Raw genomic sequence first — 69,052 nt, forward strand, 5'->3', positions numbered from 1 at the left:
CATTGAGATTCATTCTCCATCCCCCTGCTTTTCAGGCTCCTGTTCTGCTGGAAGGCCCCGCCGATGGAGTTTAATTCGATTCGATATGATTTAATGAACACCTTTATCTTTTGTTTTTAGCGGGGGGGATTAAGCGGGCGGCCGCATCCCGCTCTCGCCGCATCACACGCGTTCCCACTGAATCCTATCTGGCGGCACACACTCCCTGTAACATTTCATTAACAGCCCCCTTGATATATTGATTTTTAATATTTGTATTAAATGTTGTGTAAAATTGAACTCGGGCGTTAGGAGAGATTGTGCGAGTCACAAGACATGCCTCCTACTTAATTGTTATTTTTTTCGGTCCTGGAACAACAGTTGGAAAGAGGCCAGGAGGAGTAGCTGAAAAAAAGAAGAGAAGAAACCTCCCGGGAGGGGATCGGGGGAGATGGGCACAGAGCGCGAGGACGCGCAGCGAGGGCAGAGACTCGGGGCAGCCCCCCCCGCCTCGCCCCAAGTCCCGGCCGTACCGAGCCCCCGACCCCCACCCCGGGGCCGTCCCTGCGCTCCGTACCCCCGGGCCGCGGCCGCTCTGCCCCGCGCTGCTTCCTCCGGCTCCCCCGGCTCGTTCGCCTCCCTCCCTGCCTCTCCATATGGTTTCTCCCCTCCTCCTCCTCGTCTCCCCCCTCCATGTTGCCGCCGTGCCTCTCCTCGCTCCATGTTGTGCCTCCGGGGAAGCGCGGACGGGGCGGTCCGGAGGGGTGCGGGATGCGGGCCGAGCCCGGTACCGGGAGCAGCGGGGCGGGAGGGCTGCGGGCCACAGCTCCCAGGCCCAGAGTTCCCCGTGTGTGCGGAGCTGAGATGAAGGAGCGCAGCCCCCCCGCACGTCCCCCTCCGTGTTTTCAGCTTTCCCCCCCCCCCCCCCCCCGCCACTCTGCCTCTCTCCCGCCCTCTCTCCTCCCCCCAGGAATAGGAGGCATTCAGGGATCAGCATAATTCACCTGCATCAAAAAACTCGCGGGCTATAAAGCAGCGGCTGATCCCCCGCTCAGACGAGCGTTTAGCCGTTCATGCATCATGAGTGTCAAATAAATGCCTGATTGAGGCCCTCAGCGGAGGAATTAGCTTCCCTTCTGCTGGAAGCGCGGAACACAGAAAGTGCTGAGGCATCCTCCCGGGGTGAGCGAGGCTCCGCTGCCGGCGCTGCTCCACCGGCACTGCGGGGCGGGGCGGGCGGGTGCGGGATCCCGGTGCGGTGCGGGTCGGGGCACACACATACGGGTTAACGGCGGCGCTCCGGGGTCTCAGTTGAATTTCAGGCCCCGGTGTGCACAGTTTTGCATTGATATATATATATATATATCAATGAAAGCAGAAGGGAAGAAAGAAAGAAAGACGCGCCCGGGCCGAGCAGGCGGCGATGACCTGCAATTTCCCCCTCTCTCCGAAACTGAAATGCTGCCAAAGTAGCTGAAAGTTAACTTCGGGGCTGTAAAGGGGGGGGGGGGGGGGGGACGGGGGCGGGGGAGGGGGGGGAGGAGGAAATCGCTCCGGGTTGAGATCTCTGTGTCGAGTTTCATCCCCTCCTGACATTGCTGGCGGCGCGCCAAAGTCCTGAGAATGGAAAAGCGAAGGGAAGGGCGGGCGGGGGAGGGCGGGGGGGCGCGGGGAGCGGCTCCCGGAGGAGCGGCACAAGGCGCGGCGGCGGCCGAGAGGGATGCGGCGGAGCGGCCGTGCGAGCGGGGAGCGGGCACCTTCCGCCATCCGCTCGTCCGCTGGAGCGCGTGAAAAGCCGCCGAGAGCTGCCATTGTTACTCACGGGCGATGCGGGAAGCGGAGCCCGCGCTCCGGCGGGAGATAAATCGCCTCTGACGGCGCCTCTTCGCGCCGGGAGCTCCTCCGATCGCAGCGGGCGGACGGACTCAGGTCGGTGCCGCTCCCACGCGCGGGAGTCCCTTTAAATCCCCGTTCCCCCTCGCCTCTCCCGGGGTCGCTGCCCACCCCCCTCCCGCAGCCCCGGAGCCGCCCGCGGCCCCGCTGCCACGGCACGGCTCGGCGCGGAGCGAGAAATGCCCGGAGCGCTCGGGGCGGGCTGCGCCTTAGCCAGGGGGGAGTCTTAGCGCCGGGGCTTTTGTCCGGGGCCTTCTCGTGCGGCTCTCCGGCGCGCAGCCTTCGCGAAAAGTGCCGGTACCCCCGTGCTGCCTCGCGGGTAGCGCCGCTCGAGCCCCCGCCGCTTGGTTCCGACGGGGTCGGGCTGAGCCGTGCCCTCGGGGCCGCCCCGTCGCGCAGTGACCGTGACGGCGGCCCGACGAGCCGGTGGGGCTGCCTCCCACCGGACCGAGAGTATCCTCCACCGGCAGCCCCAGAAACGGGCCCGGGAGGCGGAGGGCATTCCTCCGGCGGCCAGAGCGCTGTTTGCCGTCTGACGGCACCTGGCTGCCGCGGGGCTCCGCGGACACGCGTGCGGTCGCTTCGCCCAGCGGCACCGCTCTTCGCTCCCGGACACCGGCGCTCGGTGTCATCGCGACGTCTCCGCGCCCCCGGCCGAGGTGGTGTGGCTGTTCGGGGCGAGGCTGCAGGCGGCCTGACGCGTGGATTCCCGGCCGGGAGAGGCTCTCCCAAGTGGGGTCGGTGCGAGCAGCCGGGGCCGAGCAGACAAAGGCCGCGGGCGGAGCGGTGCGGGGTTCCCCGCTTCCCCCGGGGTTCGCAGTGCAGCGCGGGTCCGTCTGCGTCTCCTCGGTCGCATCGCGTGCACTTGGAAGCGATTGTTTTCCCTTTCCACTTGTTTGTCTCCTGCTAGCCTCGTAAACTGCCTCATGATTTATTACCTAGGCTAAGTGCTTAATTTGTGAATATGAAACAGATTAAAAGGAGATCGGCGTATTTTAGCAGGCAGGCCGGAGCGGAGCCCGGCAGCTGTTTCGAGTTTGTCGGCATCTCCAGCCCCGTGTTAAGCATGCGAGTGATCGCGGGGGGATCCCCAAGCTCCCCCAGAGAGGCTCCCCGGTTCCCGTTCCCCCCCGGCGCGGTGTGAGTGTCCCTCCGTGGGAGCTGGCACCCGCAGCCCTCGCAGCAGGGCCCCGGGGGTGGCTCAGCCGGTGGAAGGCCCCGCGAGGCGCGCAGAGGGTTAACGACGCCTCTGCCCTCTCCTTCAAAGGACTCGGCTCGAGATAGAGTAAATACGACCAGGGAGGGGGGGGGGGGGGGGGGGTAGGCGGGAGCGGGGAGGGGGTGCTGCTCAGGCCACATGATACAAAAGTAAGACAAGCACACTCCGGAGAACAAAGGCTTCCTACCCCCTTCCTCCCCCTCCCCCCAAAATCTGTCTTAATTCTGCGAGTAAACTTGAGCAGCTCTAAAACAAAGAGCAACGACGGAACTCGGAGCCAAGGGACAATCAGAACAAATACCTTTGACGCAGCCCAAGCACGCACTCCCTCCAACCCCCCTACCCCGGCACACTGCGGGCTGTCCCCACGCGGGCCCCGTGCCTCGGGCAGCGCCGTCGGGGCCGCCTCGGTGCTTCCGGGAGGGCTCTGCGGGCCGGGAGGCGGCCCCGGGTCGCGCGAGTGTCACCTCGCCCCCCGCCCCCTGCGTGCAGAGCGGGCCGGCGGCTGTCACGCTCGTCAGCTGCCCCGGAGAGACGGGGAGGGGGGGGTGATGGGGGAGAGCAGCGGGCCGGCAGCACAGAGTGCCTCTCCTGAGCTCGGAAGGCAGAGGAAGATGAAAATCCGTGAGCATCTCTAAGCATCAAGTTTGGAATGGGCACGGAGAGCGCTGTGGGGAGGAGCAGAGCAGAGCAGACAGAGCTGGTGTGGAGAGTGGGGACTCTTGTGCCTTCCGTGCACCTCAGGCAATAAATAGCTTTGGGGCTGGTGTTAGAGCACAGATGGGGTCAGAGCCCAGATCCTCCAGTGTGGCATCCGGGTGTGTTGCTGGTGTGTGGCTGAGCCCCGAGAGGGAAAGTGTTGCGTGTGGCACTTGCAGAGATCTCTGCTTGTACGTGTGTGTGAAGATGTCAGAGTGAATGGATGTCAGAGAGGATGCCTGGGGAGCGCTGATTGGTGGTTGAGACTGGGAAACGGTCCAGTAGGTTCATGTGGGTGAGGGCTTGGGGACACCTCCCCGTGGCAAGGAATCATCTGAAGAAAGAGTGAGAGTGAGGCAGCAGCCGGCACACGTACAGATGTCTCACTTTGGTTTAAGACAGTGTCCTGCTTTCTTATTTGCGACGATGTTTGTGGCAGACAGGCACAGGAGCTCAGTTTACCAGGATCCTGCTGGGTGGTGCACAGCTGCAGTGCCCCACAAGGTGTGTGCTCTGCACACTGACTTTGGGTAGGAGCGAGGCCTCGGGGAGGTGTGAAGAGCAGCTGACAGAGCAGCTGATTGGCCCCGGTGTGTCTGCACTCCCTGTGGGTCCTGCACAGAGCCCTTCTCTCTCTGGGTGCCATTAGCAGAGAGCAAGACATGGGCTTGTGTCACAGCGATGAGACACAGCGTGTTTCTCCTACAGCAGGGTGTGTAAGGAGGACAGCACAACATTTTCAGGTTCCTGACTTGGCCTTTGCAGTCATCCCTACCTCAGGGAGGGCCATGAGCCCCGGTTACACTGCTGCAATGCATGGCACGAGCAGTCACCTGGTCCCTTGAGTGCCCTTGTAAGGCACTCCAGGTCCCCACAGAAAATGGTTCGCGTGCACTTAAAACTGTGTGGATTGGATTTGCTTCCAGCAGCTCGTAATGCCAGTTTCAGCCTGATCCCATCTGGCTTTCACTGTATTAATGCCTGGATGGATCTAAGTCCAAACGCCTTGGACCAGAGTGGTGCAGATAGTCCTCCTGCTGCTGCCCCTCAGTGCCCTGAAGGCGTTGTAAAATCTCCTTGGCAGTGCTCTCAGGTGCAATAGCTAAGCTTGGGGAACAGCACCAAGAGTGCTACTACAGCAGCAGCGGCTGTCACATAAACAACAAAACAGAGGGGAGAAATTCTAGAGCGGTGCAGAGCTCAGGATGCACAGCTATGGGGCAGCGGGCACATTCTGGCCATGCTCTGTCTCTCTGGTTTCACCAGTACCGCCTTACCCAGCAGCAGTGTTACAGTGCTGGGAGCCCCAGTAAGGGTAGGTGTGCTGTGACAGTGCTCTTCTGGCAACACAAGGAGGAGAGTATCGAGGCCGGTGAGGTCCTTGCATTACCTTAGGGCTCCTCGAGGCCTCACTCCCATCGCCAGCATCCCACTGTCAGGGGAGAACAGTGTGTGTTTGTGTGCGTGTGTTCATGTGAATGTAATTTTGTGTCCACATCATGTGGATTATCTCTCTTTCAGTGGCAAATCCATTCGGGGGTTTAGATAAAAAGAGAAATCCCGCAGCCATTCCTTCGCAGGGCAGGGGCATGTCTGCTCCTATCACTCCCCCTGATTCTTGGCTTATACACCCTTTTTCTCTTGCCTGAGAGCCTCCTGCTCACCCAGTCAGTGCACAGAGAGGAGGTGTACAGAGGAGCACGCAGCAGTGATGCACAGTGTAGATGTGGATGAGGGCAATGTCATGCACTAACATAGAGATGATGCCCTGCATCATTGCACTGACTGGTACTAATGTGTGTGTGGGGTAGCCCCATGACTCCCCCCCCAACCCTGGCAGGGAGAGCAGTGCACCAAAGGTTTAGGACAGCGAACAGGCTGTGCTCCTCTCCAGTCCTGTAGCACTGCTGGTCTTTGCCAGGAGGAGGGCAGCCTGGCATGAGATCTCTGTGGATTTCAATGCAAAATGACACTCGTGCAGTTCTCGTTTCCTAAGCAAGGGCCAGGCGGGCTCTGAAAACGTGGAAGTTGATGATGCATTGGTTCAATTAATTTTTTAAGGAAGTTGGAATGCTATTTGTTTCACATTGGATGGGAAAGCGCTGTGTGTTTCTGTAAGGAAAGACAGAGGTGAGTGCGTGTGGGAAGCGTATTTCCCACAGCCTTGAGACGAGGGCTTAAATGAGGCATTCATGTAGTGCGAGGCCTTCGCGTGGCAGTGGGTGAGATCTGCAGTGAAGGAAAAGACCTGAACATTGATATTTGCCCAGTGGCAGCGACGTCGCTCTTGGAGAGGGGCAGATGTGTGGGGTAAGGCACTCGGTGCTTCTTAAAAGGCAATAACAGCTCATGGGATAGCCCTTCCTTGTGGCCTTGGTGCCCGTGACCTCCTCTGATGTATGATATTTAAACAAGGGAATGTCAATATTGGTTTTCCACATCCAGCCCCGTTCTGCTCTCTGTGGAAGCTAATGACAAAACCCCCAGAGATGTGGAGGAGAGCAGACCCCAGTGCTGCAGCAGCTCGGGAAGGAGAGCAGGTTGTAAGGGGCAGCAGGGCTGCACGGTCATGGGCGCATCAGGGTGAGAAGAAGCAGCCCTGTCCTGCAGCACAGTGGGATGGCAGTCAGAGCGATTGAAAGTATAAACTGCATTTATTCAGGGGAGGTTCCGGTTGGATATTAGGAACCATTTTTTCTCAGCAAGAGCAGTGATGCAGTGGCACAGGCTGCCCAGGAAGGTGGTGGTGTCACCATCCTTGGAGGTATTCAAGAACTGTATGGAAGTGGTACAGAGGGACATGGGCAGTGGGCATGGTGTGATGGGCTGACAGTTGGTCTTAGAGGTGTTTCCCAACCTTAATGATTGTGCGAGCTGATATCCAAAACAGGGTCAGTGGGTCTGTCTCCTGACTCGTGTGTCCTTTGAGGTAGGAAAGTGTAAGTCAGAGGAAGAGAGGGCAAGCGCATGTGACTCATAGCAAAAGGAGGGCACGTGGGAAGAGCAAGCGCAGGGAGAGCCGTGCTGGTCGGACATGCAGGCTGTGCTGTGTGTCATGGGAAAAATAATTTTATAGCAGATAATTTCAGCTTAAAGGGGCAGGCGTGGTGTGACAGCACGGCACAGAGCGTGAGTCAGGGGATGTGCACAAAGGCAGTGTAACTGAGCACTGCACTGCCCTCACCTCGATGGTGCTCTATGCCAACACGGCCTCGCTAGAGGCTTTCTAGCCCTGGCCACAGAAGCTCAGCCTGCTCTGCAGCTTGGCCAGGCAACGCTTGGTGCTGTGAGTTTGATGAACAACACCGGTCTGCGTGGAGACAGGCCACTTTAAAAATGGGTTTTTAATAAAGTCGCTATTGCTAAGGCCATCTATAAGGGTAATCTGCATAGGATTTTAAACAGGTAAACGTAATGATGCCATTAGGACTTATGACTTGAGTGAGACCTGTAGCGGAATGCGGCATCCGATCCTGTGGTGGTGTTCACATGTCAGAAGAATACTGGCAAATGAATATGGGATCAGAAAAGAGCTACAAAAGTGATTCAAGGTCTGGGGATCGCATCTTATTGCCTAAGACGAAAGAAATCTCATCTACTAATTTATCCAAGAGGAGGCTATGGCTTGGTTTGATCATAGTCTTTAAGTGCCCTAAGTGTCTCTATGGGGAGATTTCTGATAGCAGAGATCTCTTTAATGTGGCAGACAAAGGCATAATGAGATCCTATGCTGGAAAATGAAGCGCTGTGAATTCTGAGTAGCAATAGGTGCGTTCCTCTGAAAGCAGCAAGGGGACACAGCCATCAGTAGGATGGAGGCAGGCCGAGGGTTTGCTGTTACTTACAGATCTTCGGAGCGAGACTGGATGCCAGGCTAAAAGCTCGGCCAGGATTTATGAGCCTGAGACAGGAATGGCTGCCTGAAACTCGCTGGCCCGTGATATGTGGCAGGTCAGAGCACCGATCGTAACAGCCCTACTTTGGTTTAAAAATCCATGCATTGGGTATTTCAGGTCTCCGGAGCTCTGGTATTACCGGAGGTCTTGAAGGAACACGTTCTAGGCTGTCTAGGCTGTCATCATGTAGTTGTATGCAAGCCGTGGTATTGCCTTTCTTTTTTATTTAAATTAAAATAACTTCCCTCCCCACCCCCCCTTCCCCTTCCAGTGTTTGTTAGGCGCAGGAGTTAAGCAGCTGTTAACAAACATGACAGCGTTTTTAAACACTTTAACAAATTCTCCCTCTCCCATTTGCTTGGCTTTGTTTTGCAGCGGCACAATCTCATTAACGCTGCGCATACCGGTGGTTCTCGGAGCAGAATCTTACATTACATTCCAGGGATGAGGAGTCCCCATCGGGTGTGACATCCCCATCGGGTGTGTCACCTCTGTTATTCACGCACTGTGCCTACTCAGAGCAGGGGAGAGGTACAGCCTCGTGCAGGTGGGCAGCCATTGTCCATCTGCAGGAGCATTTGGCCTGCAGAGCCCGTGGCTTGGCTGAGCCAGTGGTGGGAAATGAGGAGAGGGTCGTCAGGAGGCACCCGGTGTTCGTGAAAGTCGTTTCCCCGAGGTCTCATAAAATGGCCTCCAGCAAACGGGCAGAGCGTTTTTCTCACCCTGGAGGGGGTGGGTAAATGGGGTTAGTTGTCAAGACAGCACAAACTTTCTGCATGTCTTCTAGAAGGGAACAGATAACCACGCCGACGGCCTCTTCCCCCTTTCCCCCCCCCCCCGCCCCTTCTGCTCAGACCAAGGCGCTGACAACAAACCCCGGCAGCAGCTCTCGGAGCCTCGCAAATCACGGCCGCGGGCTCAGGGGCGCGCCGGACCTGTGATGCATTCAGTGCCTCGTTCATCGCCTTCACCAGCAAGGGCTACGAGCGCTGCGAAAGGTGGAGTTTGAAGCCCCCGGTCGGGGAGGGGGGGGGGTGCTCAGCTTTCTCTCTCTCTTCCCCTCCCTTCGCCGCTGCGAGTCCCCGGGAATGCCGTGCTTTAGAGGCGAGAGGGCAACAGAAGGGGACGGGAGGAGCTTCGCGCTCCGCTTTCCGTGTCCGGGAGGCTTTTCGTGCTCCGTAGCTAGAGAGGATCACCCCGGGGAAGTTCAGATCAAGGAAAACGTCCCGGACGTCTGCGGGATCGCCGCGTTTCGCAGCGCGGCCGGAGGAGCGGAGCTGAGCACGGCTCCCCTGGCCGCCTCGTTACCCCCCCCCACCTCGGGGGCCTCGGGAAGACGAGCACCGCCCCCGTCCCCCCGGCAGCTCCCCGCAGAGCGCGGCATCTCGCCCCGCCGCCGCCCGGCCCTTATCTCCGGCGGTGCCGCTCTGCATCAGCCGCTCCCGGCCCCTCCCCCAGCCCCGCCGCCCCCCGGGGTCACCCGCGATCCGGCCGGGGTTGGTGGAGGGGGGAGCGGCCGGGCGGGGGTGGTGGTGGTGGTGGGGATAAAAGCAGCTGCGCGCAGAACAAAGGTGCTCGGGGGTGGCTGTAGCGGCGGAGCGGAGCGCTGCGAATGGGAGATTTCCGCTGGCGGGGCTTCGCTCGTTCGGTTCCCGTCCTGCCCTTGAACTGCCGAGCGAACGTCTGCGGCGAGACCGGGAGTCGATGGTCGCAGCCCGCCTCGGGCCGTTGCTAAGTGCGGAAAAGTGGGAGCTCGCCGCATCCCCGACCCGATGTTTACTTTGGGAGCGGGGAGAAACGCGCGCGGCGTGTATGACGGAGGGCGCCGGAGCTCGCCGGCCTTTGAGTGATTAGCGGAGAGCGGAGGAGCGGCCGCGGTGCGGAATATCAAAGGCGGCTCGACTGGCGCGGCTCCCGGGCCGCGCTCTGCCGGCAACCGCCGCGCTCCGGACGGGGGGTGCCGTTCCCTGCCGTCCCCGGCCTCCCCCGGAGCGCAGCGGGGCGGGATGAGCCCCAGCACACTGACGGTCCCGCTGCGACCGTCGGGGCGAGCCCGGTGCGAGGCTCCTCGCGGCCCCGCCGGGCTATTTTCCGCTCGGCAGTTGTGCTGAAATAACATCGGTGAGCAGCGTAATGATTTATTTATGTGGTTAATAACGCTCGCCATCTCGCCGCTATTTGTCTGGGCCAAAGACCGGCTGCGGGGCATCGCTCGGTGCTGGGACGGAAAGCCTCGCAACCGGTAATCGATGCTCTTGAGACGAACAAGTGGGGCAGCTTACCGGGCTCGGTCAGCCCGCGCAGTCACTCCCTGGATAGAGGATAGAAAGGGACGCCCCGGAGCGGCCCCGTGTGCTCTCGGGGCTCTGCGGGCAGTGCCAGGCCTCCGCACATCCCTGGCGAGCGGCGCCCCGGCGCTAAGTGCCATTAATATCACACGCACTAAAATAGGAGAGAGCGGCGCTGAATTTAATTTGCAGGCTTAAAAAAAGAAAGAAAAAAAAATGGGGAAAAAAAAAAACAGGAAAAAAAAAGCAAACCACCCTCTCGAAGCAGCCTGCTGTTGGACGCGGGAGGAGGCTTCGGGCGACGGAGCCCTCCGGGCAGGCAGGCACACGGACGAAGGGTACCCCGCCGCCTCCCGCTCCCCCCCCCCCGGGCTCAGCCGAGCTCTCTCGCCGTGTGGGTCCGGGGGAGGAGGGGGGGGGGGGGGCGGCTCCCGGCAGCTGCTTCCCGCCCCCCCGGCACGCACACGGCTCTGCCTTCCTGCCTCGGGGAGCGGGAGGAAACGGGGAGGGGGGGGTAGTGGTGGTGGTGGAGAGGAGAACGTTTCGGTACGTGCCCCTCACCCCACCCCCCCGCCTCCCATTAGCGGCAGAAGTTCACGGCGGAGCGAGGCGGAGCGCGGAGCTTCCGGGAAAAAGGAGCGGCGAACATCGCGGGGTCGGGACGCGGCGTGCAATGAGGGCATCACCGACCGCACGGGGGGCACCGCCGGGCCCTGAGCTCGTGGCATCCGGCGGGGAGAGCGGGCTGGGGTTGGGGTAGGAGGGCAGAGAAATAAGAGGGCTTTAAAACCGAGAGGGAAACGCTGTCGGGAGGAAGTGTAAGGCGAGAGGGAGGCGGGGGAGGGGAGAGCGCCATCTTTTCATGTCACAGCCACCGACACAGCGCCGGGCTCGGCCGCAGCCTCCAGAGCAGCGGCACCGTGCCACAGCGGGCACACACGGCCGGGGGGACCCCGCGCACCGCGGCGGAGCGGGGCCCGACCGCCCGCAGCCCCATGAAGGGCGCTTTATTCCGCAGCGCTCAAACCCCTCATTGTGTCGGGCAGCATCACCTGCCTCCTCCTCCTCCACCTCCTCCGCCGGGGCCAGGCCGTTGCATTTCATGCCATGCACAGCGCGCTCCGGCCCGACCCCTCCTCGCCGGGAGAGCTCGGCGGTGAGCTCCGGTCGGAACGCGGAGGAGGGGGCGGCTCAGCTCGGCTCGGCACATCGCATCGGCATCCCCCCATCGCAGCGACTCTCCCGGCGGCTCCGAGAAAGCCATCCCCGGGCGGCAGCGGCGGCACACGCGGCCGCGCAGGGACCTGCCGTGTGCCCGGGGGGAGGGACCGCGAGGCGGGCGGGGGCCGAGTCCGTGCCCGGCGCGGGGATTTGCTGGGTCGTTGGCTGCGCCTGGGGAAAGGAGGGGGGGGCTGCTGCGCCGGGCGGTGAGGGATTGGAGCGGGGCGGGGGGGCTGGGCTCGGGGGAGGGGCGGGGGGGGGGCGGCTGTGCTGCTGCCGGGGACGGCGGCTGTTATTATCGTGATGATTATTCGCGTTATTGTTATTATTTTTAGGGGGCCGTGCCGGGCGGGGGGCTTCAGCCCCCCGAGGTGAGGGCGGTGGGAGAAAAGGCTCCGCTGTTTCTAATAAAGGAAACGACTTTTATTGAGCGATAAACGCGGGGGAACCGAAGTGGTGGGGGTGGGTGCGCCCAGCGGAGGCGATGGGTTCGGCGGAGAGCGGGGGGGGGGGGGGGGCCGGGGCTGCTCGCGGTGGGGGGTCCGGGGGGCGCGGGGTGGTGGCGGCGGCCCCTCCGGGTATTGGGTGGGGGGGGGACGGAGGGGGAGGTGTCGGCTGCGCCTCGGCTCTCGGGATCTGCCAGGGGCGGCGGGAGACACGTCTCCTGTTTCTAATAAAGGAACCGGCTTTTATTGAAGGATAAATGCGGGGAACCGAAGTCGTGTGGGCTGCAGCCGCCGAGCCTCGTTAGCTGCCGATGTGACTGTGAAGATAAAACGCTGCCGAGAACGCGAGCGCCGGCGGCGGGGGATGGAAGGAGGGAGAGAGAGAGGGAGGCAGGCAGGGAGAGAGAGAGAGGGACGGGGCCGCGCGATCCACGCGGCACGGCACGGCCCTGTGATCCAGCAGCGAGAGGTGCCCGGGGAGCCCCGGCCCGTGCTAACGGCTCGTCCTGAGCCCCGGCCAAGTTTCTGCGACTTAGGGGAACTCTGGGGATGAGTAATCTCGCCCAGACGAGGGGCCGCGAGGGTGCTTTTTCTCCTCGCTCGCTCGCTCTCTTCTCCTTTTTCCCCTTGTCATCATCTGCGGACCCAGTCACTCCGAGAACGCGGTTCTGAGAAGGGCGGCGAGAGGGGAGGGGGGGGGGGAAGCGGCAGCTGCACAGGGACCGGGGCCGCCCCGCTGGGCACGTCGGGGCGGTGCGGCTCACGGGGCCCCGCAGCTCTGCCCCGCGTGGGGCCGCGCGGAGCTCCCCGACGGCAGCGGGCACCCGGCGCCGCCGCGCCTCGCCCTCGGGGCGGTGTCGGGAAGCGCTTTGTACCCGGGATCTCGGCTTATCGCGCGGCGGGCGGGGGAAACTCCGAGCCCGGCGGGCAGGCCTCGGGCTGGCGGAGCAGCGGGTGGCCTCGGCCGCGGCCGGCGTGGGCTCTGCCCGGCAGGCGGGGAACGGCGGAGCCCGCGGCCCTCTCGGGAGTTGTGCCCCGGGCCCGGGAGCGGCCGTGTCCCCGTCACCGCACCCGGAGGTCAGCGGTGCTCCGCGTGGGGCGCGGGGGCTCTGAACGGCGTTACGGACCGAAAATGCTTTTCTTTTTCCTTCGTTTTGTTGTTCTTTTTTTCTTTCCGAGGCTGTTCTCGAAATGAACATTTTCCGCGATAAGAGGTGACCGATCGGAATCGCCGGGGGGAGGTTGTAGGCAGACGTTGTGCCCCGGCTCACCGTTATCTTATCTTTCACACTTGCAGGGCGAAAAAGTGGCTTATCTTTATACCCACCCCCCTCTCGCCTTAATTGCTAAAAACACTGTGAAGTGTTAAGTACGGGACTAAAGAATCTCTCCGCTTGTGAGCCGCGCGGGTGGGGGAAAAAAAGCGAGCGATCCGAGCGGAGAACTGAGGGGTTCTTCCCAGGAGAACGCACACGTGTGCGCCCCTCCCCGCCCCCGCCCGGTGCCGCCGCCCCCCGCTCGCAGGGCCGCTCCCGGAGGCCCGGAGCTCGCTGTCACCTCTGGGGCGGAGTGAATAACCCCAGTGTTTGCGAACCCGGCCGCGGCATTGGTATTCAGGGCCGAGCCGCGCAGCGTCTCCTGCTTTTCTCTCCCCACCCCCTCTGAAACAAAACACAACACGAAAACAAAACCAGAAGGAGGACGGAGGTGATTCATCGACTGTATCCAATTATTAACATACAAGCTGCAGGCTGCACGAACACACCTTCGAGCCGTGGAGGTTTCCTCGGCCGCGAAACTCAGAGCACGGAGGCTGCTCGGCCTGGGCCACCCGTCTGTGCGGCCACCTCATCGGCTTGTCCGTCCCGTCGGCGCGTCCACGGGGTTCGTCCTCCTCCTTTGTATGAACGAGAGAGCGGTGCTCGCTTCGGGAACCGATCGCGTCTCGGGCACTGCTGCTGACAGGGGGGTACATCACGGCTCTGCTGTCAGCGGAACTGCCCCGAGCTGCGAACTGGGATCGCTCTACTAGAGCCGCGCAGAGCCCCCCCGGCTACGTGGGGGGGTCACGGTTTGCTGGCACCGCGTCAGCGCCGGGAGCTCTGCGGACCCGTCACGCCGGCCGGGGCCCGTGTTTTGTTATTCAGATTTCCGCACTTCCATTAAAAGCAGCCTCACAATAAGCAATGATAAAGGTCTGATTTAAGACGCACTCAAGCCGGGCAATTCAGAGCTCAGGACGGTGATCTGTTATTTATAGGCTTTTCCCAGCACTCATCACCGTGCGCGCTGAGCCCCGCGCTCGCATTCATTCATTTCACCTCCGCGGCGCCGGCTCCCCTCCCCCCTCCCTCTCCGGGCCCAGGAAGGCCCCGCAGGGTTTCATCCCCAACATTCGGGGAGGGGGGAGCTCCCGACAGGAGGGTAAATGAGAGCCAGGGTAAGGCCGTCCCATCGGGAAGCCCCCGCGAGAAGCCCGCAGTGCCATTAACGCCGGATTTGTCTTTACGAGGAGGTTAAGCGCCCACCATTAACGGGGCAGCCGCTTGGGCGAGCGCATCCCCACAGCAGCGCGGAGCATCGAGCGTCCGTGCGCGGTGCCCCCCGCCCGCTCCCGGCTCTGCTCTGCTCTGCTCCCCTCGGGGAGGTGTGTGTGGGGGGGAGGCCTCTCCGCGGGGCCGCGCTGTGCCCGCGGGGTCCGCCGCTGCGGAGCGGGGAACAAAACGGCACAGAGGCGAACAAGCGTCGGTCTGTTCCACGCCGCCGCGGAGGAAATGGCGTTCGCAAAGAAAGTAAGTTTGGCCGGGGGTGGGGGGGACAGGAATGCAGCGAGCTCTCCCCGGGATCACTTGTAATCAGTAGTATCAAAAAGAAGGAAAGAAAGAAGAAAGAAACGCATCAGTATCAGTCCCACCCCACTGCGCTGCGGGCTGCCCCGAGATGAGAGGACTTTGTACTGTGAGCGCGGCCCGACGGCACCGCGGAACCACGGACGGAGTTGTGCGGGCAGAGCAGAGAGTCGCGGCGGCTCCGCTCTCCTACCGAAAGGAGAGATGTTAATGAGGTTTTCCCTAGGAAAGGGGGGGGGATTGAGGAAGAGGTGGGGGGGGGGAAGGCAGCGGAGGCCTTTCCTCCAGCTGTGCGTCTGTAACTCACGTGCGTTCACTCTAATAACTTTTAATGTCTAGCCCTAAAACGTCTTTATAAAAAATAGCTTTACAGCGGCCCTGGCCAGGTGTCCCTCCGCTTGTTAGCGGAGATGAAAACAAGGCGCGCTGCCCCGGCGGTGCGCGACCCCACGCCGCCCTCCCTGGCTCTGCCCGATGCCCGCAGCGCCGCAGCGAGGGGGAGGTGGGGAGGGGGGTGCACTGTGCGGTACCCCGCGCTCCGGAGTGAGGGTGGGGGGCAGCTCCGCTCGATGTGTGCGTGCTCCGTGCCCCCTCCCCTCCCCGGGCAGCTGGCGAGTTTCCCGACGTGGCTCACATCCCGTTTTTTTTTCCCCTTCTATTTGAAAGGGGGGAGCACTTGGATCCAAACATCCTCGGGACACCCCCGCTTCCCGTTCTTCGATCCGTCCACCTCCTCCCGTCCCCTCTCACCCCGTCCATCCCCCCCCCGCAGTGCGTGCTGCCCGCGATCAGCTCCGCCGCTCGGCAGCGCGGTGCGGGGCCGCCTCGGGAGCCCCAGAGCCGAGATCTCGGCGAGCCCGAAGCCGGGAGGAGCGGCGGGGATGGGCGTCGCGAACGTGAAATTTACGAGGCGGGCTCGGCGAGCCAAAAGTTGCCGTGCCAAAGTAAATAGACGCAGCCGATAAGTACCAACCCGGAGATTAAAGGGCTCCTGAACCCGGGCACAAAGCTTACAGCGGCCGGAGAAACGCCGCTGGGGGACCCGCGCTCCGGTTGCCCCCCCGAAACCCCCCCGCCCGCGGTTGCCACCCCGTTCGCACGCTGTAAAAAGCGCGTTAAGGGCTTCCAAAGCCGGATCAGGCGGCAGCGCGCTTTAATAAGCCCCCCCTCCTCCCCCCCCGCCCCGCGCAATGCAGACGTTGACAAACGCGGCTTTTTTTTTCCATCCCGGTTTTAGAGCCGCGAGAAGGGGACCGGGGGGAGGGGGGGGGGGGGAGGGGGACCGGGGAGGAAGTTTTGGGGACAGAGGAAGGGGCCGGGGGGGTTGCCGTACTGGGGGATGCCCCTGCGGTACGGGGGACCCGGGGGCGGCATCGCGGAGCCCCGCAGCTCCGTCTGGCAGCGCCGTGCCGTGCCGTGCCGTGCCGTGCCGTGCCGTGCCGTGCCGCCGGGCTTTTGACAGCTCGGGGTGAGGAGCGGAGCGAGCGGCGCTGGCTCGGAATTGCGGTTCCCGGCTGGCCTTCTGGGTAGCGAGCGCGGGGTGGAGGGGGGGACCGGGGGCGGCTTCCCTCCAGTCACGGGGTGCCCTCGGTATCCGCAGGTCGCGGCCGGGCAGGGGGTTCGGGCCGCCGGGGCGGCACAGCCCGGCGCTGCGGGGGGAGGCGACTCGATGGGCCGGGGCTCGCCCCGCCTGGTCAGGGAGCGCGGCCAGGGGAGGGGGAAACTTGCAGAGGGAGCGAGCGGTGGCGGCGCTGCTGCTGTGCTGCGCTGCGCTGTGCTGCTGGCGGCGGCTCCCTCGGTGCAGCCTGCCCGGGGGGAGGGGAAGGGAGGGGAGGCGGCGGCTGGAGGAGGAGGAGGAGGAGGAGGAGGAGGAGGGAGAGAGAGAGAGGGAGGGAGGGGGATGCGAGGGGAGCGCAGCGTGCAGCAGACGGAGCCCGGTCTCCCAGCGGCAAGGTGAGGAAGAGCGGCTTTCCCGGCGGACTGAAGCGGGGGGGTTTGGGGGGGGGAGGAAGGAAGAAAAAGAGAGAGAGAGAGGAGGAGAAGAGGAGGAGGAGAATTAAATCCCCAGCCACACACACACAAAGCCGCGGCGGCCGGGGCACGGGAGACGGCGGTGCGGGCGCGATGTGGGGAGTGCGGCTCTCGCCAGCACAGGAACTTCGCCCGGAGCAAGCCAGCAACATGGCGCTGCCAAAGCCGAGCCGGCAGCCGGAATGAGCATCGCGGGCTGCCGCTCCCGCTGCCGCCGCTGAGCCGAGCCGCGCCGAGCGGCGGAGCCCTCTCCGCGGGCACCTGCCCCGCCGGCGCCGGCCGCGCTCCGCACGCCCCCGCGGCCCCGCGCGGAGCGGACAGCGGGAGGGGGTCGGGAAACTTTTCTCCTCCTCCCGCACCGGGGAGAACGGCGGAACGGGGTGACGGCGTCGGGACCCACGGCGCGGACGGCGCACGCCGCAGCCCCGGCGCGGCAGGAAGGTCAGTGCCGCGCTCCCCGCTCGCCGTCCGCGGGAGCTCCGGGCTGCTCTCGCCCCGTCGCCGCAGGAGGGAAGTTACGGCGCGGCGCCGCGGGCTCCTCGGTGCGCCGCGTCGGAGGGCGAGTTGGGGGGCGGTTACCGGCCGAGATGCCCGCGCGGGGCGGGGGGCCGCCCTCGGGGCCGGCGGTGCTCCCGCTCGGAAAGCGCTGGGGAGCCCCGCCGCGCTCGGGCCGGGCCCTTCAGTCCTCTCCTCACCCGGGGCGGCCGCGGGCTCTCTCCGCCCCTCACCTGCCCGCGGCGCTGCTCGCCCCTACGGGGGTTGGGGGGGACGACGACAACGACGACGACGGGGCTTGCTCTTCCCTACCCCCCCCCAGCCCCCCCTCCGTCTCCTCCCGTGCACGTGGGGAGGGTGGCGCGGGGCTTTCCCGTGCGCGGAGCCGTCGCGGCTCGAGGTCCGGCGGGACGCGGAAGTTCGGGCGGCTCCGGTGGTGCCGTGCGGAGTTGGAGAGCGGCCTGAGGGGGGGGGGGGGGGGATCGGCGCTCGGAAGGGACGGGGCCCGGCGGCTGCTGTGTGGGGCCGGGCCGATCTCTGCGCAGCAGATGAGCATTTGATGTTCGCGGAACGAGTCCGGGGGCGAGGGCTGCGGAGCGTTCGCGTTCCTCTTTCTTTCTTGGTGTGTGTGTGTGTGCGCGGCTGGTTTTTTGTGTGTGTGTGTTGTTTTGTTTTCCTCCCTCTCGTTTCCGCGATGTCTGTCGGATTTCGGGTTTGGTGACGGGGGGGGGGGGATCGGTGAAATCGCCCCCCGCCCCGACAGCAGAAAGCCCCGAACGCAGCGAGCGGTGCACGCGTGACAAAGTGCGGGACCGGCCCTAATGGCACCGCCTCGCAGCATTAATTCCCACTAATGAATCTTTTCCAGAAACTCCGCTCGTTGCTTTCATCTGCTCTCTGGAGCCTGCAGCTTTTGTATTCGTGTTTGTATTAAAAGAGGGAGAAGGGGGGCGGTCCACCAGCACCACGTCGCCCCGTAGCCCGCATTTCCCAAAGGTTTCCATTAACTTTTATTTTCATTCCCTCCTCCCGCGGCGGTGGGGAGGACAAGCTTGGGGCGCGGGCGGGCGGACTGTGCTCAGCCCCCCCGGCGATGGCCCCGCGGCGCCCGGGGCGGCCCCCCCCCCCCCCCCCCCCGCCGTCCCTCCGCCCCTCCCTCCGCCCGCGCTGTGCCCGCGCCGTGCCCGGTGCCGCCGCCTCCGGCCCCGCGGTGCTGTCTGCAGCGCGGTGCCTCCGATCGCGACGCTGCGATCCGTTTCCTTTCGCTTCTCCTCTCCCGGAGCTGCTGCGTGCTTTTTCTTTCCGTGTTTTATGCGTTTTTATTGAATGCATACATATATGTATACGTTTTTCCCGAGGGGCATGCAGCGCGGCGCTCCCCCTAATTGCTTTTAGGAGGATTAGGAGCAAATTCCTCCCCCCCCCCTCCCCCCCCGTCCGGCTTCCCCCCTCCCGCTGCCTTCGCACGCCGGGGCCGCGGTTGATCCCCGGCGCAGCGCTTTGAATCGCTGTCACAAATAGGTGACTCAGAGTTAATTAGGAAGTATGCGCCGGATCAATGGGCTGCACAGCTCATTAGCTATTCCCCGGCCTTTTGCAGCGGAGGACCTCCGCTCCGCGCTCCGTCCCTCCCGTCGGGGGCGGGCGGGCGGCGGGCAGCGCCCCGGGGAGGGGGGCGGGGAAGCAAGAGGCGAGGGGGGGGGGTGCGTGGAGGTTCCCAGGTGGGAACACCCCTACCCGGGCATGGAGTGCTCCGAGGTCGGAAGGATGAGCGTGGAATGTTCCCAAAAACAAACAGGCACGGGGTGTGGGGTTTAGGGGGGTGTGGGGAAAGGGAAGGGGAGAAGAAAGTGTGTGTGTGTGTGTGTGTGTGTGTGCGTGTTTATTGGAGCGGACGCGGGGAGTGCAGACAAAATCTCATTTGTCAGGCATGAAGGTGGGCTGTGTGCAGGCTATAAATACATGGGAGGATGGGGTGGGATGGGATGGGATGAGATGGGATGGTCATCACTTCAGCCACGGCAAGGTGTGGGGAGCGGGCAGGGGCCGCCCCGGTATTGTTTGGCCACTGTGATAGATCGGTCTAGACAGCGCTTCGGCTCCCCGCAAGCTGCAGAACCGGAGCCTGAAAGGGAGAGTGGGGGAGTCGCTGAGGAAAAGGTCACCGCGATAGCTTTTTCTTTTTTTCGCTGGTGGTGGCGGTGACTGTTAACCCTTAGAGCCGAGGGGGGACTGTAGCAGCTGGTTCTGTCCTGGAGTAGCGCTGGCAGGGACGCTCACCCCTGTCCGTCTGTCTGTTTGCTCTGTGCACCACGACAAGAGTTCAGTGGGTGAGTGCCACACCACTGCTTTCCCAGGAGGCTCCAGGGAGCGTTTGGGGTCGGTGGGGTGACCCTCGCGTCTTGTCCTGTTCCCCTGCTGAGGCTGCAGTGGGAACCCCGTGGTGGTGGATGGCAGTGAGTTTCCTGCAGGTCCCATCAACCCAGAGCTATGCATGTGCATGCAGCGTGGGTCTGCGCCCTGTCCAAGCGCTGGGCTCGTGTCCAGGTGAGGTGACCCCGCTGTGGCTTTGGGGCCGTTTGCGCTGCGTGTGCGTGTTTCCCTTTGTAGCGAGATGTTTGCGGTGGATGAGACGCGGTGGTGCCGTGCAAGCCTGGGCGGTACAGATTAAAAGCAGCGGAGGCTTTGGAGCGCTAGATAAAAGCCGGCTGTGTGGGATTCGCCTGCAGCGCAGACCATTCCCGTTGCTCTTTGTCTGAGCCCCGGTTCCGGGCGCTACGGCCCTATTGGAAGCACTCCCGAGTATCCGTGGGGCCCGGCGGTGGCGGCTCAGCGCCATTCGCACGTCACATCTAAATACATGGCTAATGAGATAGGAGCCACGCCGGAAATGGCAGATTTGTTGCATATCTAATAGGGACCGGCACAAACACACCCAGTGGGGCTTCCCTCTCTTCCTCCCCCCACCCTCTCCACCCCCAAAATAAAGGCCAGGAATGCCAAGCTGCCGATCCGAGAGCGCCCAGAAATCACTTCTCCCGTTTGAGTGCGTTCTGAGCCACATTGGCAAATGTCTCCATTCTAATATTTAAAGCAATATTTAGAATGTGTGAACTGTATGACCAAATATGGACTGGGTCTCGGAACAATACTGGCTCCTTGGCTGTGCTCTGGCATGGGTGGACAGCCGCACTGTGTCGCATACTGCATTGGTCCCTACTAGAGCTGCCCCAGGCTCTGTCCTGGCCCCCCTCTTGCCCACCCCATAGCAGCTCACTTTGCCTTACACTGGGAGCGTGTTTTCAGGTCTTTGATGTGGAAAAAATGGATCGAAGCCACCGCAACTCAAACTAAGAGCGCTGCACATGCCAAAGCAGTCCTTGCGGTGTGGGGCTGCCCACTAAGGGCTCTCACCGCGCTCAGTGACAGGGGCACAGCACTGGGCACTCAGCATGGAGCAGGATGTGGCTCTGGGTTGTGCAGGTGTGGGTGGCGATGTAGGGCTCGTGCCCGGGGCTCAGCGGTGTTTGGTGCACTATCATTCCCTCATGCGCTGCAGCAGATCGCGTTGTAGTGTGGGCTTGGGAAGAGTGACACGAAGCCGAGTCGAGTGCTTCCTCCTTTCAGCGGCATCGCTTTGGAAATAACGGATGGCCGGAGCTGGCCTGCTGCTGGCACTGGGTTTTGCAAGAGCCGTGCCGTGCCTTGCCGTGCGTGCAGCAGGCAGCACCAGGCTGTGGCTGCAGGCAGGGGGAGTTCCTGTGACCGCCAGCTGCCTGCCTTGGGCTCGTCCCCACGGCCTTTCGCTCCAGCGATTGCCGCTCAAGGCGACCTTCCCTCCCTCCTCCCTCTGTCCCTTGGCCCGAGGACAGGGCCGTCTCCCCTGGCAGCGCTGCTTCGGGTGGGTGAGCAGCTGAGGTGGGGACGGGAGGAGGAGGCCGAGAGCTCTCAGCGAGCACAGATTGAGGAAAGTTCTCCCTCTTTCCAATGGGGAATTCATTTTCCCTTGTTTGCTGGACAGCAGTTGGTGGTGGAGGGGAGGCTTTTTCCCCTTCCACTGCTGGAAGAGCGAGCGCATGAACACACCTGCTCTCACGCCTTGTGAAATGGTGCTGGGACGATGGGAGGCTCTTGTACCCCTAAACCCAACCCGATGTGCCTGTGGGTTCGGTGCCTCGTGCTCACAGGTCCGCTCGCGAGGATCCTGCCTGCTCGAAATATAATTGGCGATCTGAAAGACAGTTTCCAGTATAATCTCATTATGCACCGCAGACTCCCGGTGTTATTTTGTAGAAGGCGGACAATGATCAATTTACATTGACCTGGGGCTGGGCGAGCTTTTAGATGGTAATTGCCATATTGATTTGCATGCAAAAAGAAGACCTGCTAAAATTAAAGACCGGAAGCTAAATTAAACGAAATTTATTGTCTAGGTGCAAACCGAAAGACTTGTTCAAGTCTGGGGTAGAGTTGGAAATGAGGAGAGAAGCGATTCCGGTCGCGATCGCGTTGGAAAACGGCCGTACGGGGCCGGAGCGGGGCTGCAAAGCCCCATTGTGAGCGCGGCACACAACCAGCGCTGCGCCGTGTAAGCCCCGACCGGCGGAACAATCGCCGAATAAAATATCTCCTCTGTCCAATGGAAATCTGGGGCTGAATGTTGGGATTGTGGCGCTAAGGAAAACAAAGCTTTATTTGGATAAGACAATTAAAGTGGAAAGCACAGAATCCACCAGCCGCGCTGGGAATCGGGAGGATAAAGAGCCGAGTGTGCTCAATAGGCCGCTGGGGAAGGGGGGGGGGGGCCGGGGGCCCGGCATTGTGCTGCGCCCGCCCGCCGGGAGGGGCGAGCGGCGGCCGCGGGCTGCGCTGTGCGCTCGGCTCTGCCCCAGCGCTCCGTGTGCTGCCGCTGCGCCGCTCCGGGTGCTGGGGGGGCGGGCACGGGGCGCAGCGCGCTTCGGTGCCTCGGGAGCTTCCGCCGCTCGGTGCGGTGCCGTGCTGCTCTGCGAGGTGCCGGCTGAGCGGAGCTGCCCCAGCGCTTCCCCGAGTGTGTTGGTTCAGCGCTGGGGAATGCCTCACCTTGGGGCCCGGTGCGCCTTCCGGGATTTGCATATTGCAAAATAGCCGGGCCTGCATCATCGGGTGTTAAAAGTCAGATCTCCTCCTCTGTGCGGGAGCGCTGCGGTCGGCGCTTGGCACGGGTCTGCCCGTCTGTGGGAGGGCTGGGGGTGCTGCAGCTCCAGGTGGCATTTGTGCATCGAGGCAGGCAGGAACAGATGACTGAAATTCCAGAAAACTTGCTAGCGACGTGGAGAGGGATGTGCAGGGCTCCCCTTCTTTCTGCAGATCCCCTCTGTGAAACCAACTTTCTCCACGTGAAAGCCCCTGGCTATGGAGAGATCCCATAGGGATTCCTGAGCTCCAGGCAGTCCCCTTTGCTCCCGTGCCCCCGTGTGCTGTGCTGCTTCTAAGCCTCTGCCACTCACCCCCGCTCTGCGGGAGGCTGAGCCGTGCCAGGAGAAGCTCTGCCCAGGGCTGTGTCCCCCTGGCTCCCATCCCTGCGCTCCTTTTCCCCCACGTCAGCAGTCAGGCTCAAAGGGGATGAGCAGAGCCCCGCGCAGAACGAAGCAGCCTGGCGAGAAGTACACTGTGCTGTGCCAGGAGGGATCATCCTCCTTCCACGGGCACACCTCCACGCTGTGCTGTGCCATGCTCTGCAGTGCCAGGGGGAGCCCTGTGCCCAAGGGCACGGCGGTGCTCCCATGGGGAGGAACTGCTCCGCCTGAAGTTGCAGCAGCAGGGGAAGCCGGAACAGTTCTTGTGAGCAGGAAGCGACCTCCAGGGCTGAACGTTTGAATGGAAGCGCAACCTGGCATTGTGCAAAAACCCAACCCGGGGCGCTGCTGCCAGCTCTGGAGGACACGGGGCTTGGGAGGTACATGGGAGGCTGCACCGTGCCGTGCAGTGCCACGCTGCGCCGTGCAGTGCTTGCAGTGCCATGCACGGGAGCTGGGGAGGCAGCGCTGTGGCCTGCCCCGAGCAGGCAGCTTGAAGGTTGTCTTATTTTAGCTCCAGCAATCTCTCTCTAGATCCGCTACCGCGAGGTCTCGCTTGCAATAAACCGTACTGGCTCTCCTCTTTATACAAATTGCTGGTATGAAAGAAAAGGCAGCCTATATGCGCGGAGGCAGGCAGGAGCTGGTGAGATCAGGTTTCCGACCGAGCTCCCGGAGGAGAAGTCAGCATTTGATTGAAGCTACACTTGGTTCTGGGTTCCCAGGGGACAGCGGCCCTGAAACACGAGAGCCCTCCCTCTTTCTTTTCCCCCTTCTCCCTCTCTCACTCTCCTCTTCCTCTAAAAGCCTTTGTGCTGAGAGAGCCTCGGTAGCACGAATCGCCGCTCTCTTACGAGCGTGGCTCAGCCTTTGCTGACATTGTTTTGTGAGCGGTGGTTTCCACCAGGCCAGCAGATTGCTCGCTGTGGAGAGGCAGCGGCTGGCCAATGGCACAGGGCCGGGGCTGTGTGTGGGCAGCGGATCCAGCAGGGATGCTGGTGGGAGATGCACTCAGTTGGTGGGTGACCCGTTGTGCTGGTGTGGGATGGCGATGGGGATGAGGTGGAGGCGTGCTTCTGGGGAAGCTGGCTTTTCCCCTGTGCCGCTGCCATTTCCAAACCTGCACGTAAACACCGAGAAAGTGCACGCTAGGAGTTGGTGCAACGGGCACATTTCAAAGAAATGCACCCCGTTGCAGTTTCCTCGTAGAGCCGCTTAGTTTGGGCAGCGCTGGGTGTCACAGTGGGCAAGGAAGCACTTCCTGGAACTGATTTATTTTCCCCTCGCTGCTGCTCTGCGAGTTCCACCTCACCAACTTTTGTCGCCGATAGAGCGATGAGCGAGCACAGGGTGGGAGGCACGGGTCGTTAGACCCCGGCCCCGTCCGCACCTCCACCGCAGCGCTGGCTGTGGGTGCGCGGTGCCACCGGGACGCGGAACGTGCCACGCGCTTTGGGTCGGCGCTGTTTTTCCTTTTACCGTCTGTCCCCCTTCCGCGGGGAAGGGTGCAGCGTTGGGTGCGCTCGGGGCGCGGGGACGGCCCCGGGGCCGCTGCCAGGGGCGGGCGGACGGCGAGGGGGCGGCGAGGCTCCGCCCGACCCCCGCTCGGTGCGGGGGGCTGCGGGCGGGGCTGGGGGGGGTTCATCGTTCGGAGCGAACCAGCTGCGGGAGTCGGTGGTAGAGAGGCGAGGGCGGACACAATGCTGCTGTTGTTGGTTTGATGTCGAGCTGCGGATTGTTAGTCTGGGTTTAACTATGTGGCGAAGGGGAGGGGGGGGGTTGGGGGGAACGCGAAGGCTGTTTACGGCCAGCGCAAATAATGTGACAGCTGTTGGAGCGCGAACGGCCCGCGCCTCTCCGGCACCCGCACACAAAGCGCTGCCGCGGCCGCAGCGGTTCCCGGGGGGGAGAGAGGCAGCTCCCGGCCACGGGGAAGGACGGCAGCGGCGGGGCACCCCCCGGGCCGGGAAATCCCCGGCTGCCCCGGAGCAGCCCTCGCTGAGCCTTGGAGCCGCGGGGCCTTGCGGGGGCCGTGCGGGAGCGGAGCCGTGAGGAGCGGACCGTGCGGTGCGTGTTTGCCTTCGGAGCACGTGCTGCGGGAGGAGGAGCTGTGTCGGCCTCCTGGGATCGCTCTGCAGCCGAGATAACCCGGGCGGGCCGCACCCCCGGAGCTGGCGGTGCTGGGCTAAACGCTGCTGCGGCCTCGGTGCCTGAGCGGAGGGGGTGCTCGTCTGAGCCTCTGCTCGGCCCGCTGTTGGATACATCCGTGTGCATTTACAGCCATGCGTATATTTGAGGCATAAGGAACAAAACGCTGCCTGTTCTCGAAGTTTGCTTCTGCACCCAAAGTGCTTTCCCGGCCCTTGTGGAAGAGCCTCGGGAAACCCAAGGGAGCTCACAGAACTGGGTCCTGGCCTAGATTTGTGCACGACACCGTTTTGCTCCCTACCAAAGCACTCTGTTCTATATAGCGGGTGACCTCCACATTACTAGGGCCTTTTCCTTCTCTCTTTCTTTATTATGATTAGTTTTGTTTTGTTTTGGACGAGGCAGCTTTGGGGTGGGAAGCGAGGAGGGCGGGGAATGCTCACTCCCCCACTTTTTCTATCTGTCTTCCTCCAATCCTCTTTACTTGGACGTTATTTTCCCTTCTGGCCTTGGCCGTCCCCATGGCTCTCTATGGGTGATGTTAGCGGTGAGAGCACTCGGGTTTTCGTGCAGCGTTTTAGCCCCCATTCCTCTGCCAGGGTGTCGGTGTGACACGTGCAGGAATAGGGCTTGCGAAACGCGCTCCGCCTGGGAGGGAAGGCGGTAAGATAAACAGGGCCGCACGGCCCCAACACCGCCATCTCTGCCTCCTGCCACCGCCTCTGAAAGCCAGCCGTGGTGTTTGCAGGATTACGCTGCAGCCTCCGAGCGGGGAATGTCGCCGGCGTAAAGGAAAAGGCAAAAAAAAAGAGAAAAAAAAGAAGAGAAAAAGCTAATGCAAATTAGAGAAAAATAATTTTCTTTCAGCGATATGCAATGTATTAGTCACTTGTTATCATGCTTAGAGGCAGACCTCATTTGCGCGTCTGCCAACTCGTTCACATCTGCTCGGAGCCGTTCAGGGCATTTTAACCTTGGCGGTGTCGTGTCGTAGTCCCACGGATCAAGAACGAGTAATTAAAGCTCTGAGCGGCGGCACAAACCCATCGCCGCCCATCTGCAGCGCGCTCCGATCGCGGCTTTGTCTCGGCGCGGAGCAGCGCGGTGGGAGCGGGGCCGGCACGGCGCGGGGGCTCTGCGCCGCGGGGCATCGGCGCGCACGGCAACTTTTGCTCTTTATTTCATCCCCCCCACCTCCTTTATCTTTCTTTCCTCTTTTTTATTTGCTTTCCTGAAGAGCCCGGCGTTCTGGTTGGGGTTTCTTTCCCCTCCCCCCCGTTTTTCCCCTTTCTTTTCCCTTCTACGTCTTCAGAGCGGTGCAGGAGGTGATGCTGAGTTGGGATATGTGGCTGCAGAGATGTTGGCTTCCCTGGCTGGGGAATCGCCAGCGCTTCCAGAAGTGCTCAGGAAGCGTTTCCCGAGCAGGGGGGAGAAACAGCAGCCATGAGCCCGACCTGAACTTAAGAGGCATAACGTAATTCTTACGTGTTGTTTAGGAGAAACTGAGCCGTTTGTTTGCGAGTTGTTGGGAGGGGAGACAGAAAGAAAAGGGAGGCTAAGCCCCAACTTCCCATGCACTTTTCATGAGCTGAGGGCTGAGCCGGCAGCGGGGAAAGCACCGTGCCGTGCTGAGCCAAGCCTTGCTGTGCTGAGCCGTGCCGCCTTGAGCTGTGCCGTGCTGTGTCCTGTTGAGCCGCGTCCTGCTGAGCTGTGTTACGCTGCCGTGCCGTGCCCAGCCGTGCTAGCTGAGCCAAGCCTTGCCGTGCCGTGCCGAGCCGTGCCAGCCATTCGCAGCCCGAGTCGCGGAGGCCCGGTGGGACTGTGGAGCCGGGGGGGGGCGGGGGGGCGGCTCCCTCCGCTCCCCATCCATCAGCCCCTCGAAGCTGTTGCTCCGTAAATGAGGGAACCACAGGCCCTGTCAGCCGCAATTATGCAAAATGAAGGCGTCCGTGATCAATATCTCCCAACGTCCCCGACGGATGCGGGGCGGGCCTCCCCTCCCCGCCGTGCGGCGGCGGTCGGGGCTGGGAGCGCTGAGCCCGGGCGGCCCCGAGGGGAACAGAGGGCGGACGGCCGCGAACGGCCCTCGGGGTGCGACGGGGGGGGGGCAACGGGGCCGCGTACCGAGCGTAGCGCTGCGGAGGGGAGCGAGGCCTTCGGTCCAACTCTCTCGTCGTAATTTATTGGTGGGGGCTAGGGGAGGGGGATCCCCCCAGCCCTGAAGTTGCTGTGATAGACGGGGCGTTTGGGGGGGGGGTCGGGAATGGCGACCCGGCGCTGCGCTCGCCCACCGCTCGGCCTCCCGCGGCCGAACAATGGGGGCGGGCGGGGGGAAGGGGCTGGCTCGGGGGGTTTCTCTCTCTCTCTCTCTCTTTCTTTTTTTTTTTGCTTTCTTTCTCTCTTTTTTTTTCTCCCTCTTTTCTCTCTCTCGCCCTCCTGAAAAGCCAAAGCCGCCCGGGATAAAGGCGACAATGAGCGCTCCCGGGGCGCCGAGGGCGCGGCGGGTTAATGGGGCGGGGGCGCGCGGGGCAGCGCTCCCTCCCTCCCCGCGGCCCTCTGTTACCTGCGGTGCCGCGGGGCCGTGCGAGCGCCGCTTCCCCTCCCCCGCCCCCCCGCTGCGGGCCCGGCCGTGCCGTTGGCTCCGGCGGAAACCTCGCTCCGTGCGTGTGTGCGAGCGAGCGTGGGCGAGCGCGCGTGTGTGTGTGCCTCTAAAATGGCGCGGGCGGCCGGGCGGGGAGATGCCGCGGCGGGTGGGCGGCCGGAGGGGGCCGCGCTGCCGCCGGGGGAAGGGAGGACGGGGAAGCCGGGGTTCGCCGATCCGCGCTCCCCGCCGCCTCCGGAGCGCTGCGGCTGGACGCGCGGGGGACCGCGGGGTGCGCCGGGGCCGGGGGGCGTCGTGGCTGCCGGCGCGCTGCCGCCCCTACGGCGCTGCCGGCACGGCGTCCCCGCTATCCTCGGGAGATCCTCCCCGCGAAGCCGGGGACCCTCAGCCCTGGGCAGCCCCTCCGAGCGGAGCGGGGCTTCCCCGGAGCTCCCTCCCCGCGGGCCGGGGGCGGGCAGGTCCGCCCGAGGGCTCGCAGCCATTTTGCCTCTCCCTTCTTATTGGCCGCCTCCCCGCCCCCTTCCCCGGTCTCTGGGCTTATCATTAATTGAAAACTTTTCTTTTTTTTTCCCTTCTTTTTTTCTTTCCCTTTCCTCCCTTTTTGGCTGTAACCGGCGCCGAGAGCAGCGCGACGATTCGCCTCGCGGCATATGGGAAAGGGGAAAGCGCTGCTGCCGCTCCGGCGCTGCTTGTGCGGGGCCAAGGCGTGACAGACGGCGCGGGGGGGGGGCGGACCGCCCCTCCCTCCCCGGGGCCACCGCGAGAGAGAGAGTGTGTGTATGTATGTGTGTGTGTGTATGTGTGTGTATGTGTGTATGTGTGTGTGTGTGTTGGTGTGGGGGGGAATAGCTCCGCTGGGCCGAAGCCGGGCGCGGCGCGGCGCCCCCCCGGACCGCCCCGTGTTTACCCGGTGGCGAGTCCCGTCCGCCGTCCGCCACGTGATGGTGCGGGGGGAGGGGGTTGCGGCGGAGCCCTCGCATCGGGACCCGCAGAGGAGCCGCGCACGGCTCGAGGTGGATTTCCAATCGGGTTAGCGATCTCGCTGGCGCATTGTGCCGGGCGCTGCGCTTAAATGAAATGCCACACGTCCCGACTAAAGGTCACACTCGTGCTCTAATCCGCGGAGCCGAGCGGCGGCTCTCGAGCCTGCGGCTTCCTCCTCCTCCGGCTCTGGAACTGGTGTGGCCGATGGGGATGCCGCGGGGAGGCTGCAACAAATAGCCGGCGATATTTTGCCTATTTTTACCGTTTATTTTGCAAAAAGCGCAGCCTTTCTCCCCTCCCTCGAGCCACGCAGCCGATGCCAGCTCGCTGCCCGCTGCCGGGGCTCAGCGATAGGGAACTGGAGCTCGAGGAGGCAAGGAACGCAGCGGCTCAGCGTAGCTCTCAGCGGCCGCCCGCATTTAAGCTTATAAATACCGCCCGAGCGCTGCCCTTTAAATCAAACTCCAGATGAGGGCTAATCGAAGGAGATCGCTACTACTCCCCGATTGCTTCTCTCTCCCCACGCCGGGATTTGCGCAAATCTACCGATGATCCTTCCAGCGGCCTGGAACCGAGCGCTGGTGCCGCCCTCGATTGCCGCCCGCTCGCCCCCCCCCCACCCCGTGCCCCCGGCGCAGCCCTCGCTCTCCCCCCTACCCACCCCCCCCAGCCGCAGCGCTGCCGCCGGCCCCGCGGTTGTGCAGTGGAAACTGGCGGGCAGCCAGGCGGGGCTGGAGGTGGAAAGAGGAAAGGCGCCAGAAGGGAACTCGTGCGCCGCTGCGCCGTTCCCCCCGCCCCGCTTCCTGGCTCCCCGACGGCCGTCCTGCCCCCCCCCGACCCCCCCCTCGACGGCCACCCCCCGCTCGGCTCCCGGGGTCGCGAGGAATCGCCTTCCTTCCTTCTCCTGCTGCCGCCCGGCACCGTGTTTTTCTCGTTTCCACGCCAAAGAGCGCGTGAACAAAACTTGGTGCTGCCGCTGGCGTCGACGGCTGCCAAAAGTCTGTTGACGTTGCGAGGGAGACCCGAGCGCTCCCCACTCTAATCCGCCGCCCGAGCAGCGCGGTGTGCCCCCGCCTGCCCCTGCGGTGAGGGGCCGGGCGCTCCCGGCTGGGCTCGGCACGGCGTTGCGTGCAGGTCAGTGCTTGCAGGCGCCGCTCACAGCTGGTTTCACACGGCGGCAGCGCTGCGGAACCGCGTGTGCGCGTCTCGCTCTCCCCCCCAGCCCCCCCGTGCCTCCCTCCGTCGCGCATCACCGCCTATATTTAGCCGCGGAGGGCCCTATCGGGCACGCACCTCCCGGAGGAAATGCCGGTCGCGCTCCGGGGGCTGTGGCGCTCCGGGACGGGCGGTGCACGGCGGGGAGAGGAGGAGGAAGGGGACGGAGGGGGAGGGAGGGAGGGACGGATGCAGGGACGCGGCCTTGCTCTCCCCGCTGCGCACCGCTCTTCCATGCCGTCGGGGTTTCGTAACGGGGCCGCCCTCGCGGAAGACGGATATAAATAGAGGAGCAGTGCCCTTCTCGTAGTACTGCGCGCACTCCCGGAGGGGAGACGACGAAGGGGTGCGACCGGAGGTGCGGCTACAGTGATGGGAGGGCTGGCACTAGCAGACTTCTACCCCATTGCAGTTCGCAGTTGCGGTTCATGGGGTGCTGAGCGCACGTGTGTGCCCGGGGTGGCTTTAGGGGGTGGGGCTGCAGCTGGTGACCCCATGCCCCAAAGGGCTCTGACTCAGGAGACTCCTGTCCTCCAGTGCGGTTCTGTGCTTTGTTAGTTGCTCCGGTGCAGGCACTGCGCCTTATCTCTGCCGTCCGCATCCAGGGAGAAGCCCAGAGCTGGCCCCAAAAGGAGTGGGGTGCGAGGCTCCCAGCGGTGCGGCCACCAGCCGTACGGAAAGCCTTAAATCACTCCAGCCATGCTGCTGCTGCCTCTATTGAAAACATTACGAGCGGCACATCTGGAAACCAGTAAATCTGTCCAGAAACCGTCTTTGCAGTGAAATAACTCCTTCTGAATGATAGCGCGATCTGTAATCTCCGCAGATTTTTGTTTCCTCGCAGCGATTTTTGTGGGCTTCATTATGGAGAGCGAACGGTGCCGGAGAGAGGAGGGTCACGGCGCCGTGCCATTAATATACATTTGTTCCAGACGCGGAGTTCTGCACAAAAGGCCGCTCCGAGGGGAGAGGAAAGTGTTGGGGAGCGAACGCCGCTCGGGCCCTTACATCCCTCCCCACGTGTGCAAAGTATTGTGCTGAGGCGCAATCTGGGATTCTTTCCCCATTAAACGCCAAAGCCGTCATTTGCATATCCCGGAGCCTAACAAAGGAAATGAGTTTGCTGGGGAAGCTGCGTGCGGTGGGAGACGCTACGCGCCGAGCTCCCCGCGGTCAGCCCTGTGCGCGCTGTGCCGCCCGCTCGTGGGCTTCTATTTTTGCGAGAGAGGAAGAGCCGAGGGATATCCTGTGCATTAAGGCTCCCCCTACTTCTTAACCCGGCGTTCAGCAGCGGGATGCGGGCTGAAGCGCAGTCGAAAGCGACGACTCGACCTCCGAAGAGCAATTAAAATCTTGCACCGGAATAAATCATGCGCCGCGCTAATCCTGTTAATAAAACGCAGCTTGTCCTGACACTTCGCTCATGCAGCAAAGCAGGATTTAATGCGAGCGGAGGTGGCGGCAGGAGGGAGAGGCATTCCCTTTGCTGCCGGGTGTGGGGACGTGGCTGCCTCTCGTCCTCTCATCCGCTGTGGCCAGCCCCAGCCTGTTGTGGGGAACCCGCTGCTCAGACCCCACTGAGGTGGGTGTTTGGGTGCCGGTGTGAATCGCAGCATGCTCCGATTGAACGCGCCAGGGAAAGTTTTCTTTGTCGATAGCCCGGAATGGTACTTAATTTTCTGGACGTGCGCTGGGGAAAAGATCCATCTCCTCTGACCTATAAATGCCCTCAATTTGCTCCTTTATTGCAGGGTATCTCCCTTAGCGGTTGGTGGAGGCAGCGCGCTCCCCGCACCAACGCGGCATTCATTATTAATGACCCGGAGGGAGGCCGCCCGCTCCGCTCTGATGTTTGCATTTCCTCCTAGACAAATCTGCTCAACTTTCTTCTTCTTTCCCCCCCCTCCCCTCCCCCCTCTTTTTTTAATAGAATATAAAACCGTGAAGAAAAGCAGTGATTTTTTTAAGAAGACGTCATGCTTTCTGCAACCCCCCTGTATGGCAACGTTCATAGCTGGATGAGCAATGAAAGGGTCCGCATGTGTGGAATTAATGAGGACAGGTAAATATTTAAGCTGCTGCAAGTTGTGCAGCCAAGGCCTCACCGTGTGCTTGCTGCCTCCTGATCAGCTGGGTGCCGGGGGTGGCGGCGATGCGGGCGCTGATGTCTGATGGAAGTGATGTGTGCCTTTAAGTGCTTTGATTGAAGGGAGTTCTTTGGGGTAATGATGAAACTTTCCTTCTGCTGCATGTCAGCGGTTTTTATCCCCGGGATTTGAAATTTGGCACTAAGGTATATTCTTTATCGGTGCTTGCCGTGATAACAAGTCCCAGTGCTGCAGCACTGCTATGGCACAGATGTGCAGCCCCCTCTTTAGCATGGAACAGCTGACAGTCGTATGACATTAGTGTGTGTGTTCTAATTTTCTCCGTTGCAGCATTTATGAGTGGTACCCGGAAAGGGTATGTTTAAAACAGTGTATTTTCTTTGCGGAAATGAAAGAAGTAAGGGGGGACGAATAGGAAACCGTGACAACAATTGTGAGCAATGGAAGAGGCTGCCCTGAGGTGGGATCAGTGTGTTTTGTTCTCAAAAGGTCCTTTCTTGCTAAAGCAGTCACTGTGCGTAGACAGCTAAATACAGTATGGGATAGGGCTGCTGTAGTATACAAGCTTGGGCTGATAGCACGTGGGGTGCTTTCCAGTAACAATCTTCTGTTTTTTAATAGGAAAATCCCAGTTAATGATGGCGATGCACCGAAAAACAGACTGGAGTTGAGGGAAGAAAACCACCTGAATCACAGTGTGGTAAGAAATTATTGCTGTCGCATCTGTCCTCCCCACCTGCCGGTGTTCCCGCATGTTGCATGTGGAGAAGCGACTCAGACACCATTCTGTTGCAGGGGCACGTAGGGATTGTTTCTGTGGAACGGTGCAATGGGACTTTGCTTGTTTATCTCATTAGCCTCCTGGCTCTGACTTTGTGGTGTGTGCTGCTGTATGACTTCATCCTCCTCTCGCTCCGTTATGACTAATGCCACACAGCACACCGCTATGTCTACCACAAACGGTTCATGTAGTCCCTGAGCACCAGAGCTGACGGTCTCCTCCTCTGAGAGCATGTGGGGAGCAGCGAGCAGAGAAGTTCAGCGCCTTGTTGTCAAGCGATGGCTGACCTGGCTCTGCTCTGCGTGCTCAGATGTCTTGCAATCAAGCTGTGGAGGAGGGGGAGCTCCTGGAGGAGGAAGAGAGGAGGAGGAAGGAGGAGGCTTTCCCTCCTGCTCTCCCTGAGCTCTGCTCTCCACGCTCCCAGCCTCAACCTCAGTTGGCAGGGCTGGAGGCTGGGAGCTGCTGTCCGCCATGCACTGGCTCTGGGCACATTTGGGCTTTTTGAGCTCTGGATCCTCAAGCTTAGTTTCTGATCAGTGCATTGGAGATGTAGAGGGATCTTTATTGATGTTCGTAGCGGTCTGTTTTGTTCCATAGCTTCTTGTATAATTCAGCGTGGCCATCCTCTGTGTGTTTTCAGTATGTGCTTGCCTTGGTGGTGGTTCTCTTCAAAATGATCGTGTATCTGCAGTTTGTGCGGTAGCCTTTTTTATCAGAGCGCACAGGTAACCTGTTTCTTCTTCTGTGAAGGTGGATGCAACTACGGCCCATCGCATTGACAGTCTGGCAGCTCTGAGCATGGACAGGTCTGGACTTATGCGAGAAGGACTCAGGGTCCCTAGTAGCATTGTCTATTCCAGCTTGTGTGGACTTGGCTCTGAAAAGTCGCGGGATGCTACAGGTTCTATAGCTGGTCTCGGATTTACTCCTGAAAGAAATCCAGAGATACAGTTTAAGTCTAATGCTCCCGAGGCAGTAGAAAACGCAGCTGTCTCTGGAAAAGGCCCAAATGGCTTCAGCGCTATCTACAAAACGCCCCCTGGAATACAAAAAAATTCAGTCCCGACAGGAGAAACGCTGGGCTTGGACCGAGCCGCGAGTGACAAGCAGAGCCCTCTGGGCGTCAATGGTGCTAGCTACCTACGGCTCCCCTGGGTGAACCCCTACATGGAGGGCGCGACGCCCACCATTTACCCTTTTCTTGACTCACCAAATAAGTATTCGTTGAACATGTACAAGGCGTTGCTACCTCAGCAATCCACCTACAGCTTGCCACAGCACCTGGCCTACTCGCCCGTCTGCACCAACGGCGAGCGATTCCTCTATCTGCCCCCCTCCCACTACGTTACCCCCCACATCCCCTCCTCGCTCGCCTCACCCATGAGGATCTCAGCTGCCTCAGCGTCCCCAGCCATCCCACCCTTGGTGCACTGTCCAGACAAGGGTCTCTCGTGGAAGATGGGAGTCAGCCCTGGCGCGCCGGTCGAGACACATGCCTACCCGCACCTGCCGAACAGCAAGCAGCCCCGCGTCCCCGCTGCCAAGCCGGCACCCAGTGGCCTGGCACCTGACCCTGCGCTTCTGCTGCCACACTCGCCCCGGCCATCTCCTCGCCTCCCGCTGCCCGCCCAGGTGGGTGATGCCTACGCCGAGTTCCACAAACACTTCCCCAGCATCGCCACATCGCCCTCCTCCTCTGTCCCACTCCCCAAGCCCTACCTGAACGTGGGTGGTGACTTCCCACCTGCTCGGCTGCCCAATGGCAAGCTGCCCAAGGCGGGTGAGGCTGCTGAAGGGCCAGCACAGGCAGTGCCCCATGCCAGGAAGGCCAGCCATGAGAGGAAGGACAGCCGCTCGCCCCCGCTGCTTGAGAAGCAGGCCCCGGCCAAGGACGTTGCTGACAAGCCCCTGGACCTATCAGCAAAGGTTGTTGATGCTGAAGGTGCCGGAAAAGTGGAGCATGTGAAAAAAATGCCACCGACGGTACTGGTGCATGGCCGGGCAGGAGGCGGGCCGCTGCTGCCGGGGGATGATGCCCAGAAGGAGACCCTTTCCCCTGGGACCTGTCCCATCTACCGGCCTGAGATCATCAGCACGGCACCTTCTTCTTGGATTGTCCCTGGCCCTGGCCCTGGTGAGGAGAGCAGCAAGAGTGTCACGCTGAAGAACAAGGCGCTGGACTGGGTGATCCCGCAGCAACGGAGCTCCTCCTGCCCCAGGATGGGTGGCACGGAGGCAGCGGTGGGCAGCGTGTCAGGGACGGTGCCTGCAGGGGGACGGCCAGCTTCGGCCTCACCAGCTCCCAACGCCAACACAGACTGCGCCAAGGTGGCCAGGAGCGGTGCGGAGAGCGCAGCCTCAGTCATCCAGCATGTCGGGCAGCCCCTGGCCGCCTCGGCCAAGCACAGCAATAAGGTGACCAAGCCCTGCGGCCAGGAAGCTGGCTTCAAAGCCACCGAGAGCGCCCTGGCTTCCAGCCCCATCTTCCTGCCACCCAACGAGGCATTCCGCTCACCACATCTGCCCTACCCCAGGAGTTACCTCCCGTACCCTGTCCCGGAGGGCCTGGCCATCAGCCCTCTGTCCCTGCACGGCAAGGGGCATGTCTACCCACACCCTGTCCTGCTGCCCAATGGTAGCCTCTACCCTGGCCACCTGGCTCCCAAGCCTGGCCTCCCGTACAGCCTCCCAGCCGGCCGCAGTGAGTTCATGACCTACCAGGACGCGTTGGGCATGGGGATGGTGCACCCCATGTTGTTGCAGCACTCTGCGCTGGAGATGGGCAAGGAGGAGAAGGCAGAGCGGAGGTCGCGGTCCCATGAGCGGGCACGCTATGAGGACCCTTCGCTGCGTGGCAGGCTTCCTGAGCTGCTGGAGGCAGGTGGCAAGGTGCACTATGAGGTTGCATCTGGTGATAAGATGGTGAAGTTACACCAGGCCTCTAGCCACAGCAAAAGCTCCTCCAAAAGCGACAAGAATCTCTTCCCAGAGCTCCTGCGGGATGAGCAGGACTCTAAAAGCGAGGCAAACTTAGCAAAAGCCGGCTTTGCTGCTGAGAGTGGTGGTCAGGCTAATGACCCAACTAAGCACAAGGCAGAGCAGGCATCTCAGCACAGAGATTTTATTGAGTTTGGAAGGAACAGTGATCTACACGACAACTATAATTTTAAGCAAGCCCCAAGCTCGGCATTGTTTGGTTTGAGGAAAGAAGACCTATCTGCTGTCCAAGGCAAAGAGAGAATGGCCCTCCAGCCTGCGCCTGCATTCCTGGAGGCTGCCCATGAGACCGATGGCCCCACGCTGACTTTTGGCAAAGTGCAGGATGATGCCAAGCAGTTCTGCTTGGGCACCACGCAGCCCAGCCTCGAAACCAACCAGACCTATACCAAAGATGGACCTGATGACGCAGACTCTGCTGATGGCAAAATATTGAAACCCAAGCCGTCTAAACTGGCAAAACGCATCGCGAACTCTGCTGGTTATGTAGGTGACCGGTTCAAATGCGTGACGACCGAGCTGTACGCGGACTCGAGTCAGCTCAGCCGGGAGCAGCGGGCACTACAGGTGAGTTCCGCGGTGCGATGTGCGGCGCTTGCCATTATTTCTTTGCAGTAAGTCGCAGTCAAGTATTACAGTTGGTATCAGCAGCGCAGGTGGGGAAATACAGGGATTCTTTCACTAGGGCGTGCTTGTCAGGAATGGTTTTATGTAGCGCAAGAAGCCTGTTAATTAAAGCAAGGTTGCGTAAAGAATAGCATGTATGACTTTCATGTATGTATGCACGAGTAAGTTTTAAAGGGCTCTTAATAAGATCTGCTAGAAATGTTAATGTATGTATGAAATGTGTTTGCAGTTGCGGAGGGGAGTCGAGCAGGAATGCAGTGCATGCTATGGCAGTGCTAGCGGTGGCTGTAATCTCTGCCTTGGCCGGCAGTGCCAGCTAGCAAAGTGTGTCCCAAGTTGTGATTAGTATGCCAGGCGTGCCGTGCGGTGCGGAGGAGAGCGGCCATGGAGGAGTGGGGCTTGCGCTACGGTTCCACCATGCGAGCGAGTAGTCAGGAGTAGGGGCAGCACCGAGGCTGATGCTGAGGGATGGCAGAGAGATACTGTGTAGGAATAGCCTTAAGGTATTTTACTTTTAATGAACGGATGAGTTAAGCCAAATTGTTTTGCATTGTTAAGAAAAGAAGTGGTTGATGCTTATAAAAATGGATGAAATTATCTAAATGATCCATTGAGTGCCCATTTTAATTACATAGATGGAAGGATTACAAGAGGACAGTATTTTATGTCTACCTGCTGCTTACTGTGAGGTCAGTTCTTCAAATTTTTATTACTAGACTCTTACATAAACCTTTGAGTTAAATTTCATTTCCAAATACACAAAGGGAAGTTTGTGGGCCATGGTCGTCTTTATTCATTGTACAGTTTCGTGTTGTTGTTTTTTTTTTTTCCCCTTTTTCAATTTCTTTTTGTTTTTGTCTCCTTTTACCTCCGAATTCGATTGTTTTTGTTTTATATACAGTATACATTTATATATATGTATATATATATGTATCTGCATACATATACGCTTACCTAAGAAAGAATTGTGTGGCTGTTTGCGTATCAATGCTAGAACACTGTTTGACAAGTCAGGTGCTTGAAACTCTTAACGCTAACTGTCTGGCTCAGCTTTTTCTTTGGAAATGCTTTCATAGAAGGTAAGGTAAATGAAGGCGCTTTTATCGCAATACTTTTTTTTTCTTATCAATTCTCTTTTTAGCGTGCAATGATGCGCTTCTCAGAGTTGGAGATGAAAGAGAGAGAAGGCCAAACAGCTACCAAAGACTCAGAGGTCTGCAGATTCAGCCAGGCAGACTGGGAAAACTTGAAAGGAAGCGGTGAAAAGAAGCCAAAGCCTGTCGCTCTGGAAGATGCCATTGCTGACCAAAATGACAGTGACAGATGTAAGCACGTTTTGATGGCTTTCGGAAGTGCGTCTGTGCGTCTGTGCCGCAGCAGCTCGGGCAGAACTGGCGTGGGGTGATCTCTGTGTCTTACCGCATCGCTGCTCGGTGTAGGGCATGTGCGAGTTGTACAGATCCCGTGGCTCTGTCTGGCCCTGGGGGTGTGCGGTGCTGGGGATTGAGTGCTGGAGGCGGGGAAGCATCAAGTAAATAGCTGGTGTTGGCTTTTTTTGCGTGATGCGGGCAAAATCGTTTCTTATTTTGGGAACTGTTGGTAAGCATCTGGCTTCCATCAGTTTCCAAATTGGTTTTCTTTTACGAAGTAATTAAGGAAAGGATTGGTTCCCCCTGCTGCTACTTTGTTTTTAACTGCTCCAAGAAAAAAAAAACAACACCAAAAAACAAAAAAAGAACAACAACAAAAAAAACCTGCACTGAAAGCATCGCTAAACAAGGGGAAGCACAGTGCCAGGCTTTGTGGTGCCTGTGTTGGTGTGTGCATTGGTGGGTGTGTGTTGGGCAGCCTGAGGGCTGTGTGCTCTGCCATGGGTAGGAATGCACGAGTAAAGCCAGTAGGAAATGTATTTGGGCAATTTAATAACTTTGAATTATTGTTCTGGTCTTTGTTTAATGCTTTTGGCAGACAGCACACTGGTCAATCGTGCTTGCTCCGTTACTCACCTAAATCAAGTTATTGTGGCATTGCTGCTGTGAAATAGCAGTGTGAATGAGGGTCGGCCTGGCCAGGTGGCAAGTGGGGGGTGGTCTGAGTGTTAAGAGTGGAGCAGCGTCAGGTTGGGGAGGAGGCTGAGCTGCGGGGCTGGGCAGGATTTCCCTCATCACAGTGCGCTGTGGTGGCTGTGGGAAGGAAGGGCAGCACCCAGCTAGCGCTCCCCCGATTGGATCCAGAAGGAAAGGACGCACAGTATGCTGCCTGCCCCCCCATGCTGCCCTCACCAAAGGCCAGTGTTGCAGTACGTCCTTAAATCTATCACTCGCGGAGGTCTCCCGTTCCCGAGTCTGCTGGCTGCAGCGCGTCTGAGGCAGAAGTGTGCTCAGTCTTGTTTTAGTTCGTTCCTCCCTGCTGCTGATGTGCTTGGGTTAGGGGGGAATTTTGGAGTTTGGCTGAAGCTCTAAGCCCCTAACATCAGAGCTCCTCTCCAGCATGCCTTGTCTGTGCTACTGACAGTGTTTACAGGCGCACATTCAGCCCTCAGTACGTTTTTTATCGTGGTGTTTCACCTCCTGCCCCTGGGGACAGCAGCAGATAAATCAGGAGGCCCCCGGCTGCCTGTGGCTCGGCTCGCCTCAAGCTGCAGCTCCCAGCACACCAGCGCTCGAGCAGGACCACGCACACCACACTCTTTTGCTTGTAGCCTGAGATCAGGGAGAAATGCCGCTTGCTTCCTGCTTACTCCAGTTCCTAATCACGCCGTCGTGTTTGGCGTGAAAGCTTGCTAATGTGCCTGCGGCGCGGGGCTGGCTCGCTGCTGCCGGTGCAACAACAGCAGGCTGGGTAACGCAGCAGGCGATGCTCGGAGAGGCACCCGGTGGGATGCAGGCTCTTCTGTTAAGGCACCCTCGGGGATGGTTGTTTTGCTTAGGTGTGCAGCATGCACACTGACTTATTTTTGAGGCAAATGAAGGCAATACCTGATTCCTTCAACTTTTACTCTGACTTGGCAGCACTGAGCTTTGCAGCACTGCCTCACCGTGCTGTGCCAGAGGTTCGTGCCTGATTTTAGGCAGGCAGCGTGCTGCCCCAGTAAGAGGAAATCTAAGCTGAGGAAATCTAAACACCTCTAACTCGAGGTGCTTTGATTCTCTCCCATCTTGTTCAGGTTTTCCTGGGCATTACGAGAACAGCAGTGAAGCTGCTTTGTTGCCAAGGTGACTTGTAAATGTTGCTGAGGCAATGCTTCTTCGGTGCATTTCCATAGCACAAACACGATAAATTATAGGATGCATATGTCATGAGTCAGAGAATTGTTTGGAGATCAAGTGATTTAAGCTATTGGCATGGACACGCGCATCAATACGGGCATGTGATGATCGCATGTTGGCGCGCAGCACAGCTCTCGGAGTGATGCTGAAAATCATACCGGAGTGTGGAAGATTGAATGCATTCCGCAAGCCATGAATTTCCTCATCGGGGAGCATAATTACCCGCTCATCTCATTTTATAGCAGGAAGATGCTGCCCATTTAGTCCTTAACAGGGAAGAACAGGACCTGATAGGTTAAAAACCTGTTTTTGAGGCTTGAGGAAAAAGTTGAAGCAGTTTCTGTGCATGAAAGTGAAAGCTGCAGTTGGCTGATGGGCAGCATCGGAGTGAGGTACCACTGTGCATGTGGCACAGAAACCTTCTGCTCATCTGTTCTGCTGGGCTGTGAGTACACCTGGGCAAATGGGAGGTTGCAGAAGTAAGCGTGTCCCGTGCCCTGCGCAGTTATTGCCTTCACATGATACAAACAAGGAGGAAAAATGTCTGTGCAAGGAGACGGTGGTAGCTTGTTTGTTGGGGCAGGAGGAGAGATGCTTGGAGAAAAAAGACACAGAACCAGCTGGGTTTCCTCTGACCTGTGTGATGCTCTGGATTTGGTGCTGAAGGTGACTTTCTGACTGTGTCATGATCTGGGTGCTGGGTTGTAGCACTTGGGCTGTCATTACGGCACTGGTACGCATAAAGGCTGCCTTGCCTAAGTGAATGCAGCGCGAGGTAGCTGCGGGGAAGAGGAAACGCCGTTTTGAGCTGCCATGTTATTTGAACAAAAGAACTGCAGCTCAAACACACGATGCGTTTCCTTGTTTGCATTGCATGGGAGGCCCTGGTCTCAAACAGCTGACGGCAACAGGAAGGTGGAAAAAAAACAAAGGAAAGTTTGTGCGTGGTTTTTCTTTTTTTTTTGCTATGCGTGTGGAACTGCTTCTCGTGAGCCTGTGTACTGAGATGTGGCTCTGGGCAGAAGCCAGGTGTGAAGGAACCCCCTCGTCAGTAGTGTCATAGGAGCAGCCATGGTTTGAGGTGTTGGTGTTGATTCTCGCGGTGCGGTGAGTTGCGATGCTTGAGGGCTGAGGCAGGGACACGTTTGAGAGTTTAATCTCCTTGCTCATAGAGGTGTGTTGCTATGAGAACTCAGCATTTATCCTCTGTTTCTGGCTACCTTTTTGCTGGTTGAATAACGAGGATAGGAAGGCTCAAAGCATGCTGTTGTTTTCCACCTAGGGCAGAGAAAAGGATGTTGTACTCTTAGAATCATTAAGGCTGGAAAAGATCTCTAAGACCATCTTGTCTAAGTGTCAGCCCATCACATTACGCCCACTGCCCACATCCCTCAGTGCCACATCCACACGGTTCTTGAACACCTTCTCTCCTGAGAAAAAATTCTCCCTGGTGCCCAACCTGAATGCTGGGAGGCAGATTAAAGGAACAAAGGCGAACAACTTCTCCTTGTCGTTGTTGGGCATGTAAGTGCTGCCAGACCTCCTGTTGGCTTGGTGCTCACTGTGCTCCTCACAGGCTGCAGGAACCCACTTGACAGGGAGCTTGGATGAGTCCTGTGCAGCATTGCAGCACCGCTCAGCTCTGTGGGGCAGTTATGCAACACGGATTAGTGAGCACAGGGGCCTGGCTGTGTCACTGCTCCACAGCCTGACAGCAGTGCCGCTGGGGGAGAGCCGTCAGCCAGCATGGATGGGGTGTCCCTGCTCTCTGCCTTGTGTCTCGGCACTGCCTCCCCGTGCCAGGCCCCCCCTCCCCTCCTCCAGCAGGGAAGGAATTAATACGGAGGCGGTCGCCTGCGGTGGCAGCGGGCTGGAATTAGATCGCTGCTTCCTGCGAGGCCGAAGATTAAGAGCGACCAAAGCCTCCGCAGGCTGCTGCTGCCTGTGACCCTGTGAGGGCTGCTCTGGGAGGTGCTTGCCAGCTTCTTCCCAAATGCGTCCTTGTGTTGGGGGATGCGGGGTGGCCAGATAGCAGAGCAGCTTGAACATCCCAACACGTGCCTGGAAAAAGTCAACTTGCTCTGTGATTTTTCTTGGCCAAATATCTACTGCTGTTTTATACACGGCCCTGCAGGCGTCAAGCAACGCTGAGGTGTCTCCTGGTGCCTGCAAACTGCTGGGTGGTGCTTGGAGCCTTTTCCAAGTTTCAATGAAGAAAAATCTCATTAGGGAGGGGTCGTTGCTTTTTTCCCCTCACCTGCCCTTTCTGTATTTGAAGGATGCGGTGAAAGCGGTGGGTGTAGACAGAGCTGCAGGAAGTTACAGCTCTGCAGATAAGGAGGGGTGCGCTCGGGCTGCATGGGGGGCTGTGGGTGCCTGGGGAAAGGCCTGGGACCCAAACATCTGTTTAAAATCACTCTGTCCTTAAATTTTGGGGGAGAGAACCACGCACAGCAAGTACAGCAGAACAGTGTCTCTGTATTGCTTTGCCAGGCCACATCCTAGCACACTTTTCTATCCTCACCTGGTCTGGAAATCTTCCGAGTGCATTTTGTTGTTTTTTTTTTTTTTAAAGGAAATGATAAGGATCGTGTCTTTCTGATTGCTTTATGTGAGGAAGCCTTTTTATAACCTTGGATTCAAGTAGTGCTTTTTGCAAAATACCATCGCTATTCTTAGTGGTATTCCCGTGCCTGAGTGTGCGTGTGCCGTTTCCCACTTACATCTCCAGAAGAAGGGACAAATGCTTTTAAGCCAGAATCTGCATTTCGATGAGCAAAGTTAGTGAACAGTTACGAATTAGTGGGAAAATGATGCATTATTATAATCGGAGAGTATTTTTGAAAAGAAATTGCAAAGTGTAGCTTGGGTTATTACTTAGCAAGGCTCGGGGGCGAGGTTGCTTGCTGAAAAGGGTCTGGGCTTTCGATATCTAAAGATGTTTCTTTACTTTAAAAAATATATTGTGATGTTTCTATGGCTACGAGTATTGTGAGTTTTGTACTTCTCCAACTGGTGTGTAAACAACAGCGAGAATCTTTTGGGGGATAGCGGTACATAGCGGTTGAGAAAGCTGCTGGGCTAGGCTGGTCAGAGAGCTGTTCTGAAGTACAACTGCATGTTTAATTGCATGCCTCCTAAACCCTAACTCGCGATAGAGATGGCATTGAAGAGATCAGAGAGCACAGCTTTCTCGCAATGAATTGTTTTGCGCTTACTACATCTTTATTCCATTTTATTTTTAGGTAACTTTGCTGGTGCAGAAAACAACCAAGGTCACTTTCTCGAAGCTCTGGAGGAAAAAGATCTCTCAAATGAGAAATGTTATTTAGAGAGACACTCTATATACGACAAAGCGGAAGACCAGCCAACAGAAGAGACTGGCCAACATCCATGTCCGCGTCTGGACAGGAAGCGTAAACACTCTGGTGAGAGAGTGCAAAACGATGGCAGCCAAAGCGAGGGCTTTGTGGATGAGCTGCAGGACGAATTTATATCAAAGGCAAAAAAGAAGAAGAGCTCCAAAGGTAAGGTGGCATTTTGCTGTGGTCTCTCTCATGGAATGTCTTGTGAAGGGGAACATCCCTTTGGCTTTAATGTGTTTCCATTTTTGAACTTGATAGTTACTAATGTGAGCACTGTCATTTCACTTAAAATTATATACATGTATATATATGTATGTATATATATGTGCGTGTGTATATATATATATACGTATATATAAAAACCCTGGTATACACGGGTAAAGCACTAGTCCTTGGACACTGTAGCCACAGCAGTGCGAGTTACTGTAGTGCATGTAACCCTTTAAAATGCATAGTGCGGTGAGACTATATGCCCCGAAAGTGAAATGTAGCTTTTGTTTTAAGTTGAGGGGGCCTTTTGATTAATTTTTAGTTATTTTTCCATTAGATGACTGGCCTGAGAGGGAAATGACAAACAATTCCTCTAACCACTTAGAAGAGCCCAATTGTAATGAGGTGACCAACCTGAAGGTGTGCATTGAATTAACAGGGCTCCATCCCAAAAAGCAGCGTCACCTGCAGCATCTTAGGGAACTATGGGAGCAGCAGGTGTCACCAGAGAGATCCCCGTCCGGCAAGTTGGGCCGGCAAAGCAGGAAAGATTTAGCTGAGGCTGTTCAGCCAGAGGCCACTGCAAAGGTCAAAGACTTCACAGAAGAAAGGCACACCAAGAAAAGGTCAGAGGCCAAAAGCAATAGAAGTTGGTCTGAAGAGTCCCTCAAAACAAGTGACAATGAACAAGGTATGCAGAGACTACTAGGGAAACCCGCTGGCTTTAGCATTTACAGTGACGCATGCTGCCACCGATGTTAAGGAACTGTCGAGAGCTTTATTTTAAAAGTATCTATCTCTCTATCTTTGTGTAAGCACTGACACCTCCTCTGTACGAGCTGCACCGTAGCTGATACTTGGCAGACAAGCAAATGTGTTTGTGTATGTGTGTGTAACTACGTCTTTGTGCGTGCGTGTGCCTTCTGGCTTTAAATAACCCTCTCGTAGATAACGTGGGGATGGAGCTTGTGTCTCTCAAGGAAATGGGGGGGGGGGAGGCAGGGTGGTGTACGGTGGTGGTGGTGGGTGAGGGAGGTGGGGAGGGAGCAGGCTGTCAGTCTGGGTGTGGGATTGGAGTGGTGGGGTGGGCAGCACAGGGACAGCTACCAGCGGTGCGTCCGGGAACCCAACGTCTCCGTCACTCTGTGCGCTGCTGGGCTTCCCTGCCTCTTCCTCTCAGGGCTGGAGCCAGGCTTAGTTGTGCTCCCCAAGAGGTGTCTGGCTGGTTTGCTCCAGGCATTCTCCCTGGCCCATAGCCCCGGGTGCTCAGGGTCTCTCGTGTGGGGTCACCTCCTGAAGGGGCATCCCATTTCCTTGGCTTTTTTTCTGACTGTCTCCCCTTTCCCTGCCCTCTCTCCTCCTTTCTGCTCGGTCCTTGTCCTGGGGAGAGGCCATGGTGGGGCAGCTCTCAGGTTGATGCTTGGGCTCCCATTTGGATGGCAGCTCCATCAAGCTGGTGGCGTTGCTGAGACCCCTTTAGAGAGAGAAGCAGAAGGAAGGAGTTCTGCTGTCTCACACCAAGGTCAGGACTGCAACCAGGTCACCCTGTGCCAGGGACAGTGTTCCTGGGTGGCATCTCCAAAGCAGTCGCAGGTGAAGCTGCCAGCCTCAGTTCTGTCCTAATGCTTCTAGACCATCTTTCTACTTGTTATGGTGATCTAACTGCAGAAAACCCCAGACTTTGATGCTTATCGTTGGGGAAGATTCTCTAAAAAGATTTATGGAGCAGAAGATCAAGACATAGTTTAAAAGGAGCTTTGACTCTTCCTCCCTTGCTTTATGCACTGCCTTGGCGAGCGTGGTATCCGCTCAGACATCCCTGCCCATCTTCTGCTCTCCTTTGTACTTCCAGAAAGAGATATCTTGTAGAGATTAAACGAGGGTCACTAACAAGGAGGTGCATTGTGTGAGGATGCTTGGCTTTCCCCCGCAATGCCTCCCGAGGCAGTGGCAGTCTTCTCTTAACACATAACCTTGGGAAAGAGAAAAAGATGCCGCCCATTCATGCCCTGCTCTCTGAGGTATTGAGATTCAGTCGCCCCGTGGCTATGAAAAGCCTTCTGGTTTTGGAAGCCTCTCATAAAACCATAAACCCATCTAAGTTGTTCCTCGGTGACCACTGTGTGGAGGTTCTGGAAACTGTTCAGGTCACTTTGCTGGCCCCACTGAAGTGTAAGCCTTTTGAATCTGCTCTTCCTAGTTCACCAAGGTGGGGAAGGTTTGTTTCCCTGTTCTGCAACAGCGCATTCACTGTGTGGTGGTCACGCCAGGATGGAGACTTCTGCTTGTTCCTTCTCCCGGGACCTGTCCTCAAATATCACTCTCTGGCCTCAAGCAGGTGTTTCTAATGCAGGAGCAGACCCTTGTCTCTCTGACTGTTTCTCTCTGTGGCTGCTCCCACGTGCTGGGAGCCACGCTCCTGCATTACTCCAGCCATGGCCCGCGGTGCCGGCAGCGGCCGAGGCATCCTGCAGCCTGCGGGCAGGGAGCCGGCCCTGCTCTGAGTCAGCTCACCACAAGCCACATCACTCATGGGGCTGGGTTTTTTAACTTGCATGGATATTAAAGGGGTATTCCTGCCTGCTCTTGCTGCTCTCTCATCGCGGTCAGAAAGGTCTGTGGCGCTGGAAGTACAGCCCCACAGCAGTGGGTTCAGCCCTCAGCTGGAAGGCATCCTGCCCAGCTGCAGAGCCTGGAGGCTCACTGAGTTTTGGTGCACAATCTGCACATCATGTGTCCCATAAACTCCCTGACATCTGGCTGGCACACCACCGTGTGCATCTTTTTCTGGATAGTGGCTCCAAAGAACCAAGGGATTTCTGTTTTCTCCTTTAATCCAGAAAGTCTTCCGCAAGTTGCCTTCGCAGCTCTATTTAAGGGAAGGCAGAAGTGTGAAGCTGCCCTCTGAGCGCATTCTAGATTTTTTTGTTACCAGCTGGCTCTGGATCACGCCTCTTTAAATAAAGGTTTCAGTTCTGGGAGTAGCCTGGTGCCTTGTTTGCTCCCGCCACCTCTTCTCTTCTGAAAGCAGCATCACTTCAGAGACTCCTCGGTGAGAAGAGCCTCTTTCAAGTGCTGTGGGTTTTTTCCGCACCTTCTCTCAGTGGTGTGGCATTGTCAGCCTGAAGTGTCCCTTCCTTTCCAGCCGCCCTTAGCGCATCTTTCTGCAGAGGACTCGGTTCTGAGGTTACCTCAGTTCTCTTCCTGAGGGGAATTTGGGCTATGAAAAGTCAACTTTCCTGTCCTTGTTCTACTGCAGACCTGCTTGCACTCTTTTTCTCACCGTAGCTTTCGGCCCGTAAGAACCGACCCTCTGTGAAGACATGTCCTTGTGAGCATCCTGCCACAGGCCTCTCTTTCTGACTTCAAACCACTGCAGGGATGTTCCCTCTCTCGCTGCCCTTGCTGCTGTCCCCCCAAACTTCCCTACACTCTCCATTCTCCCTCTCCCCCTTCCAGCTCCATCCCTGCAGGCAGAGCCCGGCAGGGCTCAGATGCGGAGCGCTGGGTTCCCGGTGCCCGGAGCAGGCGGCCCAGGTAAGGAGCAGCCGCTCCCTGGCTGGGTGCTGGCAGCAGGGAGCTGAGTGCAGCTCATTGCATCGGGGTGTCGCGACTGTTAGCGGACGTTAGGTTGCAGGATGCTGTTTACAATTGGAATGCGGCACGCTTGAAATATTAATGATTTGAAAATGTAATTGGTAGATCTCTTAAGCAGTCAAGGAGCTCGTGTTAAGTGCTAGCAATATGTTTTGCTTTTAACGCGCCATGCAACGTGTAATGCCTTTCCTTCCCGTTTAGGCTTGCCTGTATTCCCAGTGTCTCCGCACATGAAGAGCCTTTCATCCAGCAATGCAAACAGCAAAAGGCAGGCTCAGCCAAGCTGCACTCCAGCCTCGAGGTTGGCTGCCAAACAGCAGAAAATTAAAGAAAGCCGGAAGACAGATGGGCTGTACACAGACGAAGAGGAGGATTTCCAACCTGAGTCTCTGCTGCAGAAATACGCCGAGTGCGAGAAGCCATCAGGGAAACGTCAGTGTAAAACAAAACACTTGGCACTGCAGGAGAGGAGGAGGAGGTCATCCCTGACAGGGGATGACACCACAGATATCGAAAATGCCGAAGATAAGGTATCTTTATTTAGCCTTAATTGCCCACTAGCGCTCTGAGCGCAGAGCTAACGCACAGAGCGACTGCGCTGCGTGCATGCAGGCAGCGGTGCTCCGCGCCAGCGTTTCCGTGTGTGCTTTACACGTTCTACGTTTGCTTTCCTTGCCCTGCCTGCGTTTGAGCTGCTGCCGTGGGGATGGAAAAGGCTGGTGTTTAAAAGTCATCGCGGGGCCTTCTTAAGAAATTCAGCGCCAGCAGAAAGTCGTAATTCTCTGCCGGCAAAATGCTGCATTGTAAGAGCAGGGAGGGAAAAGTAAAAGACAAAAACCCCAACACGGTGATGGTTTTGACAGGTGGCGGTACCGAAGAAGGCGAGGAAGCGCACGGAGCCTGCTTCAGACTGCGACTCCTCACCGGCCAAGCCCTACGAGCAGAAGCTGTATGAACGGCTCCAGCCCGCCCCGCCGCCCCCCCAGCCTGCCGCGCTGCAGGTGGCCAGCCCCCCTCCTGAACCCCCTCCCAGCCGGCCCATGCCTCCTGAGGCTCGCCGCCTCATTGTCAACAAGAATGCAGGCGAAACCCTGCTGCAGCGAGCGGCCCGCCTGGGCTACGAGGTGAGCCTGCGCCCGGGGGTGTTCCAGTGGGATGGGTGGGAGCCTGGGGCGCTGCGGGAACCTTTTTACCCCTCCCCTTTCCCCCACAGGGATGGCAGCGAGCACGGGGAGAAGGTCTATTGCAGCCCTGGCTTCAGCCTAAATGCGAACCATCTGCAGACAGAACCCAGGGCTCTTTTTTTTTTAGGTGATCTCTAATGAACCGTGTCATTTTTGCCTTTGTCCCTGGTGGAGGAGCGGGTGGTTTAGAAGCAGGCTTTTGTTTTTCCCCCTTTTTTCCAAGGAGCGATGGGTGTGTGACGCAGCACTCGGTGTTCTGCATGCTTAGATGTACCACGGGAGGAGTGTTCCACGCACATTGTGCCTGCAGCCCAGGGCTTCCCAGCGCTGTTCCTGCTCACAGATCAGCCCCGTGGTGCACTCAGTGGCTCAGCTGTTCAAAAGGACACTTGTATTTGGGTATATAGATCTGAGAGGTGTTGTGCAATGCTGGGCCTTGTGCTGCAGCATGCGATTCTTGGCCTCAGTGTGGCTGGGTGAAGGGGCAGCCTCCACATCAGCACTTGTGGCATCGGTCTGAGCATCAACAGAACTTAAGGGCTTGTTGGAAACTGGGCATGGCCTCTGTGTGGCTGTGGCTGTGGAGGGAGGCCTGCAGCTTTGGGAGAGGGCATGGAGGAGGATGGGCCTCTCTGACTGGATGTGTTTAAGAGCCATTTGGATGTGGTGCTCAGAGATATGATTTAGCAGAGGGTTGTTAGAGTTAGGGTACTATGGTTAGGCTGCGGTTGGACTTGATGATCTTGGAGGTCTTTTCCAGCCTGAGTAATTCTATGATTCTATGATACTGTGACTGCAAGAAAGACAGTGGGGCCTTGGAATGTATTCCAGGAAGGGCAGTGAGCTTGTGCTCCAGTCTTAAGGGGAGCAGCTGAGGGAGCTGGGATTGTTCAGTCTGAAGAAGGTGATGCTCAGGGGAGACCTTTACACTCTCTCTATAATCACCTGGAAGGAGATTGTGATGAGGTGGGGATCAGCCTCTTCTTCCAGGTAGGATGAGTGGGAATGGTCTCAAGTTGTGTCAGGAGAGGTTCAAGTTGGATATTAGGAACAATTTCCTCTCAGTAAGAGCAGTGCTGCAGTGGCACAGGCTGCCCAGGGAGGTGGTGCAGTCACCGTCCCTGGAGGTGTTCAAGAGCCAAGTGGATGTGGCACTGAGGGACGTGGGCAGTGGGCACGGTGGGATGGGCTGCTGGTTGGGCTAGGGGATCTTAGAGGTCTTTTCCAGCCTCAGTGGTTCTGTGGTGTGTGCTCTGGACACAACTGTTTCCAGCTTTGGGCACTTGTAGCTGGGAGGAGGAGCGGTAGTTGCTACAACGTTACTATGGTAATCTTTGTCATTTAAATTATTTAAGATCTAAAATTTCCCATGGATCTAAAGCCAAAATATATTGCAGTGTGTGCTGTTAGTTTTGAGAGGTTATTTTCTTCCTGCTTGGCATCTACAAAGACAAGCACTCAATTGCATAGTGGGCTGCCACGGGACACCGGGCACTTTGCTTTCTGTGCTCCACTCAGGTCAATGGGAGCTTCTCCAAAGACATGTGATGGGCTGAGGTCTTGCTCAAGCAGGATCTGAGAGCTTTCTGTCTGCTTTGCTGCTTCTGCTGGCTGCAGCCCTTATTAGGGTGGCTGCAGAAAGCCAGGGTGAAGGTCCCAAAGCCTTTGGTGGCCGTGGCTCATTCAAAGGCAAGTCGCTGTGCTCGGAGCTAACCCGGGGCTGTGAGTGAACCGTGCGCTTCTTTGGCTGGAGTCTGCGCCAGGCCCTGCACGTCAGCCTGCGGTCGTGCTTGAATCCATTACGTTTTCACCATTTGAAACAAATGACTTGAGATAATAGTAGTCTTAAAACTGTAATTTACTGTTTGCGGAGGGGGGGGGGAAAGAGGAGGGGGAATTATAGGGAGCATAAAGGCTTTTCGGATAAAAATTACAAGCGGCTTGTGTAATGAATACGATGGGAGAGAAAGGCTGCTCGTCCGTGTGCTTGCTCAATGCTTTTTAGTCCGTGCCTGGACTTGGGAAGTTCTTTGGTAGGTTTGGGAATGAGTCCCATCTGGGAAGACAGTTAAATGTGTGGTGTATTGAGGGGGTAGAGGCTCTGGTGGGCTCCTTCCACTGACACTAGGAATTGCCTTGGGGCCTACTTGTCATGTCCGCTCCACTCCGTGGGTCTGGTCTGGGAGCAGAGCATCCACACAGGTGCTGAGCTGCCTTGTTGCATTATTCATGGCCTCCCTCCGGTGTTAGTGAGAGATGCTCGGTGTTAGTGAGAGATGCTCGTGGAACCCAAAGCATGTTTGTAACACCACATGTCCCCACGTTCGCCAGCGATGGCTAATTTTTTCGTGAATCGAATAAATCATGTTAAGGAAAAAAAAAAAAAGAAGTTAATGAGGCATTTAATTAATTAACAATGTAGAGTTTTATGGGCTTTACGGTTACATTTTGTGGGTAATGGCATTCTTCTTATAGCCTCTTAATGTAGAATTGCCCGACAGAATTAGCAGTTTTTGGCCAGCAGTGGGTCCTCTGCCCTGGAACGAGCCTTTTCCTTCTGCAGAAATAGTTGAAAGGCCCTTTTCTTATTCCGAGCTGCAAAAGCTATTTTAAACGGTAACTGCGTGCTAAAAGCGGTGCTGAGCACAGCCAGGCTTCTGCTGCCTGCAGCCATCCAGCCACTGCGTGCCCGGCCGGGAGACCTGGTGCTCAGGGAAAGTCATGCCTCTAGGGTATAATTTCACACCGCCCTTTCATGGGTAAGCTTGAGGTGAGAGCATCCTCCTCTCTGGGCTGGTTCTTGGACCTAGGGGAGATGAGTGGGATGATGGTGGCCAAGACTCAGGGGTGGGATGGCTTCTGGCTGCTCCGTTTCCAGACAGGTTGGTGTGGGCCTGTGAGAAGCATGGCTTCATGCTGTATCCTGGATACCAGTCCCCAGGTCAGGGATTCAGGGAGCGTGGCTGATTGCGGGCTTTCCACTGGATTTGAAGCCAGGAGGAATATCTGCATTGTGCATGGGGTTTGCTGAATTCTTGTCTTTCGACAAAGCAAAGGGCCCCCCTGATCCTTGCTGTACCTTGTAATCCTTGGAAGCAGCAAATGCACAGTTAGTGCTTTCATTTTGCTGCATGTGTATCTACAGCATCACTTAGAAATCATAGAATCACTGAATCATAGAATTGTTTGAGTTGGAAGGGACCCTTTAAAGGCCATCTAGCCCAAATCCCCTGCTATGAACAGGGACACCTGCAGCTACACCAGGTTGCTCAGAGCCCCGTCCAGCCTGACTTTGAGTGTCTTCAGGGTTGGGGCTTCCACTGTCTCTGTGGGCAACCTGTGATTGGATTGGGTTGGTTTTTTTTTTGCACAAATAGAGGAAGACTTGCATCACCCCAAATCTTTGGTTGGATTCCACCGTGGTGCATTAACTGCAGGACAGATGGTGCTGAATTTACAGCACTGGGTTGGTTGTTTGGAGCTGGTGCCCAGCTTGGGTTCCACCCAGGAATCAGCGTGGGTGAAGAAGGGATTTCCCTGGTGATGATAGAGCCAGGCTTTTTTGCTTCATGATAGCAAACTCCTTCATGTGTTAAGCGTGTTTTGTGTCAGCTCACATGCTTTTTCCTTTTACAGTCCCGACTGATGGCAGCCACAATGATGTTGCATGTGTAAAATCCTGCATTCAGAAATGTGGGTGTAAGGGTCAAACCATTGGTGCCAGCCCCACGCGTGGAATTATCGTAGCAATTGGCGTTTGTTGTCTCCTCCATAATCTTTTTCTTTAGAGAAGCTCGTGCAGTGACAAATAACTCAGCGTGTCTGTTTTTCCTCCTCTGCTCTTTCCAGGAAGTGGTGCTGTACTGTCTGGAAAACAAGGTCTGCGATGTCAACCACCGTGACAACGCGGGTTACTGTGCCCTGCACGAGGCCTGTGCCAGGGGCTGGCTGAGCATCGTGCGGCACCTCCTCGAGTATGGAGCTGATGTCAACTGCAGTGCGCAGGATGGAACGAGGTAAGCAGCACCCGGCACCGTGATGGGCGCACGGGGATGTGCCTTGTCCCTCTGCCTTCTGCCCTCAAGCTTGCGTGAAGCCCCCAAGGGTGCGATACTGCTCTGCCCCCTGCCTTTGGGGCCAGGCTCTTGGATTGATGGAGTACCCAGCGTGTGGAATTGTGCCTCTGATTCGATGCACTGTGGGTTTGGTTTTTATTTTCTCCTGGGAATTTTAACAAGTTTTTTTTTTCTTCTTCTTTTTTTTTTTTTTTAAAGAGTTTGTGAAATCCCCAGCTGCAGGGCAGGAAGGAATGATACTTGAGCTGCAGCTCCATTTGTCTGTGCTCCGCGTCCTTTGAGTTGTGCCAAAAGAGTGGTCTTTGCCTTGTTAGTGGTGTTACTTTTAAGAGCACTTCAGACTTTTGCAGCGATTGGGTGTGCGAGCCCTATACGTGCTATATAAAAATGTTGGTTTGCTTAGCTGTTAAACTGTATTATCAGCGCGTTGCATATTTTGGATTGATTTTTTTTTAGAGCCAGTGCTGGCTTTTGTTTCCCTTAAGAGAATAGTAGGGGTGTTCACAGAATAGATATTGAGCTCGGTTTTGTTTTGTGTTTTCCATGTTGCTCTGTGGATGTAGAGGATGTGGCTCGGCATCTTTTCTAAGCTCCTGGTGCGTCTCCTAATGGAAAGTCCTTCCCGACCCCTCAGCCCGCTTTCGGCCACCTCTGCAGGGCTGACCTTGGGATAACTTTTCCCCCGAATATGCAGTACTTGATCGCAGCTATTTGTGTCGGGGAAAGGTTGCTTTGTATTCCACCGGCCTCCTGCTGCTTGTTATCTTAAATGGTTTATCACATTTGCCATCACCATCCCAATAGCCGGGGAGGGAAAATCAGCATGACTAAGGGCTGCCGCTTTTGTTTTTAAGCTCTTCATGCATTAGCTGGGGAAGGGAGGAGTCCGCAGAACAAAAGTTGGGCTGTGGGGTTGGTCCGTCAGGGCCCCGATGGCTGCCCCAAGGCAGCGGCTTGAGGAGCCCCCCAGGGGCACCCAGCGCCCCTTTAAAGGGACCCCAAAGCGGTTTGTCCCACTGACCGAGTAGCTCAGATAGCAAATCAGCCTGGAGCTGGGCCGTCACTGCCACCTGGAAGTGTGGATTGGGTTTCAGTTCAAAGGCGGAGTTGATTTTCCAGGAACAAACTTGGCTTGTGTGAAAACTGTTTTGGGGCAAATGCACTTTAGGAGTGAATGTAATAACGGTCCGATCCTGGACAGTGCTGTCACAGCTCAACCCGTGGCTCCCTTTGCTTTCTGGTGGCAGGCTTAGTGTTTTTAGAGATTAAGCCCCAATGGACAGTGTGAATCCCAGGTGCATGCAGGCCTGATGCTGCAGTGCCCGCAACCAGCAAGACTGAGAGTGGTGGCACTTGGTGAGCAGTGCCTGAGCAGTGCTGCCACTGCTTTCGTTATGACCAGCCTTGTCCGTCTCCCCAGGGCAGCTCCCAGTGTTTGTAAGACAAATTGCGTTTTGATCTTGAAGCCTTAACCAGTTCTCATCCTTGGAACTTTCTGGGAGGAAGGCAGTGTCAATCTTTCCCAACCTCGTTGCTTTTCAAATCCCTGTTTGTAGATTCATAGAATCGTTTGAGCTGGAAGGGACCTTAAAAGGCCGTCTAAACCAACTCCTTTGCAGTGAACAGGGACAGCTACGGGTAGATTCCTGAATATGATGCCCCCTTGGAAAGATATTTATGTCTGAAAAACAAACAAACAAGCAAAAGAAACCCCATCATCAAAGACTTAACACCCCACCCCTGCTTCTGTAACTGCACTGAATGCGCTTCGTTGTCCCCTCCACCACCTACCCAGTCCACTCATCAGCCAGAGGTATTTTTGGTTGCTCTGGGAGCTCTTGAGTCCCTGGGCAGCAATAGTGAGCTCATTCAGCATGCTGCTCCGGCAGCCAGTGTGAGCCCACAGTGTCACCATTGGTCAGTGTGTCGGGGGGGAGTGGGAGGAGGGCTCGGTTTGGTCCCAGTTCCTGACACTCGGGTCTGTGCTGCTGTGCTTCCCTATGTAGGGAAACGGGCTGCTGTGGTTTCCCTCTGTAATCGGGCTTTCTCTAACTGTGTGCTGGGGGATGCTGAGCTGCTGTCAGCTGACAGTGTGCTGAGGTGGCTCTCCCCGTGCCCTCTGGTTGGTGCTGGTAGGAGTAACGTGGCCTCTCGCTGCAACAAGGAAATCTGGATGGTGCCTGGAAGGCTGAGAGCAAACCCGGGCTGGTCTAAATAGTTTATAATTTTGGTGGTGGAATGATAAACCCCCAACGAAATGTTTTCCTGACTCGAGGAGCAGTAAAAATAGTAGTCTAAGGGTTAGATGGTACACTAGAGCGGCTGAGATGCGTGTCTGCTGTAGGATGTCGCTGCTCTTGAACGTCCCCAAACCCTTCTGAGGCCCCTTTGAAGGGTATGTTTTAAAAACAAGCTGTACTGCTGTTAACGGTACCATGAGGGGTAGAGAGTGTTTATTTCCTCAGTGCTCAGGGCAGAAAAGATTATATGGGCAAAGGAGTGTGGGAGAGAACTCACAAGGATGTTTTACTCACGTCAGAAAGTTGATAGCTCCAGCACAAGCTTCTGCATCCTACAAATAGGGTGGCATGCTCTGTCAAGATGGAAAAACATTCCTTCCTTCTCCTGTCCTGAGAGGAGTGGCAAATGTGGGTATCTTTCATATGGTCCCACCGGTGAGCCTGCCAAAAAGCTGTTCCAGCCATAAAGGATCCTGTCTGTGCCCCATTACTGCCTCATCTGCAGGAGTCTCTCCTTTTTTCCTCCCTGCCAACATTCACTTTCCTTCCTTTGCTTCCTTCTGTTTATCGTTCTTCCTCCTTCCACACAACCTTGATGTACCTTTCCTTCTCATTGCCTTCATAAAATCTCCTCTTATGCCCAGGTGCTCTGTGGGTGGCGGAAATGGGGCAGCCCCATCCTACTGCCTGCCCCACTGCTGCCCTGTTGCAGCTCCCTGCTGAGCTGTACAGAGGGGAGAGAGGCTCCGACCTGGGGTTTTCTTCTTTAATAAACTTGGCCGGGTGTTGTTAAATCGATGGAAACACCGGGCTGCGATTGAGATGCTGTTTTTAATAAGTTAAAGCAATCATCTTGAATTCATTACTGCTTCTAAAGCCACTTAGGTAAGTCAGTTAAAAAAAAACAACACGCACACACACACACAAAAAAAGAAGAAACAACAAACAAGAAAACCCACAAACCAATAAACCCACAGTCCTTCCCCCACTCCCAATGAAACCAGAAAATCCTAATTCTGAAATAAAATGGAAAACAGTTTGCCATTAAAAACTGCAGTAACGTGAGGGAGTAGGGGATAGAAATGTACTCAGTGTTGGAACATTGCATGCACCCTTCCCGGTGCCCTGCCAGGTTTTTGGCATGGGATGCTCCGTGCCCGATGGGGATGGTAGTGTTTTGGTGTTGGGGAGCATTGCTGCTGCACGTGCACTGAGTGTTGAGGGGAGGCTGCCTGGGGTGCAAGGTGGTGCAGCACCATCTTTCTCAGGGCATCATGTTGTTTCAGTGTGACATTAGAGATTGATGAGGGGTGCTCTGACCCTTGGCATGGGGTGAGCCCTCTCTCCGCAAGGAACGAGCTCCACACTCTCTGTGATCACTTCTTAATGTCAGTGTAGTGTGTGCATGTTAACAGCAGAACTGTGCACAGCTTTCCAGTGAGATGCGAGCAAGCGTGAGTGCTTTGTGTCCCCAGTGTTAATCATCCTACATCACAGCCTGTTGGAAAGCACTTGGAATAAGCACACCTGGAACATATTCCTTTGCGAGATGCAAAAGCTCCCTCCCACCAGCCCCACTCCACAATAGATGTGAAGGCAGCGGCTGTTCCCTTCTGCCCCTTCTGTGTCCCGGCCCCTCACCGTTTCGTACAGCCGCCGCTCCCCGCTCACTGCCTGGCCACCAGCCCACACCAACGCAGTGCTCACGTAGCAGGGATGCTGCTGCGTGTGGTGGGGGGCTTGGCCCTGGTGAGCAGCCAACACCACTTGGCACATAAAGCCAAGGGCTTCGCTCGCTCCACTTCCAGATGAGGTTTCCTTGCGATGTGGCTTGGCAAGTTCTGCAGGCAGGCAGCACGCAGTGCTGGCTGCAGCCGTCCTTCTCTCTCCAGACTTTGTGATCTGCCAGGGGCAGACGCATTTCTGCTCAGCAGCCTGAAGGGAGGGAGAGGAGTGCAGTTGCTGTGGTTGCTCACCCCTGGAGCATTCCCTGCTCCTCGCTGTCCTGGGAAACGCCGGGGTTTAGCACGTCTTCATTAGTCAGGGGGCGATAGGTTCTGCTTCCAGACTGCTCCCTGTTACGTATAATAAATTTTAAAGGCAGGCTGAATGGGCCTTTGCTGTGCAGCACGCTGCTAAATGGGCAGAAATTTGGCGCGGCAGAGTGACTTGAAGCAAAACGATGTTTGTGAGGCATCGTGCAAACTCCTGCTTTCTGTTACAGGGTTGTAATTATTGTACCGGCCCTCAAAATGCATAAGGCCACGAATAGCTGCAACAGAAATGCCTGCCCCAAGCAGTGTGACTGTGAAAAACCGAGAGGGGAAGGAGCGCTGTGCGAGTGAAACTGACAATGAGACGATTGACAGCTGTATTAATAGTGTTATTCGCTATAAATAACTTTGGTCTGAAGTCAGAAGTTTCATTTCAAATGCATTTGCATAATTCTCGAGTCAAAGTGTAACGCTGCAATCTTGTTTTTTTTTCCCTTCTCCCTAGACCTATCCACGATGCGGTAGAAAACGATCACTTAGAAATTGTCCGCCTGTTACTGTCTTACGGTGCTGACCCAACGCTTGCAACGTACTCGGGGAGGACCATTGTGAAGATGACCCACAGCGAGCTGATGGAGACCTTCCTCACAGGTGGGTGGCTCCTGGGTGCACATTTTGGTTAAAGACGCTTGTTTTCCCTAACCTCACCTCTAGAAGTGTTCCCAGTATTCACAGTCAATGAGTTTAAGCACTCACCCATGTATCAGCACAGTGAACACGTAAGTGTATCAGGACACCAGTACTGTAGACTTCTCGCTGTCTTAAATCCCAGTGCTTTTTCACCAACTCCAGGTTAAAATCTCACCAGTTATGTCTGTGTAGCATACTTCAATCTCCTAAACATAGCTGTAGGGAAAAGCCTTTTCCATCAGTTTCTTTGCGGCCACTGCTTTGCCCCCAAGTCGATGCCCAGAGTAACTGCAGGCCAAAAAGCGTGGCAAATCCCACATTTCACAGAAATAAAAGCTCACTGTCAGTTACTGCAACTTGAGGTCAGGTCCATCCTCATCAGACCCAGCGTGGTTATGTGTTGTCACATGGTAATATGTGGCAATAGTTTAATGTGATGGGAGAAGGGGTGCAGGGAGAAGTGAATTCCAGGCATATTTTGAGGACGGCATGTGCACGATGTCTTCCGTAGTGTGCGCATCATGAATATGTTGTGTTTGTTCTGGTGGAAGGCTTGGAGTATGCATGGTGGGACGCCGTATGACATGCAGTCTGCTAAACTTGCCAGCTTTTTGTTCTCATCAGTATGCTTTTGTTGTTGTTTTTTCCTCTCCAGAGTATTTAACTGACCTGCAAGGTCGAAGTGTTGACGACCCTGGTTTGTACTGGGATTTCTATGGAAGCTCTGTGTGTGGTAAGCAAATGTTACCCTTTATCTCTTTGTATGTGGAGACTTCCAAAGCATGCAGCAGGTGGGGGTGGAGGCTGGCTTGTTTTTGTGGCAGAGAAAGTTAGGAAGGAAGCAAACCAATTTTTTTCACAGATCATATTCTTGGAAGGGAAGCAAGACCTGAAACGGTTTCTTAAGTGTTAACTTGGCCTCTTTATTCAATTTTATTTAGATCCGAAAGATGAATCTGGATTTGACGTCTTGGCAAACCCTCCTGGCCCAGGCGAGGAAGATGAAGATGGCTTTAGCGATGTGTTTGAGTTTGAATTTTCAGATGAGCCTCCCTTGCCGTGTTACAACATACAAGTGTGTCTCTCACAGGGGTAAGAACACATGCAGGTTTTGGGCTTGGGACGGCGGCAGCTCATCTCTGCTGCATAGCAGAATGAATGACATTTGAACACAAACATCCCCCCCTTGTTTCATCTAGACACCTTGGTATAATATCCCCAGATGGAAGCACCTAGTGCTTTAAATTGGCGTCGATGTCTGCAAAGAGTTCTTATTTAGTGGGCTTTCCTGCTTTGCTGAGCAGACGTGCTTTTGGGATTGTCAACACGACAGCGTTACTGCTGTTCCAGGTGCTGCAGCAGAACTTGTCTAAACTCTGAATGAGGTCAGACAAACACCTCACAGAAGATACTGTGATAATAATAAGAAGCAAAGACCTGAAAATTTTTATTCTCTCTTATATTCATGATATAAATGAGCTTAGTAAACAGCTACCATTTGTCATTTGCACCATTTTGATGACAGCTGTGGGGAAAGTAGTTCTAAATACTAATCACGCAGGAGGGCAGGTTTTAGCATGTTCTCATTACTTGGGTGATTGATGTAACTCAAGTTTTCTGAGCAGAAAAGTAGGAAGATTAAATGAAAGAATTGTCTTGTTAATCTGAAAAATAACCCTCCAATGGCTTGTATTCGGTATCAACATCTCTGGAAGTCAGAGATGCTGAAACTCATGTTCTAACTGTTGGCCATCCCCTGCTGCCAGGCTCAGTCTGGTGAAAATTTGAGACATTGGTATGACTGCTAGCACACGTGTGCGCAAGCCTCAGGTTTGCAGGCTCTGGCACCTGCATCCACAGCTTGTGAGCCCCAGGGCAAAGCTCTTGGCTTGGAGGCGGTGGTTTGTTTGTGCGGGGAGGGCAGGGCTCCGTCACACAGCAGTGGGGCGGTGGAGGGTTGAGTAGCTTCATGTCAGTTGTTGGAACCTTTTTCTCCTTTGCCTCCACAGACCACGAAACTGGCTCTTGCTCTCGGACGTGGTAAAGAGGCTAAAAATGTCATCTCGCATTTTCCGCTGCAACTTCCCCAATCTGGAAGTCGTCACCATCACAGAGGCAGAGTTTTACAAACAGACTTCTCTCAGCCAGTTGTTTGCTTGTGCTACGGACCTTGAAGCGTTTAACCCAGAAAGCAAAGAGCTGTTGGACTTGGTAGAGTTTACAAGCGAACTCAAGACTTTGCTGGGCTCCTCGCTTCATTGGTTGCATCCACACGAGGACCCTCCCTTTGACATCCTTTGGTGAACCAACAGGCCGTTTAATGTACAGTGCTATATACAGTTACTTCTTTATGTATATGTGTTCAAATGCAATTGTTTCTGTAAAGAAAGGACACTATTAAATATGAAAATATCTTTCCTTTATATAAGAGATCTGAATTCCAGTTGGATGGATTTTGGAAGAATTTTTTTTTAACTTCAGTCAGTTTTTACAGAATTGTTATATAATGTTTCTTTAAATGCACACAGGCTTTGGGATAAGTTTGTTATTACTTGGAACATTTTTTGGTTTGTTTTTTTTTGTTGTTGTTTTTTAGAGAACACACCCACACATTGACTTTGTTTCATACGAAGCACTGATTACACAGAACATACTTTTTATAGGTGATGTGATCAAAGTCGTGTGGCTTGTTTGGGAGATAGGATTCGGTAAGGCACTTGGTGACATTGTTTTTGTTTTTGGTTTTGTTTTTTGTTTTTTTGTTTACAGAATTACCTGCTTTGGCCAGGTAAGCACTATTGAATATAATTCAATAGTTTGTAATATAAATTAAACCATATCCATACGCATCAACTAATTGTAAGAACTTTTATATCCTAATTTAAAAGCTGTGAAATTTAGTTTTCACACATCAAACCGGATTGTTTATATGTTTAAACATTTTATGCTCTTTATTTAAAGAAGACTTTGAACTATTTTTTCTGTACCTTGTAAAATATTGAAAAACTAACATATGTTGAAGTTGCTTGAAACTGTACATAAACTAAATTTTCTGAATTGTGTGTTTATGTTTGAGATCTGTGTTTTAACTTTGTAAGTAAATCTCCTGCCTTTGTATTTATATTTTACAAAAATTTTCTTAAAGGCAATAAAACTGTTGAGAAATGAAGATGCTAAAGCGACTCCCCATTAATTCTGTGCGTGATTGTGAAACGAGCTCTGACTTACTAATGTTTATGAAAGGAGGCTCTGCATGCATTTCCTGCAGAGCAGAGCTGAGCTGGCACAGGTGCTCGAGAGCGGTTCGTGAAATCTGAGGTAGAATCTACATTGACTTTCTAAATTCAAGGTTACGAGAAAACATTGGGAGCCCTTTATGGGACAGAGGCTTAAAAGCAGCGTTCACAATACTTTCTGCATTGCCTTTTAGTTAAAGAATTGTGAATAGGTTCAATTATTTTTCCTCCTTTGTCATCTTTTTAAGTTGAATTGACTGAATTTTCTTTTCAGTGGTGTCTGCAAAGGGGAGGAAAATAGTACAAGGGTAAATCATTTAGTTTTAATACAAAGCGTTAAGGCTGTGAGCACACTTTGGGGTAACCAAAGGGAGAATTTTTCAGGGAACAGAAGCTCGCTGTCATATAGCTCAGGAACTGGCAATGAAGAAGCTGGGCTTGCAGGGCTCGGACAGGCCCTGCAGTGCTTCGGGTGGGCACAGCAGGCCCCTCTCTTCCGCCCTGCCCTGTAGGCTATTAGGATACAGGCATGTTGCATCTTTTGGCCAGCTCCTTGGGATCCTGAGATGTGCTCCCAAGCATCTCCCCTCAGTCAGCCCTGTGTGCTCCCCATGCCCAGTACAGTTGGGCCTCCTCCATGCTGGCACTCGGCCCTGTGCTCAAATACAGGAACAGCCGCACGCTGCTGTCATGCAGGCACGCCTGCACGCTAAAAATAGGGTGGTGGCAGGGACACCTGACCGTGGTGCGGTCTCTTGATGTAACGTGACCATTTTATCCTCGGGGTGTGCTTTTTTGTAATGGCGGCGTGCTTGGGAGAGCAGAGGAGACTAGGTCAGGCCTGCAGGCATTGCAGGGGGGCTTCACGGGGTACACGGGCCTTAGGGTATGAACTCGTCCTCCTTACCTCACCCAGAGGGCTGGGCTCTGCTGGGAAGCATCCCCTTTGGGCTAAATAACCTGCATTATTCTCTCTGTGGAGCAGTCCCCCAAAGGTTGAGTACAAGAACCCACTGGAATCTCAGTGTGGCCTTTGGTTTGCAGGATCATGGGAGCAGAATGGAAATAGTATCAGACCTGCTGCCAGCAGCCAGACTCACCCCCAGAAGCAGCTTCAAGCTGGCTTCTCCCTTCGTTTCTGTGCTAAACCCTGACCCCATAGATGGGACCCATGGCTTGTGCATTAATGGGAACAAGGTGTCAGGGAGCAGCGAATGCAGGCAGCTGCCATTCCCAGGCTCTGCGTGCAGGACTGCTGTTAAACATTCAGCTTTGTTACTTTGTTCACTCAGGAAAAAGGCCCACATTGCTGCTTTAAACTTGTACAGATGCAAACTAACTGAAAAATAGCACGTCCTTTTAGCACTGCTTGCAGTGCATAGTATTTGCAGTTCTTTGTGGGTCTTGTGTTGGTAGGAGCAGGCTTGGCACTACTACACAAGACGTGAGCTGAATTCCACAGTCATGAAGAGGTATATTAGTTCCTTTCTCAGTCACCACTGCATTTCTGCTAAGAGAAGGTTCAGGAGAAGAAATTGAACTTTGTGAGCTTGTAGATGAGAAAATCCCCAAACATATGTGAAGATGAGGCTCTTTCAAGCAACCTAAGTGTCCCACCCAGGTCTTGCTAATTGGGCATTTCACCTCTTAGCGTGTTTTCTATGGCTTCGCCTTGCTTGCAGGTTGCACCCTCCTGCAGGCTAGGTGTGTGCTGAAGCAGAGCCAGCAATGCTGCCTTCTGCCTTAGGGTTGGGGTGAAGGCAGTGTGTGGTTATTTCTGGTTTGCCAGCCCAGAAGCAAACATCCACACCACGTGCACATTTTGCTCCAGCAGACCAAAGTGCCGGTGGCTGGTTGCTCTCTCGAGCCAGGTATGAAGTACAATTCTGCCACTAAATAGATTTTCCTTTTGTTGTCACATTAATTTGCAGCTCATTAATAGTGACAGCAGTGAGGTACTGCACTGAAGCAGATTTGCATATTCATGACTAACTTATTATTAAACAAATAAGATTTCCCTAGCTTAGGAAGCACCCAGAGTAATGCCACACTGTACATTATATCAACCTGGATGTTTTATTTTCTCCTTAATATGTTAATAGATGCAAAGGGTGCTCTTTTTTTTTTAAATAAATGTGCATCTATGAAATAAGATGTAATTTAAAATATCAGAATCGTTTAAATAGCAATCCATTAACAAACCTGCCAATATCCAAGCAGGAAAACCTATTGCACAAATCAATTAATCCATTCTAACTTCTTGAATCCGTGGGGACTCTGGGGACAGTGCTAACAGCCTGCTTCATCCCATGCTCAAGAAAGTGTGGGAGAAGCCCCCGTAGTCCAGCAGCTACTCAAAACCTGTGGGCAGGAGGAAGAGGGGATGCAGGGTGTCCCTCCAGAGTGCATCTTGGCTCCCTTGCTTCTAACAATGAAAGCCATTTCCCATGAAGCAGCATGTTTTTTTCTTCATTGGGCTGTTCAAGACTATCTGGCTTGCATATCAAGCCCTTCTTCAGCTCCCTGCTGCATCTGTACTTTTCATTCCTTTCTGGCTCTTTTAGCAATGTTCAAGGCACTGGGCATAATTGCTTGTGCAGGAAGCAGCTGGTCACTGCAATGCTCCTCTCAGCCCTCAAGTTATTTTTTCCTGACTCCACTTTCCAGAGGTGTTGCCTAACCATGAGACCAAATGTGGTTCTGACCCCTTCCTGCTGTTTCCGTGTGAGTCACAGCCGTCCCTCCTGCAAGGACGATCCCTTCTCTATCAGGAGATAACTTTATTTGCATAGAATCATTAAAACTGATCATCAAAACCCACTAAGATCATCATCCACCAACCCATCTCCACCATGCCCACTGACCACGTCCGTCACATCCACACAGTCCTTCAAACATCTCCAGGACGGTGAGTCCACCACTCCCTGTGCAGGATGTGGGATCTGTCCTTAGTACCACGTCCCGTATCAGGTCCTCTCAGGGCTGCAGCCTGATCTCTGCTGCTCTGTGGCTGCAGCCATTTCAGTGTGCTGAGGATGTAGACACGTCAACATGCATGGCAGGCACTTGTGATGTCAGAGACGGTGCTTCGTATTTGTAGCTGCTGCAATATCGAGGAAAAAGCTCCCTAATGAAAATCCTCTCCCGGTGTGTCACAAAGCTCCCGTTTAAGTAAAGCCTATGCAAAGGTGAGTCCTGACAGGCCTCCCGAAATGGAAAGGGCAGATTATTTAACCACTGATCAACACTAATAACTCTTGGCAAATACAGTATGCAAATTGAGAGCACATGCTGGAGGGGTTCTGCAGGGACAGCCTGGCCTAGCTGCTCTCAAGGTACCACTGTGAATGACAGAGAGGAGATGCCACTGTGCTGGGCTACCAGTGACAGGGCACCATTGGAATAAATCCAGCAGTTGGAAATGGGATAGCTTACTATGGCAACTTAGGGGAAATACTGATTTTAAGTGTCTTTGTGATGTACCAGTCTACAGAAAAAAAACAACCAGTAAATAAATAAGTAAATAAATAAATAAAATAAATAAATCCCCTTTCTGAATTGGGCTTAGCTTAGCTCTACCCTACAGACTGTTGAAAGAGCTGAAAAGGAGTGAAAACTATGACTGAAGAGGGTTTATATACGCACACCAGCTAGTCCTGCATAGCTTGATGGCAAAGAAATCGTGCTCCTTCGTGGGAAATGCAGAGCAAAGCATGGAGTGGGGAACTATGCATAGTGCAGAGGACTCAGCCTTGGATTTAGCTCTGAGTCAAGGGATGGCTTTACACCAGCATGGAGAATTTGGAGGGCCAGCTCGGCAAGGCAATGTAGTGATGGCTGCAGTAGCCCTCACGCTGCTAAGGGTGGTGATCTCTGACATAGAACTGATAGAGCCAGGTGCCCTGCCATGGGTACACGGCAAGGGGGAAAGGGACAGACAGCAAAGCCTTGCCCTATTGGTGGCCGTGTGGCATCGCATCAGCTCAGCTGTTGTGGAGTAACATCATTTGCCTCTTTAACCTTGCTCAGCACAGCCACCAGCTCCTGATGGAGCCCTTAACAGCCCAGAGACCAAAAGTGCCTGGTCCCCAAGGGGTTACCTCGCCTGAAGTGGCTGCCGTGTCCAGGGAGCCCTGTGTCTTTGATTAGCCCTGTTTTCAAAGGCTTAGAAGTGAGCTTGATTAGCAAAGTCAACAAAGAGATGCAAATAACGCTGCATCAAAAAGGTGCATTGTTAGTTTTCAAGGCAATGCCCTGGGTAGTGGCAGGCAACAACTGCCGGCAGAAGGAAACCATTCACCCCTGCAGCAGCCCTGGTGCAATGATGCTGTTTGGGCTATTTTGTGAGCACAGCAGGGGCCGTGCCAGGGGCAGAGCAGGCTGAACGCTTCCAGAAAGCCCCTTCCAGGCTATTTCCACAGCTAGACGTCAGCTCAAAAATACAGCCCTGTGCTCAACCAGTGTTTGAGCATCCGGCTGAGCTTCTGACAGCGTCTTTCCTACCCAGCGTCTGCCTTAGCCTCCCCTGTGCTAACTCTCGGGCAGAGCACCGTGTGAGAGCTGTCACTCACTCAGCTGCTGGCTGGAGGAGGAGGAGGGAGAGGGGCTCTGCTGAAGGGCTACACCGCGACACAGCAGCTCCATGCACACTGTTCTGCTGATGCCACCGCCGCTGCTGCTGGCTTGGGAGCACACAGGAATGCAGCGTCCCGGGCTGTCTGTTTGTGAAGGCGTAAGGTATTTTTTTAAGTACACAACAGAGACTTCTGCAGGGCTCAGTCTTTTTGCAAAGTAAATTTATTTGACAAACTTATTTCTTTATCGGGTATTTGTCTAATCCGGTGACACCAGGAGAACTGATTTCTTGGTACAAACGTTAAAACAGATTCTCAGAGATGATGGCCAAAATATCCTCATTCCAGGTTCACTGAAGAATCCCAGGGACTCAGCATGAAAGCTGGGAACCCCAGAGCTGCTAGGAAGCCGCATGGTGAACTCACTGCAGCACCACAGAGTGCAAGAGCTGGGAAGGGAGATGCCCAACTAGCAGGGCAGTACACAGCCTGCTGTTAGGATTCGGCTGCCACCTGTTTTTGGAGTGGGTGCTGGCAGTCTGGCTGAGCAGCTGGTGGAACTGGGGGTTAAAAACATGGCTTCTGCAAGGGGTGCCTCCATCCAAAGCCACGGGGAGATGAGAAACACTGAAGGTTTTGCAGCACCGTCGACTGATCAAATAAAAACATGTGAATCATAAATCAATGTAATTTGAAGCAGATTTATTTAGAAATTGAGATGGGGCACTGAGGGGCTCATTGGAATCACTCTAGCTTGCCATCAGGCCTGGCTGCCCTCTCACAGCCTCCTGCAGCTGTGCCACCGCTCTTCCTCAGGCCCCAGCAAATGAAAAGGAGATGCTGCAGCTCTGCACAATGTGTGCGTATGAGTGGGTATTCAAGGAGCTGGCTACCCATCCTCAGCTGTGCAGGAGATCCTATGCCTGGAGCCAGCTTCTGTCAGGCCTGCAGCCAGCCTGCAAACACATTCATTTTTATAAAACGGCACCCAAGAGCTTGAGCAGCAATACCACCAGGGCATTTATTAATTTTTTAGCACTGTTCCTGCTCCTTCCCCAACTCGCTGTGATTTGCATACCTGTTAATCCTTTCCCTCCTGCAATAATTCTGTGACAGATAGGGAAATCATTTCTGAGCAATGATTCTTTGACTCGAAAGCTGTGGAAGACCCTGCATGCTCGGAGCAGAGACCTCGAGCAAGTGGAAGCAGGAGACCTGACCTCCCAGATCAGGGCATTGAGGAAAGCCTGTATTGAGCCTGTGAAACAGAGCCCCTGCCAGCCCCAACAGTGCTGTACCCAAAGCCCCCTTGCCCCTGGCAGAGATTTGCCTCTAGAAAGCTGCTGATGCTGCAGTTCCCTACTGGCAGCATTTCCCCCGCAGCAAAGCTGCTTCCTGTGAGAGAGGGGAGGCAAGCCTGAGCCCTGGAGGGTTTCAGTTCTCCTTGCAGCACTGCTGGGACAGCCCAGAATGCCATCCCCTTCCTCCACACACTGAGACCAAGCACCCCGTAGCAGAACTGTGACATGGGGCCAGCTCTGACCTACAGGATTTGAGGGTCTCCTGATAATGCTCCGCCTCTTAGCCAGCAAGAAACTGCAGAAAAACACGTGAACCTAGTCGTTCAGATCTTAATACTACTGTTGTCTTTATCTTCTTCCACCATGTGTTTTTATTTCATTTTGAATCATAGAATCACAGAATCGCTTAGGTTAGAAGGTACTTTAAAGCCTACCCAGCTGTGGGCAGGGCTGCCCCCCACCAGCTCAGGCTGCCCAGGGCCCCATCCAACCTGGCTTTGAGCACCTCCAGGGATGGGACACCACAGCTTCTTCTGGGCAGCTGTGCCAGCGCCTCACTGCCCTCTGGGGAAAGGATTTCTGCCCATATCTAACCTAAATCTCCTTTATTTTTAGTTTAAAGCCATTCCCCCTTATCCGATAAGTCCACGTAAAAAGTTGGTCGCCCTCCCCCGAATGACATCTCCCCCAGTAAAAAGCCTAAAGGTGGGCAGGTCATGTGCAGGGAGAGAAAGAGTGAATCCCTCCAGAAGTCCCTGGAAAAGCCCAGCCAATTTTTCTCATCCTCCCACCTCCTCTGTGATGAGGAAGGGACAGGCCAGGGGGCAGGGAAGGAAGGGCAGCGGGTAATGAGTAGGTGGTGGGGAGCTCTGGGGAGATGGCTGCCCTTATTTGGAGCCAGCTGCGTGGGTGGACAGCAGAGGGAAACACGGGAGAAGAGCAGGAAACTGGGGAGGAAACTTTTATCACATGATAACCAGACACAAGAGCAAGCCCCCAAACAGCACACAACGCTTAGTGGGAAAGTGAAAAAAGAACAACAAACCACAACCAGCCCAGCAAGCTGTATGCTATGCTCCGGAGAAAAAAAATAAAACAAAAAAAGAATATAGTTGAGGTTTGAAAGATGCATCTTGGAGGGCTCTGGAATCAGCAGAGCATCCTTGTGTGCCTCATGTGACCCTCCTTGCTCCCTGTCTGGCACTGGTGGGAGGAGAGGGGTGATGCTCGCTGCCACCTCTGGGCACAGCACAGCGGGAGCAGCACGGCACGGCAGGGCATCGCCTGACAGGCACGCTGCCGGCTGCCAGAGAGCCTTGCTTAATCAGGCATTTACAGCGAGGCCGAGGAGGTTCCTCTTTCTGGACTATATTAAGGCGCGTGCAACGGCTTGAGGGTGGGGGTTAGAGGACAGCAAAGAGTTGTGAAAGAGCAGCGCGGCAGAGCCGGCGAGCGGCTACGGCTTTTTGGCAGCATGTCAGAAAATGGGGTGGTCCAGTTAGGGAGCTCAGGAAATTGTCTGAGCTAGATTAAACATTTTCTAAAACCTTCTGGGTGCTTGAGAGCTGACTTGAAAGTTGGCAATGTTAAATAAAACAAATGCTAACGCATTCCCCTCCATTTATTTTGTTACGGGGCGAGCACAAAGTCGGCCCATTTTTCACTGTTGCCAATGTCCCCTTCCGTCTGAAGGCACGAGTATCCGTGCGGCGAAATCCCACGTCTATCGCTGAGCCGTGCAAGAGGCCACGTGTGACACACAGGAGCTTTTGCACACATTTGAACAACCATAAAATACATCACTTTCAGGCATAAAACGGGATTTCTTGCTAATTGGAACTTGGGTGTAGAGGAATCTCTGTGGGTCTGCGGCTCGCTGGAGTCTGGCTTCAGCCACAAAGCCACGAGGCATGCTGTGGCAAGGAGCCTGCCCTGAGCCTGCTTGCCAGTAGCTGCACGCTGTCTTGGAGGAGAAAGGGCTGCTGCAGCGCAAGCGAGAGCGGCACTGTTTTTCCCTGGCAGATCTCGAATCCCACACAACAGCAGCAGTGAAAAAAACAACACAGTGAGGTTTCTCTCTGGGGAGGACGGCAGTGCCAAAACGCTCGGTGACTGAGCAAAGCAGGAGCCCCTTTGCACTCGTGCCCACCTCGGGTGGTCTGACCTCAAGCTGGGAATATACCTGCTGCTGCCTCGTGGGGAAAGTTGCCACGGGTGAAACTGAAGGCAATATCAGGCACAGAACAGATGTCGGCAGCTTCCTTGCTCCACGGGAATAAGGAAGTAGGGAACCCGTTTAGGCAAACGGTCCCACATCAATCTTAGCCCGACGTTGTTGCCTGTGCCTGATTCCCCGCGATCTCTGCAAAAGGTAAATTGAACTCTGCTTCATTGGCGGAGCCCAGCGCTATCAGTTATATCTGTCTTTGCGGCAGAGCTGCTTTGGGTGAGAAAAGAAAAGCAGTACGGCCCCAGGAGAGAGACAGAAATCAGAACATAAATGCAGGTATCAAAGCAGAAAAATGCAGAGAGCGGCAGTAACCCAGGGTATGTTGGAGAAGAAAACAAACTCTTATCACAGTCAGAGGAGAGGAAGCCATCCCACTGAAGGGAGGAGACGAGGAGGACAGCTGACATCCTGCAGAGAGAGGCTCTGAGGCCCGGGGGAGGGCGGCACAACCCCAAAGGCTTGGCACCAGGAAGGCTGCAGCTCTCACAGATGCAGAGGTTTGCCCGGCGTTGCTGCTGACAGGCAGCCCAGCCAGGCAGCCAAGCTAGCAATTACCGGGCAGATGCGGAGGCTGAGAGCAGGTGTGTGCGCATGGGTATTTTTAAATGGTGCGGTTTACAGACTCTTCGCCATCCACCGAGTCCCAGGAGAAAGCGAGAGCCTAAATACCCACCTGGACTCTGGTCAGATGAAAATGAATTATTAAACGAAGTGGAGATTTATTGTCTCCTAAAAAATTTATTAACAGGGCTAGGAGAACAACTTTCTGCATGCATAATGTCGGGTGGCAGGGGCAAGGAACTGAAGTTTTGCCATTGAAGGAGGTCTGCTCTCAGGAGGTAGTCTGCCTCCAACTACTACACAGTAAGAGCGTGCCAGCTCCCACTCTGTGCCCCGTCCTTTTCAGCATCTGAAGGACAACGGGGGACAGACCCTGAGCAGAAATGCTCAGGATACTCACCCCGTCAGCACAGAAGCCATTTGGCAGTCACAAGTTAGGAGAACTTTGGCTTAGACCTTTGAAAGCCAAAGGAAAGCTTTTGCCTTGCTTTC

The 69,052-nt window shown here is 56.0% G+C and overlaps 1 protein-coding gene across 9 annotated transcripts; it reads left to right on the top strand.

Moving 5' to 3' along the window:
* The first annotated feature begins 1,753 nt into the window (after window positions 1–1,753).
* Window positions 1,754–59,833, top strand: BCOR (BCL6 corepressor). 9 transcript variants are annotated; one of them, XM_072349306.1, is made up of 16 exons: window positions 17,585–17,638; window positions 17,885–18,012; window positions 31,451–31,582; window positions 32,250–32,328; window positions 33,160–35,973; window positions 36,669–36,722; window positions 37,175–37,358; window positions 42,548–42,829; window positions 43,215–43,568; window positions 46,676–47,004; window positions 47,338–47,598; window positions 51,508–51,674; window positions 56,474–56,619; window positions 57,314–57,391; window positions 57,600–57,750; window positions 58,668–59,833. In XM_072349306.1, the coding sequence occupies exons 3-16, from the start codon at window positions 31,497–31,499 to the stop codon at window positions 58,960–58,962; spliced, it is 5,280 nt and encodes a 1,759-aa protein (XP_072205407.1). In that variant the 5' UTR covers window positions 17,585–17,638; window positions 17,885–18,012; window positions 31,451–31,496; the 3' UTR covers window positions 58,963–59,833. The 9 variants fall into 9 exon arrangements, with proteins under 9 accessions (XP_072205397.1, XP_072205415.1, XP_072205381.1 ...); XM_072349296.1 differs by lacking the exons at window positions 17,585–17,638; window positions 17,885–18,012 and adding an exon at window positions 1,754–1,908; XM_072349314.1 differs by lacking the exons at window positions 17,585–17,638; window positions 17,885–18,012 and adding an exon at window positions 15,938–15,958.
* The last annotated feature ends 9,219 nt before the right edge of the window (window positions 59,834–69,052 follow it).

This window comes from Excalfactoria chinensis, chromosome 1, assembly GCF_039878825.1.
Source record: "Excalfactoria chinensis isolate bCotChi1 chromosome 1, bCotChi1.hap2, whole genome shotgun sequence".
Lineage (NCBI taxonomy): Eukaryota > Metazoa > Chordata > Aves > Galliformes > Phasianidae > Excalfactoria > Excalfactoria chinensis.

Bases quoted from the DNA above. Each gene is read 5' to 3' on its own strand.
- BCOR (XM_072349296.1), top strand. From the start codon at position 31,497: ATGCTTTCTGCAACCCCCCTGTATGGCAACGTTCATAGCTGGATGAGC. The intron at 36,723-37,174 runs GTCAGTTCTTCA...TTCTCTTTTTAG, and splicing joins TACCTGCTGCTTACTGTGAG to CGTGCAATGATGCGCTTCTC. The intron at 37,359-42,547 runs GTAAGCACGTTT...TTTTATTTTTAG, and splicing joins CCAAAATGACAGTGACAGAT to GTAACTTTGCTGGTGCAGAA.